The 57,227-nt window shown below is 51.4% G+C and overlaps 1 protein-coding gene and 1 pseudogene across 1 annotated transcript; one reads left to right on the top strand and one right to left on the bottom strand.

The window, feature by feature from the left end:
- Window positions 1-4,753: 4,753 nt before the first annotated feature.
- On the bottom strand, window positions 4,754-48,171 carry MAP3K14 (mitogen-activated protein kinase kinase kinase 14). Its single transcript, XM_044247724.1, has 16 exons — window positions 48,102-48,171; window positions 24,635-24,910; window positions 23,472-23,541; window positions 21,465-21,675; window positions 20,753-21,358; window positions 19,653-19,790; window positions 13,435-13,564; window positions 13,067-13,198; window positions 12,497-12,601; window positions 10,920-11,083; window positions 10,368-10,518; window positions 8,498-8,881; window positions 8,223-8,329; window positions 7,666-7,810; window positions 6,721-6,821; window positions 4,754-6,410 (listed from the first exon to the last, which is right to left on the bottom strand). The coding sequence occupies exons 2-16, from the start codon at window positions 24,888-24,890 to the stop codon at window positions 6,246-6,248; spliced, it is 2,865 nt and encodes a 954-aa protein (XP_044103659.1). The 5' UTR covers window positions 24,891-24,910; window positions 48,102-48,171; the 3' UTR covers window positions 4,754-6,245.
- Window positions 16,259-16,408, top strand: LOC122907993 (annotated as a pseudogene).
- Window positions 48,172-57,227: the final 9,056 nt, after the last annotated feature.

The following is a 57,227-nucleotide window of genomic DNA, read 5'->3' as shown; positions in this document are numbered from 1 at the left end:
GACAGTAGATTTCTGAAACAAAACCTGACAGAACAATTGATTAGATGTAGAGGGTGGAGAAAACTAAGACTATGATAAAAGCAAAGAACATAAGGAAAAAGCAATGAGAAACTCCAGGAAAAACAAAAAGCTGTATGAGAAAGAGAAGGTAACTGTGGTACCTTTCCTGGTTCTGCTGTGAACAGTAGTTAGGAGTCACAATAATGTTTAAGTCCAGTTTTCAACTTTCAGAATCAACATATAAATATTAATTGGAAAATATATTTGTGGCTTTAGGACAATGTAAGTGTTACCAACCTTGATATTTAAAAAATAAAAAAACAAAAAAAAATACAGGTTAGCCACATTGGTAGGTGGGAGGGAGGAAAGTGAAGGGAAGTGTCAAGGGCACTAAAAACTTCATCTTGCTATGTGTGGTATGAAAAGATATTATCTAAAGTGATGAAAAATAAAGACGTAAGTATATTAAACTTACAAAGGCACCAGCAGATCTAAAAATGATGTTGGGAGAATGGAGGAGGATGGCTCCATTAGAGCAGGAAGGTGATAATGTCTAAAACTGATAAACCAAGAAAGAGTCCATGAGCTTGCAGAAAGATAAGAAGGTAATTAGGCAGAAAATGGTTCTAATGAAACAATCGTGGCTGCTCTGAGGAGTGAGATTGGGGTTGTGTTATAGGGGATACTTGCTTTTCATCACTGAATATCAAGCTCTTCAGGCTCTTTAATCATATGCATCTATTTCCTTGATAAAACTAAATATTGAGGGCACCTGAGTGGCTCAGTTGGTTGAGCAACTGCCTTCGGCTCAGGTCATATCATAGTCCCAGAGTCCTGGGATCGAGTCCCACATCGGGCTCCCAGCTCCATGGGGAGTCTGCTTCTCCCTCTGACCTCCCCTCTCATGCTCTCTCATTCTGTCTCTCTCTCAAAGTAAATAAATAAAAATCTTTAAAAAATGAAATATTGGGGCACCTGGGTGTTTCAGTGTGTTAAGCCTCTGCCTTCCGCTCAGGTCATGATCTCAGGGTCATGGGATCAAGTCCCACATTGGGCTCTCTGCTCGGCAGGGAGCCTGCTTCCTCCTCTCTCTGCCTGCCTCTCTGCCTACTTGTGATCTCTCTCTGTCAAATAAATAAATAAAATCTTTTAAAAAAATTAAACATTGAACCCCTGACCAAGGGCCAGACACTGTGCTAGGGGACACAGTGATGCACACACACAGTTTGTGCCCTCTTGGGACTTCCAAGCCTGTGGCTGGAAGATCCTCCAATAGAATCCATCCGTAGAAGATCCTCCAATCTCTATTTCTTATTCTTTTTAAGATTTAAAAAAAAGATTTTATTTATTTATTTATTTGACAGAGAGAGAGAGAAAGAGAGAGATCACAAGTAGGCAGAGAGGCAGGCAGAGAGAGAGGAGGAAGCAGGCTCCCCGCTGAGCAGAGAGCCCGATGCGGGGCTAGATCCCAGGACCCCGAGATCATGATCTGAGACAAAGGCTGAGGTTTAACCCACTGAGCCACCCAGGTGCCCCCTTCCAATCTCTATTTCTTATTCCCACTTCTTCAAAGCTCTAGATCGAACTCTAGTCGCTGGTAGCACATTTATCCCTAAAGGGGTGGATCTCTCCCTTGTCAGAGCCTTGGATGTCTCCTATTCCTGAAATGTCCCTTGTTTTCTATTGGGAAGATGCTCAGTGCTCACTTCTTCCCAAAGACCTTCAGGACTCTACTCTGTGGCATCTCCTCCAGTTGCCCCTGCCCAGACCTGGTCCCTGCAGACCTTTGAGTGCAGGACTCTTGTTGATTCCTTATCAGAGGCGGGCAGACTGTGTGGGCTGCCCACTTTTTTTTTTTTTTTTTTAAAGATTTTATTTATTTGTCGGAGAGAGAGAGTGCACAAGCAGGCAGAGTGTTAGGTAGAGGCAGAGAGAGAAGCAGGCTCCCCCGCTGAGCAAGGAGCCCGATTCGGGACTCGATCCCAGGACCCTGGGATCATGACCTGAGCCGAAGGCAGCGGCTTAACTGACTGAACCACCCAGGCATCCCCAGTGGGCTGCCACTTTGAATCTCTGATCCCCTGCAAATAAGAGTCTGCAAGGTGGATTCTCAGCAAAAGCCTGTGCAAAGAAACAAACTCTTCATCCCTCTCACTCTGCCAAGCCACGTAGCTTGTTCTCCATTTTTAACCTCAAGTTCATATCCTGCGTGTCTAGACTCGAGTGTGGCCAACTCGCCTGCATGCCCGATCCATCTTCCTTCCTAATCACTAGGATTGTGATTACCCCCTCTCCCCTGGTAATCGCCCCCTCCCCGATAATCCTTCATTCTATCACGCAAATTAGAAACCTGGTTATTTGTGAACCCTCTCACTTCCCCAGCTTCTGACCTCCCTACCTCTGATGTTGACCTTGCACAGGTCTCTTTCCCCACCCCCACTCCTACTCATCTCCTAACACCAAACTCAACACAAACCTAGGACTGATCACCTGCCGGCACTCCATGCTGAGTGGTTCCCATACATCCTATCCTCTTCGCCACTTTATGCCCACTCACGACTCTGCTCTCATAGATGGGGAAACTGCCCAGGACACACATGGGCTAAGAGCAGTGCCATGACTGGAACCCAGGTCTGACTGGCTCTGAACCGCACGATGCTAACCACTGTGGTGTTTGAAATCTCTTTAGGCTTCTAGCTGGACCACTGCAACCATATTTCCCTTCAACTTGGGCTACTTAATGACCCCAGAGTGACCTGCCTTTGGTCACATCCAGACAGTAGAGTGGCTTCAGAGATCCTGTATGGTCTGACCTCTGCCCTCTTGTTGCAGTTCCTGGTATCCAGCTCCCTCCTTGCTCTAAGCCCAAGCTCCCCCAGAGCACAGCAGATCCTTTTGTGCCTCAGTGCCTTTGCACCTGCCACACTTCAGTTACTTAGGAAGTCTCTCCTCTGGCAAAACCCTACTCATCCCTGACAGGCCAACCCACCTCTCCAATGTCATCATCTGTGTAACACAGCTAGCTGTCCTAGCCATATTTTAATTTTTTGTTAACTCCTCAAACTCAGGGCCCAGCAAAAGAGTAAAAGCTGAAAGAGATGCACCAAATGTCACAGGGGTGATTTAAGGCATCTGCATCAGTGGGTCACCCAACGGGTTTGGGAAGGGGAAAAGCTGCTCTCCGGTTGTTGGTTCTTGGCACCATTTAAATGCTGGCCCACGTCGTCCTGGGTGAGACGGTCCCGAGAAGAAAACCCCCACTTCAGTGGAAATCTAAGGGGCAAACAGCTTTGCTCATTGTTACAGAGCAGACTGCAAGGGACGAAGGAGACTCTCAGTATTTGTGGAAGCCAACTGCTTCCTTCTACAAAGGCTCCAATCAACCAGGAACAACTGAACGTGATTTTGGGGTTATCAGCCGTTTGGGACAATTTGTGAGTCGTTTCCTGGGCATAAGGCCACGATTCTTTCCGTGTGCCGAGAACCCCTACAAGAGTGGGCTGAATCTGCAGCCTTTACTCCAAAGCATACTCCGTGTGCAGGACACAAGCCTGCGCACCGCGCAGGGCCGAGGCTGGCCGCGGCAGTCTGGGGACGAGGCCATAGACGTCTGGGGTCCACCTACCTTCCCCGCAGGGGGGGTGGGGCCCCGGGCAGATTCCCCGCCCCGCCCCCGGTCTTTCACTATCCCCGCCCCGCCCACCCCCGCCCCTCGGGGCACGCGCCAGCCCGCTCCCACCTGTCACCCCCATGCTGATCGAGGCTCTGTCGGGGAGGCGGGGAGCGGGCTGGTGGCTGCTGCCCCTCCGCCTCCAGTGCGCTCTTTGGTTGGGGGCTGTGGGGGGCGCTGGAGAGGCTGCGGGCGCCTGCGCCTGTGATGTCGCCGCCTCTGTGACGTCCCTGCCCCCTACCCCAAGGACGGAGAGGTAAAAAACAAAAACAAAAACAAAAAACAAACCCGCTCAGGATTCGGGGCGTGTGGGCGGGGCAGCCGCTGTGGGGTGTCCTGAGCAGGCTGAGCCACCCAAAGCGCAGTCTCCAGACGTTGGGCTGCTCTGCTCTTCCGCCCCGCAGGCCCAGAGGGAGCCGCCACCGGTAAGCTTGGATGGCCTTAGCACCTGCCCCTTCCTGGGGGGCAGGACCCCTCCAGGAAGCCGCTGAACCTCGAACCTGCAGCCTGCACCCCAAGGTCTGCATGTGCCCACGTGCACACAGCTACCTGAGCAAGGCTTCAGGGGGTGTGGAGCCAGACGTGACACGCGCTCCACCCCCCCCCCCCCAAGTAGCTTCCATCCTCAGAAGGGCACCTGTCCTGGAAAGTCATCTCTGCTAGCTTAGGGGTGGGAGTCTCAGCTGGCTCCCAGTTCTGCTCCTTGGAAGCCAGGCCTCAGGGACAGGAGAGGATGGGGCCGTATTCATTCCAGGCTCCTGGTACACCCCCACCTCTCCATGGCTGGCCACTGCCCGGCTCTTGGCACCCTGTTCTCCTCAGCCTGGCAGTGTTTGGCCTGGGACTTCCCTGCTGCCACTGGGTGGGATATCTTGCCTAACTGGTCTGAATCGATAGGCCAAAAGTGGGATTGGAAGCGCCCACTGGGAAGGGTGGAGGGAAAAGTAACCTCATTCAAGGGTTGTAAACAGTCCTTGCCCAAAATAAACGGCAGAAGTGAGAAGATGCCACCAAGAAGGCAAAGGGAGGCAGCTGTTAGAATCCGAGGTTCTGAAAGCAGGAAGGCGAGAGTGGGGACAACCATGTCCTAACACATTTGTCATCACCCCAAACTTTATTGCTTACAAAGAGTACCACCCAAACTCTGCAGTATAGAAAGGCTGCAGCTCTTCACGTGCTGGGGGCTGGTGGGGGGGGTCTCTCCCTGGGGAGCAAAATGGCTTGATGTGGATAGCTGGACAGAGGCCACTTTGGCAAGAAACCGGGATGAGCTTCTCCCGAGGAGAACTCCCAGGGGACACCCCTCACCCCCCAGGAGGAGAGGCTAGCCAGCCGCCCCCACACAAGGATTCACAGTTGATTAATGCTACATGAGTCCTGATCAGCCCCCCCACCAACAAAGAGACTGGGCTGGGGTAATGGGGTATGGTGTGGGGGGGCTCATCTTAAAGAAATACAGAGGTTTGAGGGGTCATGTGCATGGAGACAGGTCAAGATTCGAATCCCTTCACCCCATCTCCCAGCCTGCTGCTGTGCGTGTAGAGCCACCGACCTGCCCTCCTGGAGGGCAGCCGTGAAAGTGCTTTGAGGTCATCAGAGTACAAAGTGCGGTAGGCAATGCCCCCCAAAGAGAGGGGCACGGCAGGGCCAGAGTGAGTGTGAGGCCCGGGCTGTGTCTCAGGAAACTGGGGTGCACGATGTCTAAAGCCACTGCCGGGCGGGGACAGGAGGGCTGGCGCCTGCCACTTTCTTGCACACGGATCACAGCCCACTTGTAGGCCTGTCTCTAGGCCCAGCTCCTAGCGGGCTGGGCTCCTGCCACCCTTCACTCGGACAGACCGAGAGGGCAGAGGGCCAGTGAGCCATGGGCCATGCCGGGTCTGTAGCCACGGCTCAAGGCCTGCTGCTCTGGGAGCAGCGACGGGACACGTGCTTGGGGACTGAGAACCATTTCACTTAGACGCCTGTGGTCCTGGCGGAAGCGGAGTCCGGCCCCGGACCTGTGCTGCTATGCCCTGATGCTGTGCCGTGGTCTCCCAGGAAGACTTCCCAGCGTCAGGAGTCCCTGACTCTGTCGGGAAAGTTCCTAGATCAAAAAGGGGCTTTGACGGCCACACAAGGGGGTCAGAGGGCTCCCCGTTCACCTACAGATGCTGGTCTGCTCCTGTACCAGACCTGGGTGTGGGTCCTCAGACACTTGACAGCCTCCCATCTGCTCGGAGGCTGAGGGACTTGCCCACTCCTTCCTGACCCAGGCCGGAAGCTACGCTCCCCTGACAGCCAGCAAGGGGCCACTGATCCAAATAGGTCAGGCCAGCTCACGGGACCAGGGCAGAGCAGACCCTTTTCATTCCCCACTTATGGGAAGTAGTCTCCTGCTGCCCTCCTCCTCCCCGTGTGGGCACAGGGTGCTCTCCTGGTGGGGTCAGGCAGGGCACGGGACAACCTTGTCCCCCTACTGAGCCAGGGGGTGGCAGGTCCCTGGGAGCAGGCTGAGCCCAGGTGCCAGGGGCAGAGCTGAGCACCGATGAGGCGGCTGCCTCCCTCGGACTGGAGTCAGTGGTGGGAGGCTAGCTCAGGGCCTGTTCTCCAGCTGGCCGTGCTTGACCCTCCAGCTCCAGGCAAAGCTGCCGTCAGGGGCCAGGGTGCAGTGTAGGTCAATGCCCGAATCCGGCACCTCCATGTCATAGCGCACGGGCTGCCCGTCCTTGGTCACCAAGCTGAAGGCTGCGGCTGGGATCTGGGGGCAGAGCAGACCAGTGAGTCTGAGATCGTGGCACCAGGCTCAGAGGCTGCCTAGAGGTGCCTGCTGAGGTCTCCCGCCAGCTAAGCAGGCAGTCCTGAAGGCCTAGAGGACTCCGAGAGGTTCATCCGGCCCAAGTGTAGGTCCTGAGGACCTCCACTGCCACTGCCCGGCCTGCCCTGGGACCTCGGGGGAGATCTGAAGCCAGCCACTCCCTACATGCCAGTTCTCCTTATTCAAAAGCCTTCCTCCCAGGGGGCTCGGCCAGGTACACGGGCTCCAAGTCAGCGTGTACCTGCCCCCTTACCTGGCTGCTGATGCCAGTTGCGATGTCCCCCACCTTGACCCGGTGAAACTCCCGGATGTGCAGGTGTTCGCCATTGAGAGACTGTATCTGGATTTTCACACCTAGAAGGCAGGCAAGGTGACGGTCAGCAGAGTGGCCGGTGGCTCCCTATGAAGCCCCAGGCAGAGGGACACAGGCCAGCCTTGAGGAAGCTGACGTAACATTTAGGCTGGAGTGGCCCTAATGTCACACACCTGCTGGCTCCTCCTGGTAATCTTCTGTCAACCCTAGAACTAGGCTTGCACAACACAAAGAGCTAAGGTTGGCTCTTTTGGGGAACTAGTATTCCAACTTGCACACAAAGCAGAACGGAAGTGGAAATGCAGACTCTTAAATTAGCTTGTGGTCAACTCAGGCTGTAACGTTCTCTGAGTTGGAGAGGCCACTGGCAAGGCCAAGGGGGCCTGAGGCTACATGTCACACCGGTGCTGGGAAGAGCCGGGGAACGAGGAGCTGCTGAAACCCTCATTCTATCCAAATCACAGCACAACCTATGCAGCCATGCTGGAAAATATCTCATCTTAGGACTTGAGATTCCAGAGGAGGATCCCAGCAAACTTGCTTGCTGCTGATTCTTATCTTGTTCCTTGTTTCCCTTTCGAAGACATTATTTCTTGACTCCAGGCCAGGAGAGACTGCTTTGTGCCCCAAGTGAGGGGCCTTCTGGAACTCCATCAGCAGCCCGTGGAGGCAATGGGCCTTCACTGCCTGACCAGGAAAGGTTCTTGTCCAATCAGAGAGGGCCTTTGCTCTAAACCGACCTAATGGCCACTCCAGTCTGGGCAACAGGAGCCTTCCTCCCCCCTCGCCCGCCAGGGGAAGGGAGACCTAAACTCCCTTGGACTCCCCAGCCCCAGGTGGCTCAGGTCTCGTGGAGTGGCTGAGCAGGCGAGAGCTGGGCTATACCGTTGAAATAGCTCGGCGTGTCAGTGGGCCGCCCCCGGGCCAGCACCATATTCCAGCTGGAGCTGCGAGCCTCGGCCTGGCTGTTCCACGAGTGCACGCCGGAACTCAGGGTGTCCCGCGAGCTCTGGGAGGCCTTTGATGGGTTCTGAAACAACAGTGGGTACGACTCAGGCCCCTGGGCTCAGGGGGCTGTCTCCGGCCTTTGGTTGGATTGGGGGCGCAGGGGCTGTGGGCCCTCCCCTGGGGGTGAGGAACTGCTCACGTCCTAGGCTGGAGTGTGGCTCTACTGGGCACTTTTGGGGCTAAGCAGGGGGCTGAGCTGAGGAATATTTCTAGAAGAACCCAAGCCCAAATCTTCTTCCCACTATCCTTACTAGCCAACCATTCCCCAATTCCCAGGTGTGCTGAAGATGGATTGTCTCCTGAGAAACCATGAACCCCTGCCCTGGTGGGGAGCCCTTCCGAAAGGAAGGGGTGATTCCCTTCAGCCTCCCTTTACCATTGCTCGGACGCAGCCCACTCACCAGCGGGACACAAAGGGTCTGTGGCCAGCTTACCTTCTCACTGTCGTCGGACAGAGAGAGGCTGTCGATGCTGAGGCACGAGAGAATTTGCTCCTGCTCCTCCAGCGAAAAGGGCTGGGACAGGCTGTTCAGAAATAGTTCTGCAGAGAGACGTAGAGGATGGCTGTCAACCGGGAGCGGATGGCCTGTCTGTGTGTCTGGCCGCTTGGACTGCAGGCATGGACCTCCGGGGGGCAGGTGCACAGGCCCTGGGGGAGGTCCGGGCCTGCGCCCAGGGACCCGGGGGCCACAGCCATGGCTGCCCGTACCCATTTCCAGCTGCTGCAGCTCCTGTTCAGGGAGCGTTGCCTTCCGCTCCACTGAGCTGGGGTTTTTCACAGGGGCCAGGTCCAGGGAGGACAGAGGCAATGGTTCCCAGGTCCCAGACTCCTCCTTGCCCCAGTTCAGGCTCGGAGACTTGTTCCGCTCTGGGGGCTCTGGGGGTAGTGGAGGTTGGAGCTGAGCGGCCCCGCCTGTCGTGTCCTCAGTTGGCTGGGGCCCCGGAGTCCCAGGTGAGAGCTCCTTTGGCTGGGCGTGCGGGGTCTCTGGGGTCCGGGGAGAGTGGCCTTGGCTGGGCAGTGCCTGGGCTGGGTGTGGCGGCGGATCTCTCGGCTCTTTGCACTCTCCCTTCCAAGGGCTCCTCAGACCTCCCACTGCAAAACAGAGCACGCTCGGTGAGGTGGAAAACAGGCCAACCCAGACTCGGCCAGACCAGGTGGCCCTTCCTGAGCAGAGGGCTGGGAGCAAGCAGCGAGGGAGAACTCTGGTCCCACTAAAGGACACAATTTAGGAGGGCGCTGTGTGGTCTTGAAGGAGGCCTCTTCCATAGGATGGCCTTCCACAATGGGAATATGACAATATTTCTATCTATTCCATCTTCCTTCTAGGTAACAATCATAAATTTAAAAATGACAGCAATGGCTGCAGGAAAGGACTCTGTCACTAGTAAAGAGAAGATTTAAAAAACAGCTCTAGGGCAGCTGGATGGCTCAGTGGGTTAAAGCCTCTGCCTTCGGCTCAGGTCATGATCCCAGGGTCCTGGGATTGAGCCCCGCATCAGGCTCTCTGCTCAGCAGGGAGCCTGTTTCCCCCCACCCCTCTGCCTGCCTCTCTGCCTACTTGTGATCTCTCTCTGTGAAATAAAGAAGTAAGAGCTTTAAAAAATAAAAAAACAGCCCTGAGGTCACAGCGACTTCAAGTTCCCATGTACACTGGCCTCCTTGACTTTCTCCTACTCCCCTCATCTCTCTTACCCTCCACCCCCGACAGTCAGTCTCTCCCGGGGGACTGTTGCTCTAGAGTGTGTGTGTGGGGGCAGCTCATCTGTGTTGGGGGGGGCGTGTGAGGTGTCTCTCCTGTTTTGTTTATTCCCGTGATCCCCATAACCATTGCCTTTCCCTTGCCCGCCTCCCACTGACATTCTATTATATTTGATGTGTCCCTTAGGGTCTAATTATGTTTCTGCGAAGTGTATGTTGTTTTTATCAATATTTAGTTTACAAAAAAGGGACAGTTCTGTTTACAAAAAAGGGCCTCGTTCTGTCCATTTTCCTGGCACCGCAGTTTGAAAATCCCGCCAGGCTCCTCTGAGAACACTGTTTTACTTTCACTGCCTTTTGGAGTTCCATGGGACACACTCCGTGCACCACCCCTTGCCCTTGGCCCCTCCGAGCTCCCAGGAAGGGATGTGCCCCTGCACCCTCCTCCCCTCCCATAAACGACTCACAGGTCACCTGTGTGCAGATGTCGGCCAGCGTGCTGCGAGGTGTCCTCCAGCAGAGCTAAGGGCCCCTGCCCCACACCTTCCCTGCCACTGGGTGCTACTGACTTTCTGCCTTTTCTCACTGACTGGCTGGGAAGTGCCACCTGGCTTTATCTCACAGTCACTGATTCCTCATCAGATCAAGCCCCCCTCTCCATGTTGTAGTCTCTGGCCCCCATCGGCCGAGCATCGAGGCACAGCACAGAGCACTTCTCTTCACCACTGGTCTTCCAACAAGCCCATGGTGGGTGTCATTCCCATGCTTTAGATGGAGACACCCAGGCCACCAAGGTGCTCAGAGGTCAAGTACCTTGCCCCTGTCCACGACACCCCACTGTCGCCTCTCCCCCCCGCTGCAGCCAGTGGTGGACTCTTACCGTGGTGCAGCGCCTGGCTGACCTTTCCCCCCAGCTCCACCGCAGAGGCCCGGCGGCCAGGCTCTTTCCTCAGCCCCTCCTGGATGACTTGGGCAGTGAGTGGGGTGCAGGAGGGCGGGATTTCCCTCACAGGCGGGGGCTCGCTGGCGATCTGTGGGTCAGAAGGCGACATGGGCGGCCTGTCTCCCCTCACTCCCAGCACCCAGCTTCCAGTTCTGGCTCTTCTCCACTCTCCCCTACCCTGTGGGGCTGGAGTTGGTCACAAAGACTGGAGAGGGCTGGGACTTTGCCAAGGAAAGGGAAGAAGGGGGCTGGGCAGACCGGGACACGGCCAGGTGGCAAGGCCCGACCTGCCATGAACTTGAGGGGATCCCTCCCTCAGGCTCTCCCCTGGAGCCCGCAGACTTGGGTGGCAAGTATTTGAGTCAGGACCCCACATTTAGGATGAGGTCTCTTCCTGTTCTCATCTGCCGCCAAAGAGTAGCCCAGACCGAGGCCACCGCAAGCCCGAGGGTGGGTGTCCGTCTTCATCTCCCAGGTGCTGGCACTGACCTTGAGGCAGAGTGGCCCCCTGAAGTACTGGGTCCACGGATGGTAGCCATTGAGCATGTGCAGCATCATGCAACAGCTGCTCCAGACGTCCACCTTGGTGTCACAGGGCTGGCCCATCACCACCTCTGGGGCCATGTGGGTCTCCGTGCCGGGGATGTAGTCCCCTGGGAAGGTGGCGGGAGACCGGAAAGCCAACTGTGAACTCGGATGGGCAAGAGCATCGGCAGTGACCCCCACCCCGGGCCCCCAACCCATTCCTAAAATACCTGGAATTTGTCTCTGTTCAAGTACCTTGAATAGAAGAAGCTTCTAGACCAAACTTGCCAGGGGGTAAGCTAAGTCAGGGGCCCCGCTGGGAACTGGTACAAAGGCTGTATCACTTAAAACAGGGACTCGACCCTATGGACCCCATCCTTAGAATACTTTTTTTAAAAAATGGGGAGGGCCCTGGGCATTAAAAATTAGGTTGTAGGAGACTAATTAATGGTTTGATGTTTCTGAAGTTTTAGTGAGTGAAGAGGAAAAAAAAAAAAACTTAAATGCATAGAAAACTAGAAGGATCAATACCAGATGTGAAGATTTTTTTCCCCCTCTGGTGATTTGTATTTTTTATTTTTGCTTAGTTCTACTTTCTGCAAAAGATTTTAGAATAGAAATTATTCTTGTAATAATTTCTAAAATAGAAATATAAAATTAAAAAACCCCACTAGTTATTTTAAAGTGACAGGCGGGGGTCCGTCTTCAGTCTGTTTCTTCAGAATTACCAAGACAGTCCTTTAATAACCGAATCACTTCTAAAAGACTTTTTATTTTGGTCAAGAGGAAATAATTTTATGCTTAATGCTATAAATGAAAAAAGCAGGGCACAAAACTGGGTTATATCGGCCTTAACTATGTACAGGGTTAAAAAAGAAAAAAGTTGACCTGGAAGGAATTACTTAAAATGTTCATGATTGTCTCTCTGGGCAAGAGGAGTGTGGAGGCTCCTTTTCTCTTCCTCTTCTATAGCACGTAACTCTATAATTGCCAAAAATTTTACAGTGGATGTGGATTATTTTAATAATCAGAAAACTGGGGGCGCCTGGGTGGCTCAGTGGGCAGTGGGTTAAAGCCTCTGCCTTCGGCTCAGGTCATGATCCCAGGGTCCTGGGATCGAGCCCCACATCGGGCTCTTCCTCCTGTCTCTGCCTGCCTCTCTGCCTACTTGTGATCTCTGTCTGTCAAATAAATAAATAAAAATTTAAAAAAAAATCAGAAAACTGTGAGTTAAAAACAAGCATTTCTCTAGCTACAGAGCCTAGGCCCCTCGGTCAGCCATCCTGTTGTGCTTCCAGAAACTGTGCTCAGGGGCCCAGGAGGGCTGAGACCACAGGCTGGGAGCACAGCTCCCAATATAGGCGGTACAAGTGGGCTGGAGCCATGGGGTCTCTAAGGAGAAGATCTGTTGTTGAGGGGCTGAAATATAATGGAGGAAAAAATGTGCTCCCGTCTCTGACTGCTCTTAGGGAAAGCACGGGAGAAGATATGGGGCCAATGCGGAGTCAAGGATGGGGAGGGTGGTTGGGGGCGGGGCTTACCCGTGACCAGTGACTTCCCCAGGCCATCAGGTTGAAGGCACACAGCATGGCCGAAGTCGCAGAGGGCGGCACGGCTCCCGTCGCTAGACAGGAGCACGTTGTCAGCTGCCAGGCCACCCCAGAGAAGAAGAGGAACAGGTGAGTCAATTCCGGCCCCAGCCCAATCAGGACCTCCAGCGAGGCCACTGCTGGCTGACCCCAAGTGGCAGCTGCTGTTTCTGCTGAGTGTCCTTACTCATGAGGAAGGCAAGAGTGTTATCGGTTCCGGCTAGAGGCAGGCAGCAGGCGGCTGTCTGGGGTACAGGGACAGAGTTTACTCCTGGGACGCTGTCACTCAGCTCTGCTGTCCCCACCCTCCCCCAGGGGTCACCAGCACAGAGGAACTGTGTGGGCAGCGCTGCCCACTAGCGACTATGGTGTCAGGCTGAGGGCCTGGGAAACATACTTGCCCTTCCCAGCCTGACGCAGGCCCTGCCACGGGGGATGGCGAGGCAGGCCCAGAAGGATCGGGAAGGGTGAGGTAAGGAAGGAGCCCACTGGGGACCAGAGTGGTTGGGGTGTGAGCCTCACCTTTGATATCTCCGTGCAGAATTCTTCGGGTGTGGAGGTATTCCAGCCCTTCCAGAGCCTGGCCCAGGTAGTAAAGGGCCCGGTCCTCCGGCAGACAGCCCTTCTGCTTTATGAGCTGGCCCAGCGAGCCACCTAGGAGACCAACGGCCAGTTTCTACATGGGGCATTTCCAGGCCTGTAGGCAGGCCAAGGACAAAGGGCTTCCAAGGGCAGATGGTTGGAAAGTAGGCCTTTTCTGCCCACGTCACAGGGTCAAGAGATTAAAAATAGAGCAAGTGGGGACCAAGGTCAACCTGGTCAAGACCCGGGAAAACCCCAAGTCTTGGCTCTGAGCTGCGAGGGGGAAAGAGTGGCGCCTGGCTCCCTACCTTCCAGCAGCTCCATGAAGATGTTGACCCAAGGACCTTCCTTCACAGCTCCATACAAAGGGACGATTCTGGGGGAAGTCAATCCTGCACATGCCACCAACTCCTCTGCCCGAAACACTTCGATGCGCACCTGGCGGGGCCCAGAGGTAGCTGTGAGTCAGGGTGCGTGCCCAGGCTGTTTCCCTAGCATCCTGGCAGGGAGACTCCCTGCAGGGAGACTCCCAATCCCCCGTGTCGATTCTGAGGCCAGGCAGGGCCCTGGTGGGCCCACTGGACCCTCAGGGGCTAACTGTGCACCCTGGGGGTCATGTTCAACTTCTAGTAGTTGGTTAAAGTTCTGCACTGCGGATGTGTGTGGAAAACACTTAGAATCACACAAAAAACCACAACCCTTATCCAGGCCTCTGGCATGCTGCCCATGCTCAAATCTGCCAAACACAGAACTTTCCCCCCACACCCAGCCCAAATGGCTGGGCCATTTCTAGGACGTGGGACCTTTTGTTTATCAACATCCACATCTATTTTCCCCAGAGGCTGGGTTTCCATCGTATCTGCAGCCAGAGCTGATGTAGCCAAGATCCTGGCTCTTGTCAGCACCCTTCTCAGCTCGGAATTATTTGTCTTTTCCCCTGAGGACTAAAATGTCCATGTAGACGGAGCAATCCTTGTTTATTCTGTTTGCAGCTGTTTCCCCAGGATCTGGGCCTAAGATGAGGCTTCTCAGGGGGGAGGGGTTTGGCCAAGGCCCCTCCTGCAGGGACCACAAACTCCTCTGTGTAGGGGCCAGCATAGTATGGCAGGAAGAAATAGGCCTGGGACACAAACATCCTAGATGAGAGACTGGCTTGGCCGTTTCCAAAGGTAGATCACTTCCCCTAAACTCTTTGCATAGGCAAACGGTGGTGACAGTGGTATCTGCTCCCGCGTAGAGTGAGGATTTGGAAGGATGATATTCAGCACCAGGCCTGACAACCCGTAGGTGCTCAGGAAATGTAAGGCACCCCCTTCCCCCAGCTCAGATAAGAGCAGCTTATTAAACACTTAGTATTCCTAACAGTGCCGTGTCCTCCTTTCTGGCTGGTGCTGGTTCTCGTGTTAGCCTTGAGAGGCACCACCAGGGGGCGCCCGTGGCAACCAAACCAGCCTGGAAGAAATCAGTCAGGACCTGGCCGGGCTTGGCTGGGAGACCTGCTGACTTGGCAGGAGATCTGCCGAGGTGGGGCTTTTGGGCTTTTGGGCTTTCGCCTATCAGTGGAAAATGTCTTCTGGTTACAGAGTATCTGGTTTGGTTCATCAGCTCGCATAAACTTTGACTCTTTGTCAGTGTTTCCAGCTCTGAACCTGAGCTGGAAAGAATTCGCCCTACAGGACTTGGGTAAGGTGATGTCTTTAACTCTCTGGCTCCCGCAACACGAGTGGGGGCAGTCTGGGGCACCCCAGAGGACTCCGCTGGGCACTGCAGTGTTTGGCATTGGAGGGAAACAGTGGTGATGGCTGGCTGTGGGGCATCATGCAAACTACTAGCTCCAGATGGTTCGGTTTCGGCATCAGCTTGTGCTCCAGTCTTTAGGGAGCTGGGTTTCTGGAGGCTGCTGTGATCTAAGTACTTCAGGGGGGATAACGTGGAGCAGGAAAGGAAGGCGAGGGTGTTTAATCAGATTTCAAATTTGAGAATTGTGCAGTGCCCACCGAGGCATACATTCCGTAAGTAAATAAGGCTATGAACAGAAGAAAAATTTTCTTTCCACTTTTGCATTGTTATTCAAATGACCACCAAGTCGTCAGGCTAAACACTACTGTGTGACCTAATTACTCAGTAAACGGAACTTTTAGGTACTTGTTTTGACCTGGGATGCCATGAAAGATGACTGACACTAAGGGTTGCGAAGAACATTTGAGAACCTCTGCTTTAACTAGGAAGACATCCTTAAGTCCTTGGGAGTGTCCCAGTAATGTTAAAACAATGTTAAAAGCATTCTCACCCAGGGGCACTTGGCTGGTTCAGTGGATAGAGTGTGCGACCCTTAATCTCAGGGTTGTAAGTTCAAGTCCCAATGTGGGGCGTAGAGATTACTTAAAAATAGAAATCTTTGAAAAAAAAAAAACAAACCCAGATACAAGGGGGTCAGAGGGGACACTTCAAAATACAATGTGCATTAGGGAGAGGAAGCAGAAAGGATGTACCTGGCCTTCCTGCTCATCCCTGGACTTCAGTGCCCTCATTGGGGTCCTGGGATGGAGCCCGCACTCAGTGGGAAGTCTGCTTGGGAGTCTCTCTCCCTCGCCTTCTGCCCCACCCCCCACACCTGTGTGGTATGTGTGTGTGTGTGTGCGTGTGCGTCTGTACGCGTGCGTGCATGTGCTCTCCCTAAAATAAATCAATAAATACCCCTCCCCCCAAACTAGTATTTACTGCCCACTTCACACACGCCGGGTCCGGTTCTAAGTGCTTTGTAAGCATCAGTGTTTGCATCTTACAGCAGCCTGTGGGGCAAGGAAACTGAAGTCCAGACAAGTGACTTGCCCAAGGTCACTGGCAGTCTCAGAGGTGGGAGTTTTGGTTATGGAAGCCTGACTCCAGACCTGCCAGCTACCCTGCTCCACTGAAGCCCTTTCCAGGAGTCTAAGCTTTTATATCCAGACTGTTTTGTTTTGTTTTTTTTTTCCTCCCACACATCCATTCAGGAGCGAGCATACCCCGGGGGTGGGGGGAAGTGTGGTCAGCCATTACCTAGCTGCCAAATCCACAAGCCACCTCCCTCGGCTTAGCGGCCTGCATGCTGACCTTGGGCATTGATTTCTCCTCCTTGAGAGCCTCCCCCCAAGCTTTGCGCAGTGGCAGTATCGTAGCCACTGAGGTTTATCCGAGGCGCGATTATTGCTAATTGAGAGTCTCCCCTCTTTAGTATCTGTATCCATTTTATTTCATCCATAAAAAAAGTATTTGTATCCATTTTATTTCATCTGTATATTGTATCTGTATAATCACGATTCTGTATATTCTTTTAAAGATCTCAGGAACATAAAATAGGTGAAAACACAGTACGGGGCCCAATGAACAGGAGTCCAATGAACAGAGGGCTCCCCCCTTATTCTTCACCATGGAGCTATTAGTCCTGGCTCTGCTTCCTCAACATGTGTCCGGGCTGCCCTCACTCACGTACCTTGCTGATGGCGGCTTCTACCACCTTTAGGCCACAGAAATGTCCCTCCCCCATTACACCCCCAGCTCCTTTGGGGCAGGTGCATAGATTCTGCCCTTCTGTGTCCAGCCCCTGGCACGGTGGGCTTTGTTAACAGCTGGCTGGATTTGGCCAAGGCCACACTAACCCAGATCAGTGGCAGAGCCAAAAGAGGCACCCAGAACTCCATGCTTGAGCCAGATGTGTGTGTACACACACACCACACACAAGTACGCCACAGAATAGAGTTCCAGGAGCTCATGTGTTCTGTAACTTCACCCACTGACTTCTGCACTGGCTCAGGAAAAGCACTAGGGAGCTGTCTTTGTACCAAAAAAGGAAATGTGACCATGATCTACTATTACATGAAAAACATGGCATGGCCTCTAGAGTATAATCTCATTTTAATAAAAGAAACTACATGTTTATGGGGTGCCTGGGTGGCTCAGTCGGTTGGGCATCTGCCTTCAGCTGAGGTCATGGTCTCAGGGTCCTGGGATCGAGCCCTGCACTGCGCTCCCTGCTCAGCGGGGGGGGTCTACCTCTCTCTTCATCTGTGTCTCCCCCTACCCCTGCTCTCTCTCAAATATAATCTTTTAAAAATAAATTATATGTTCATATAAATATAAATATATATACATATATAAAATCAAGTCTAAAAAGTCAAAGGGCAGGTACCTCTGCGAATGGACTGGGGAACAGGGAGACTTTTGTGTTTTGGGATATCCTCTGGTTATTTTATTTATTAATTTTTTTTTTTAAGATTTTATTTATTATTCGACAGACAGAGATCACAAGTAGGCAGAGAGGCAGGCAGAGAGGAAGAAGCAGGCTCCCCGCTGAGCAGAGAGCCCGATGCGGGGCTCGATCCCAGGACCCTGGGATCATGACCCGAGCCGAAGGGAGCCGCTTAACCGACTGAGCCACCCAGGTGCCCCTCTGGATTATTTTATAATGGGCCTATGTTTATTTGTGATTAAAAGATCAAACAAAACCTTAAAAAACAAAACCCCCTACATTAAACCCTGGACTCAGGGCCAACTGGCATCTGACCTGAGGCCACTAATGTTCTAGAAGGAGGACCAAGGAAGTGCTGTTGTACCACGTGCTGGGTCCTCCTCAGGGAACACCAGAGGAGGGTGCGCAGACTTGTTCTGACACCCTGTGGCCCCTGACCTCCGATCCCTGCCCCTCCCCCAACCCTACCTTCTTAGCCGGGAACTGTTTTTCAAATCTTCCAACTGAAAATGCTAAAGAACGCCCGTGCCTGCCCCACTGCTCCCCTCAAGCCCCCGCTGACCGCCTTGCTGGCCGTCATAAAGCCATCCCACTTGAGGTCGTGGGGCAGGGTAGGGGACAGGGGGCAGTGGACAGATTCTGAGAGTGGCCGGCTCGAGCGGGCCTGGGCGGCAGTCCGGCATTGGGAGCCCACTTGGTGTGGCTGGAGCTTTTCCGCCTGCCTTGGGGAGGTGAGAAATGGAGTATTTCTCCTCTTCTACTATATCAGGGTTGTTTACCTTGTTGCTTGGACTCCGAGAACCTCAGCAGGGCAACAGCTGAGCAGCCCAGTGACTAAGCTCTCCCCAGCACTGGGCCTGGGTTTCCAGGACACTTCACTCTCCCCCGTCCTGCCATCCGCCCCTCAGGAGGGACAGCTGAGCCTTCTCCGATGGCCTGTGTGTGGGGTGGGGCTGTGGCTGAGGAGGTCAGGCACAAAGCCCTGGCTTCCAGGGGAGGAGGCTGACCCGTGCACCGCCAGACTGTGCTCTGGCCCAGGGCGGAGCCTGCTTGTTTGACAGGGTATGTCTGAAGTTTGGGGTAATACCTACGGATAGTCCCCTCCCGGCCTGTTAGCCGGCGACCCAAACCCCCAGACTTGAACATCCTGGCCCACACACAAGCCAAGGAAGGCAGGTGATTCACGTCCCCACGTGTGTCCTCAGCACCGAGAGCCACAGCAGTGGTGTCCCCTGTGCACGGGGCCTGAGCGGGCAGGCTCAGCCTGGTCTGGCTACTTGGTTCTTCTTTCCTCTTGGAGAGCAGAGTGTCCCTGACAAAACCCACTTGAAAACCAGATCCATCACTACACTAGCTTATGTCCCTTTATTGTGAGCCAAGAACGTGTCCCAGGGAAAGGTTTCTCATTTCTGCCTCCTGTGGCCCTGGGCACTAGCTCTGAGGCTGAGTTTGGGCCGGGGACAAGGTCAAGGGAGCTGAGAGCCAGGGTAGGATAAAAGACATCTGAAGGAGAGTAGGCCCGACAGCAAGGTCTGCATTCCGCTGCAGGGCCCGGACAGGGTCCCCTGACCAAAGGAGGCCTCAGTGCCAGGCCTCGCTGTGTGGCTTGAAGCAAAGCACACGACTCTCTGGTCTCTAGGTCTATCACTGGGGAAATGAGGGAGCCAGAGAGGTGATTCATACCTCTGCTTGCGTCGAATCCCAGAACCACGAGCCTTCTCCCCTAGCCCCTTCCTAAAGACTGGTTCACAGCTGAACTCTGGAGACAGACAAGCCTGGGTCTCTCGATGTAGGTCGCATTTCCTCATAATGTCCACCTCCCAAGACCTCTTATTACTGCCAGTGGGAGGCAGAGCCCGGACCCAAATCAGATCTGACTCCCCAGTGCTCAGCTTCACGCAAGAGGCACCTGTTAGGTACAGGCTACTGCTCTGGTCGTTACCTTCTGGCCCAGGTGCGAGCACCCCCACTGTGCAGTTTAGGGGTTTCAGCTCAACATGAATCCCACAATGCCAACTGCCTTCCAGGTCTGGACTTGTCCCTGAAGGCCCTGGCAACAGCAGTGGCCCAGGACGTGGGCGCACTTGCAGACTCCGACACACATGCACACCAAATGCGGCTCCCAGGCCGGGACATGTGGCTGACACTGCTCCCTTCCGGGGCAGCTGACCCCAGGGTGCCTAGTGACAGCCAGCCTCCGTTAACAAGTCTGACCACAGCTGCCCCCGGATTGCCCTTGCAAGAAAGGCTGCTCTGCAGCTCCTAGAGCCCGGCCATAGCTTCTTCTTTTCCGCGTACCTTTTTGACGGCGCACTGGAAGCCGGTCTGCTTGTCTTCCATCCTGTGCACTTCTCCGAAGGAGCCTCTGCCCAGGCAGGGCTGGCGCGTGACCCAGTGGACCTCCTCTCGGTACTCATAATCCACCGGCTTGAGTTTCTGGAGTTGGCAGGAGAGAGAGGCCCATGTCAGTGGCCAGGGCAGCAGAGGGACGAAGAGTTACAGTGAGGAAGGCTCTCTGGGCGGCAGTCCTTGCCAGGCTGCAGGGGTGGGGCCCTCATAACCAAAAACATCACCAGGTCTGAGGCAGGGCTCTGGAAGGGCAGGACCAGCGGGGGTCACAGGCATAAGGTGAAGGCAAAGGAGAGCTTCGTGGGTGGCCCAAGTCTAGCTGATCCTTGTGATGAAAGATCCTTCTCCCCAGGCTTTGTGATTGTGGAACAGAAACGGAACTGTCAACAACCTTGACATTGAAAAAATATAGCTCAGGAGCTATAAGGTAAAGGAAGGAGAAGGACTGTGAAGAGGGTTAGGGGGCAAATGATCAAGTCACAGACGGATGGAAGAAGGCCCCCCAATTTAAGTCTGCTGAAATGACTTAAGATTAACAAAGCTCTCCAGCAGAGAACTGGGGTGGGGGGAGAAGGCAGGTTTCAGGGTTAACACGGATGCGCAAAATCCTTGTCTTTCATAGCGGGGGCGCGGAGTGAATGTCTGAGGTTGACAGAGCTAATTCCTGTTTCTCAGAATACGCATCACTGATACAACACACACACGCACACGTGTGTGCATGGACACATACACGACAGCGACAGCAACAATGAGCTAACCAACCAGAAGAACTCAAGATAGAAACATCTAGAAGGCCTGAGAGCGACCTGGAGGTGGCGTGGGGGACACTGCCTCTTGCCAAAGCCTCGCACTTTCCTACTGTCGGATGTGTTGTCACGCACACGAGTGACTTCCATCGAGAGTGAAGACCCTCCCCCCACCAAGGCGAGTGGATCTGGCAGGTTTCCAGTGAGGCTCCTTCCCCACAGTAGGTCCCACTTGACTGCCAGCCGCTGCTCTTGGCCCCAGAGTGGGTGTTCCCCGGGGCAGGTGTGTGGGGACTCCCTTACCTCCGTCAACAGGACCCCCTCGCTGTCTTCCGTCTCGGGGCTGGGCTTCCGGGGCTTGGAACCCCCTGCCGACCAGGTCTTGGCCAGGCTGGCCAGGCTGTGGGCCCGGCCAGAGCTCACGCTGCCCTGTAGAGCATGCACAAGGTACTCCTCCACGGAAAACTTCTCGCGGGCTGGGCAGCTGGGCTCCAGGCGGGGGCCAGGCACCGGCTTCTGACTGTCCACACAGGCCAGTTTGCCCAGGTGAGGGCCAGACAGGGGCTGCTGGTTATCTACGCAGGTCAGTTTGTCTAGGAAGGACTCTAAGGGGTGAGGTTTCCAGGGCTGGAGAGGGTGGAATGGGAAGGGATGGGGCAGTCTGCTGTAGGGGAAGGGGTGAGCGGGCTGGGGCAGGGGGCCGAGATCCTGGGGGTGGTGGAGTTTCCACACATGATTCAGACATTGCAAGGGGCTGATGAGTTTGTGGAGTTCTGAGCGAGGCAGGGCTGGCCGTAGGCCCTCTTCAAGTTTCTTAAAGCATAGTTGGCCGAGGCCTGGCTCCTTCAGAGGCTTGGTGAACTGGAGGGCGTTTCTAACATACAGAGGGCCTAGGGGGGATTCATCCTCCTGTGGGGAAAACACAGGTGTTAAGACACAGGGCCAGAGCCGAGGCCCGGGCACCAAGCTGAAGGCCCCGTGAGCCCGACATCTGGGCTGTGGTGACGGCTCTCACCTGTACAGGGACTGTGCAGCTCTCTTGCTCCGGGGTTCTGGGAAGCGGTTTGGCCAAGGCCACTCCAGCCTGAGCCAGGGACTTGGAGCTCTTCTTCCTGCGTTTTTTCTGGGCTTTGCTGCGGCGCTTCCCTTTCCAACACACACGGGCCATTTTGCCCTCCGTCGCATGGGCCACATTGTTGGGGATCTGATCAAGGCTCTCGGACTGGCTGTCAGAAGGGACAGGTATGCATGTTGACAGTGTGAGGAGGCAGGGGGGTGTGACGGCTCAGGTAACTGCCATCAGAGTCCTTGAGACCCAGAGGTCAGATCCCTGCTTGGCGAGTGCTTGTGTGAATGTGGGAAGGTGCCTAAAGCCCAAGGAACCTCAGTTTTCTCATTTGTAAAATGGGCATAGGATTTCCTGCCATGCAGACGAAGCTGGGGTTTAAAGGAAAGTGCTCATTTAAAAAGCCTACCTCAGCGCCTAATCCCCAAGCAAGCTTCCAACACACAACAGTTATTACCACTGTAATGGGGTGCACGGCCATGATGGGGCGCACACCGCTCTTTGGCGGGAATGGGTGGGTAGAGGGTTCCCTCACTGCTCTCCAGGGTGGGCTGTCCCTGGAGAGGTCCTGGGGGGCTGTGGGGGCGCACATAGGACTTGGAGGGCCACACTCCACAGCAGGCATTCTCAGCTCTGACAAGGGCTTGTTTCCATAGCCTCTGGGTGGGGGACAGGGAGTTTGGGCACCTCCACGCCCATTGGTTCCTGGAGACACCTGGTTTCTAGGAATGTAAGTTGCTGCATAAACACAGACACTATGGGGGCACCTGGGTGGCTCAGTTGGTTAAGCGTCTGCCTTCGGCTCAGGTCAGGATCCCAGGGTCCCTGCTCCGTGGGGAGGCTGCTTCTCTCTCCGCCCTCATGCCCCCTCATGCTTGTGCCCCTCTCTCTCCCTCTCTCTGAAATAAATAAAATCTTTAAAAAAAACAACAACAACTCAAAATACAAGTCTGGGCTAATGCCCGGTACCGGGGAGCCTTCCCTCCTTGTATGGCCTAGAGACTGCCTATCACCATGGACACAAGCTGGCTCTTGGTATTAAGGCACCAGCCACAGATGAGTGTCTGAAAAAGCCGCTGCTGAGTGGCAGTGCAGCAGACCACAGCCTCAGCTGCCCTCCTGTGGCCTCACTGCTGCCCCCTACAAAGGAGGCAGAGTCACACCAATCCCAAGGGGCTGCCAAAGGCCTAGGGGGTCTCAGGCAGCTGGTCTTTCGGCTCAGGCCCCTCAGAAACCCCCGACCCTGGGCCAAAAGGCATTGGGGACAGTGCAAGGCTTCTCATCAAACACTGAGCAATTCTTGGTTCAAGGGCAGCAGCCTTCCCCACAACCTTTTTCCATCACTAGCACTTTCCAAATCCCAATGATAAAAAAGTCTGCCTGTTGGTAGAGGCAGGAACTGTCTCCGAGTTCAACCTGCAGCTGGCCAAAAAAATCATCTTTGGGGATGGGGAGCCTGGGAACAGACTGAGCCTCACTCTGGCTTCCTTTCCGTGGGGCCACCCAGCTGCGAATCTGTCGGTCCCCCCTCGTGTTTCCAAACCCTCATCCCTCCTTGGATGTGTCTCGCAGGAGAAAAGGCCCCAGCAGGTTTCTCCCACAGTTGGAGCGGGCCCCCAGGCGCCTGCATTTGCGGTCACGCACCAGCAGGAAAGTCACTCCTGTTCCCAGCACCCTCCCTGCTGATGGGAAACAAGGGGGAGCAGCAAGGACTCTGAGGAAAATAAAAATAAAATGTCAAGCTGATAGGACCCAGAGGCAGTCATCCACACGCCGTGAAAAGCTTTTGAAAAGCTCCTTTGGCTGACAGAGCAGTTCAGCCAGGAAAACCTGGGCAGGTTCCAAGAGCCGAACCACAGGTGCTGGAGGAGGGAGCCAGGGGTCACTGGGGAGAGCAGCCGGGGAGGGAGGACGCGGTTTCGGTTCCCTGGGTCCCACGCCGGCTAGCCTCCTCACCTGTACTGTTTGGACCCAGCGATGAAGATCCGCTCTGAAAAGGTGGGGCTGAACTCTTGGCTGTTCTCACCTTGCGAGTGAAGGACAAGAGGTTAGATGAGCAGGAAGGAGAGGAAGAACAGGAACTGGGTGCTGAGGAGAGACGCGGCTCACGGATACCTTCTCAGACCACCTGCCTGCCGGCCTGCCCCCTGCCAGCGCCAGCTTCACTCGCCCCACCTTCCCACTGAACAGGAGCAGAGGGGGTGCTGAGGGGTGCCCTCCTTGCTTCACTATCCGTGCTGCTTAACTGAACATGGAACACACCCAACGCGGCAGCTGGCACATAATATCGGCTCAATAAATGTCAGCGGTCGTGTCCATCTACGTACGTGTATGTGTGTACTAGGACCATCACGTCCCCCAACGGTTTTAATTTGTATTCTCTCATCTCTCCTCAAAAGCCAGCCAGACAGGAGTAGAAGACGGGGGAAGGATGTGGATATGTGGGAAAATGCCACCGTCTCCCCAGGCTGTACCCCAAGAAAGCTCCTTGGAGGGCAGGGGGTAGCGAGGAGCACTTCCGGCCTCAGCCAGGCATGCGGGAGTCACAGGCTCTGGTGGCAGCCACCATGCCGAGTCATGCAGAAGTACTGGGAGTGGAAGCAGAGACGACCCGACAGGCCCCACCCTGCACTGGCCTATGTCCCCGTGCCGGGCCCTGCAGGCTGAAGAGCAGGTGTTCATTCTCTGGGGCGGGGCCACCTCAACGTGGAAGGTGGTGAAGGGCTTAGAGGCCCCAGAGGGACTTTCCAGGAGACCTGGCCTTTCCTGTCTGGGGCTTCTCCAGAGATGCTCGGGCTGTCCAAGGTCACAGCACAAGGTCGATGGCCTGCTTGACGATCCTGCCAAGAGCCCCGGGACCGGTGAAGTCTCCTGGCTCTCCTTCCCTGCTATGGTCATGATGGACAAAGGCCTCCACGCAGTCCCCAGCATGGTGACAGCTCGACTCATTCTTAGCTTACCCCCCCACCCCAGCTGTGTCTTGTGAAAATCTCTGACAGCGGTCACCCTGATCTCCCGCCCCTGCGCCCTGCCACCTTGGCACAAGGACTGCGCCACCCCCCCACCCCCCACTGCCCCCGCAGGCCCGCCTGCCCTCTGTCACCAGCCCCGGCCCTTACATTCGGCCTGGGCAATGATGGAGATGGCGGCCAGTCCTCCCTCAGAGCCTTCCTTGGCGGTGCCTTTGGTAATCACATCGTTCAGGATGTCCCACTTCCCGCAGAACACGGGGCTCTTCTCCACAGCCTCGAGCTTGGTGACGGGGCCTTGCTTCTTCCCCATTGCCTGTGTCTTCTCCTTGGCTTTGGCAAGCTCCTTCTGCTGTCCGGCAGCCGAACCAGGGGCGCCCGGGCAGGCCATTTCCATCACTGCCATCTCCCAGGCTCACGCTCACCCTGAGGGACCAGAACAGACTAGGTTGGAGGAGAAAAGCAGGGGAGAGGCTTTCGGCCTCTTTCTGCCTCATATACTGATCTTCCAAACACCCCAAGTGGCCAAGGAGTCAACCCTTGGCATGAGTCTGCACCCGGCTCCTCTTCCTACGAGCCACACTGCCACAAGCAGACTCCTCCGCTCCACCCAGCGAGGCGGGTTCCAGCCCACTTCCTCCAGGACGGCCACGGCGCGGACATCTGCGTTTGTTCTTTCTTGTGTTTATAAATAATGGCCGAATCTCTTTCTGTTGTTTTTTAATGCTGCGTTTTGCTCCCCTGGAACGCAGTGGTAGAATCCATACTCCAAGACTGCCAGTGACCTCAGGGACTCTGCACAGACCTTGCCTTCCTAGAGGACCTGTCTATACTGGCCACAGTGGCTTTTCTCCAAATGGGGAAAATCAAGTTTTTGTTGCGTAGCAGGAGGTAGATACACGTATGTGTGTGTGTATAGAGATTTACGTGTGGATATACACATTTTATACATTTCACATATATGACATTAAGAGGTTTTTGTAGAAAATTTGTAGATTTGTAGAAAGATTTTAGAGAAATTTGTAGAAAGAGTTGTAGAAATCATCATGCAAATGGCAGTGCCTGCACTCGGCTCCTCTCCCAGGACACATCTGTCTGTGGCCTTCCAGAAGGAACTGACAGGCTTCCTTCTGTAACGTCCGCGCTTGTTTGCTGAAAACCCCTCCCAGGTATCATATTGGTAGTGGAGCTTAATAATTAATTAGCGCACCCCATGCCAACCTACACCTCTAGGACTCTGAAGACAAAGCACAGGGCTTCCCGTCTCCCTGGGTTCTATGTCCAGCAGTCCTATGCGTTCCCTGGAAGCCCTGGGGGAGAGTGAGCCCAGGGCTGAGACAACCTTGTGCAAACAGCAGGCAGACTCAAGCTGTCATGAAAGAGATCTGCACCAATCTGGGATCGCTACCACGTGGGAACGTTTTGAAACGCTGGGCCTGCGCGCTCCCGAAGCGTAGGTCCCTCCAGGTCGGGACTTGCTTTCCGCCAAGCCTGAGAAGGCACCACACTCGGAGAGGATTTTAATAAGTGCTCTCTGCTGGCAGGCTGGTCTAAAGCTGTGGCTAACAGATGGAGTGTCCCCTGCTGGCCGGGCACTCAGCCCAGAACACAGCTCTATTCGCTCTCGGGGCAGAAAGGCAGGCCGCGTGAAGGCAAACCATCCACCGCTGGCCCTTTGCCCTGGGAGGCTGGGAGCTGACCTGGGACAGTGGGGGGCTGGGCCTCGCTAGGCTGAAGCCCTCTTCCTACGGAGTCCGCGGCCCTGCAACAGCCACAAGGCACTGAACCAGCCCGACTGGGGAGCGGTGGGCAGGGGGGTAGGAGAGGGTGGGATGGGCTGGTTGGTCACTACTAATTTGATCCTTCCAGTTCTGCCTTCAAGGGTCTGCCGATTCAGAACTCAGAGCAGCACCAGCTTTCAGCACAGATGTCCAGGCTTCGCCCTGAATGCTGGATGCTGGGGAGGGGCATGGGCAACTTCAACGTCACCTGATGACCTTGAGAAGTCTAAGGGGTGCTCTGGCTTCCAAGTACCCAGCCGTCTCCAGCCTCTTTTTTTTTTTTTTCTTTTTAAAGATTTATTTATTTATTTAAGAGAGAGAAAGAGAGAGATGGTGGGGCAGAGGGAGAGAGAACCCTCAAGCAGACGCCTGGCTGGGTGTGGAACCAGACATGGGGCTCAATCCCAGCACCCTGAGATCAGGACCTGACTGAAATCAACACTCGGCCGCATAACCAACCGTGCCACCCTGGCGTCCTGCCTCAGCCTCTTTGCCAGGGGAAAATGGGTCTTCAGAAAAAACCCCAAGCCCTCAGAACCTAACACTATTAAAGATGGGCCGAGAAGGACCTCAGGAGTGCTTTAATCTCATTTTCACTCGAACAAACTGAAGCTAATTAAGTGGAAACTTGCTCAAGGTCAGCCAGCCTTGTGTGGCACTGCAGGCCCAGGACACAGAACAGGCCCAGGACCCAGAAGCCCTAGCTCCAGGCTGTGGCGCCCCCTCCCAGAGTCTCCTGGGCTCCAGGCAAACCCCAGGGGGAAGCTCATGGCCTTGTTTGGTCAGAAGGCTCCTGAGGGCAGGGGTGGTGCCCTCCTAGCAGGGCACGGATGAGATGATCAATGTTGGCTGGATGCGGGTATCCGAGGATGACCTTCAGGGACAGGATGACCCTGAGCACCAGGGATGAAGAGAAAGTCCCAAGTGAGGAGTGAGAGAAATGAGGCCAAGCCGTCAGGGCTTGCTTCGAGGGCACCCTGCTGTCTGAGACCCAGCTGTGGTGCGGTTCACACGGCCTGTCTCGGTTGGACAGGGCTCATCCTGAGCTAGGGCCCTCCGGAGAGGCTGCGGGGCTGCCCCTCACCCCCCAGGAGCCATCATGTTGCTTCGGCAGTGAGCTGGGCTGCTGGCCAGGGGCCCTGATCCTTGTCTCCAAGAGCATGCCGGGCTCCCCGGGCCCCCTCTGCAGTGCCCGGATGACTCACCCAAGAGGCTGGCAGGCAGACCGAGGAACAGGCAGGCCGCTGAGAGGCTAACCCAGCAGCTGGCAGCTGAACCTGTGAAGGGCACGGGAAAACAGGCTGATCCTCACCTCCCAGGGGCACAAAATCACAGCCTGGGAGATGTACAGCTTCTCCAGTGCCACATGACCATGACTCAGACCCTCCCTGATAGCCTCCAAGTTCAAGAAGCTATTCTAAGGATACTCTGGCCTGACAGCAGCTCTCCTACACATACACACGTTTGCTCCGTCCCTCCTTCCCCACTTCTACAAGGGGGCTGGCCTACAAAAAATAGAGTTCTGCATTGAGCCTGGGACTGCTGGCCAGGCAGCCTTCCTAGGCCTGGTCTTTGCCCCTGGCTTGTTTTCTGGGGCTTGTTGCCCCAGACCACTTCCCTGCAGCTCTGCCCCTTCATTCTCCTATAGCCTGTGGGGTGTGAAGACTGGGCCAGTTGTGTCTCTGCCTTTGAAGGAGAGTCCAAATCCCAATCCATTACTCAGTCTGGACGCTCGCCCCGGCTCCACTCCGGCCTCAAATGCATCCTGCTCCTTTGCTCGCTGTCAGAGCTGAAGATGTGGACACTGGTAATAGCCAAGCCCACTGAGTTCACTTACAAGGCCATGGAAACCAAATGGGAAAGGAAAGGCGTGTTACTGGTTCAGTATTCTTTTAGGGCATGTACAGTGCTTGTCTGTCTTCTCTGGGGCCTCAATGATCCCCTGGAGAAGTCTGGGCATATCTGTGATCTTTGGGCTTATCTGTATGACATGCCTGCTGTGGGCAAGGCTCCTGGGCCCTGAGACAAACTTGGCTCCCTCACCAGCTAGTAAAGCTCTGTTGTCTGTATTGGGACTTTTTTTTTTTTTTAAAGTAGGCTCCATGCCCAGCGTGGAGCCCAGTGTGGGGCTTGAATTTACAACCCTGAGATCAAGACCTGAGCTGAGATCAAGAGTCAGTTGCTTAACCAACTGAGCCATCTGGGCACCACCAAGTTGGGAAGTTCTTCATGTGGGTTCAAGGACTGCTTCAGGATGGTCTGTGACTCGCAGAATCTATATACGGTTTGCATTTTTACAGGGAAGAGGTCCACAGCTTCCATCACATTTTCCAAGGGTCTGACATTCCCCAGAAAGTTGCTACAGTTTCTTCAGAAGATCAAGGCCATGATTCTGGCACTGCTCTACCATGACAAAGAAGAGCTCAATAATGTAGCAGTTTCCCACCTGACTGCAAGTCAAAATAACCAGATGATTCTAAAAAGCACTTGCCCTAGACCTCCTGAAACAGTTGATGGGCAGTAGGCCCAGAATCTGTACTTTCGACAGGTTCTCTGGGTGATTCCGTGCCAAGGGGTCAGAGACTACCATCTGATCCCTGGTCTATACTGTAAGGCCATGCTGTCCAATATGGCAGCCATTAGCCACATGTGACTATTTACATTTAAATCGATTAAAATTAGGAGCACCTGGGTGGCTCAGTGGGTTGAGCCTCTGCCTTCGGCTCAGGTCATGATCTCAGGGTCCTGAAATCAAGTTCTGCATCGGGCTGTCTGCTCAGCAGGGAGCCTGCTTCCCCTTCTCTCTCTGCCTGCCTCTCTGCCTACTTGTGATCTCTGTCAAATAAATAAATAAAATCTTCAAAAAAATTGATAAAATTAAATAATACTTAAAAATCAGTTCCTCCATTACACCAGTTACTGTATTAGTGCAGATAGAGAATGCTTCCATCACTGCAAGAAGTTTGATGAGACAGTTCTTGTTTAAGGCTATGATAGTAATGTTTTCTCTGACAGCGAAATTTCTGTTCCTAGGATTCTGTGACAGGACTGGAATTTAGGCTAAATGAATTGCCGATTAACTGGAAGCTACAAAAATATGTTTTATTTTGATCTTCAGTGATGATAACCTTCATATTTCAGTTCCCTTTTTTAGTAAGTGCAGCAAAAACACCAGACTAGGAACCAGAAGAGCTGGGTTCTAGCCTTGGCAACTTAAAAAAAAAAAAAAAAAAAAAAGCAGTGGGACCATTTCTGTCAAATGAAATCATAGCTCAACGCCCAATATATAAAAGAGCTGAAGCACGCAAATGACATGTAACTCACATGAGAACCAGCTGCTCTGCCAGAGAAGGTGGGCAGGAGCCTCACATCCTCAGCTTCTCTTCATCCACCAAGGATTTCTGTGGAACGCTAGGTCCTCTTCCGAGGAAGAGAGTTTGAAAACCAGTGGCCTAGGAAACCTTCTGAGGTCTCTTCTAGTTCCCCAAATATAACCGATTTGTCAGGATCATTTGAGGGCAGGATGACCAATTCAGAATGATCACTCTTGATATTCACTAAGCCCCTACCATTACTGACCTCATTTTCAGATGTGAAGACTGAGGCTCGGAGAAGGCCAGGGGCCTGCCAGACCAGCCACACGGTTACAAGTTGCAGAGGTGGGTCTGGACCTACGTGGCTGTCCCAAGCCCGCACACTCAACCTTGAGCAAGCCGCTGAGAATTCTTCTCTCAGCTGCTTCCGACTTGTTCTGAGGACTGGAAGAGGCAGATTATGTGAAATGCCAGTCAGTCTGCCTGGCCCACAGAAGATGTTGAATAAAAGTTCATTCTCTTGCCCTTCATCTGCCTCATAAATGCCATCGTTGAGACAATGGGACTTCGCAGTGTGGACGCGACAGAGTCGAGGTGTTCAGCTATATAGCTAAAGCATTCAACACACTGAGCCTCGGGTCTCTGTATATAAAAGGCAAATAAAAATCTCTGTTTTACAGGCTCATTTTGGAAATGTCCACCGAGAGACTAGGGCAGACCATGACTATTTCATCTGGAAGTAAAAACTTGTCCTCCTCTGAATGCCCAGAGGGGACAAATAGCAGAAGTAGAATGACTCAACTTCCTTAATAAGATATTAGTTGAAAACCAATCTTATTCTGATGCTTCCTCTTTTAAGCCGTCAGTTTGCCTGGCCACTAGGCCACACTGGGCTGGCTTCTGCCTATCAAGAATGAGGGGCTGTGCAGGAGGGGAACCAAGGTCAAGTGCAGGCAGAGTGAGCTGGCCTGGCAAACACAGCCATCCGGCCCGGCAGACCCAGAGATCCTCGTACACGCTCAGCGCTGGCTCCCCTTTCTGACCTGCCTACTCTCCCCAGATTCCCCCACCCCGTCCTCTGTTCTGGCCAGTCTGCTCCTCTCACTTGCCTGAGCACAGCAGCAATGGGTAAGCCTCGGATTCTTTTACTTTGGTCACCTTCTTGCTCTGGTAGAGAATGCCTTCTTCCTTTATTACTATCCATCCTTTATCACCTAGCCCCTCAACGAAGCTCTTGTATTCACTGCACAAGTGTTCAGGGAGGGTCCCCTAAGTGCCAGGGCCTGTACTAACTGGGATCATTCATTTGATGTCATCTGTGCGTTGGGCATGCGCAATATGCTTTATCTATTTCGATAACTCACAGAAACCTTGCAGGGTGGGTGATATTATTTCCATTTTACAGATGAAGAAATTAAGACTCTAGGAGATGAACTTCCTGCAGGAAAAAACGAGTGCCAATTTATACAACTAGAGCAACTACCATGGGATTAGAGCTAAAGCTTCCTGGCCCTTTCCTCCAGGACCCAAAGATTCCCAGTTCCATTCTAGAAGAAAAGCTTGTTAGCAAAGGCCCCTGGAACATCAAGGGCCCGAGCAGTATTACTACCATGTGGCTATTACTGCTCCCATTTTGCCCACAGGATCTGCTCACTGTTCGTATTTAACTGCTTGGCCTGTGTAGGCAGGAAACACAAGAACTAAAAATGAGGGGTCTCCTGTAAAAGCCGAATCAGTGATAAACTGCTCAGACTTCTAGGTGGGTTACCACCACATGTTCCTGAGATGTTAGAATGTTTGGCTTGATTAGTTTTAACAGGTCATTCTATTTTCTTAAAACAACAACAAACACCCCCCCACCCCCACCCACATATAAGGCACTCATGCAGGGTTTCTAAACCAGAGGGCAAAAAAAGAAAAACAGAAACCTTGATCACTCTAACAAAAGGCAAGGAAAGAAGGAATAAAGGAGCCAAGGAAAAGGATACTAAGTATAAAATAAGAACAGAAATGAAGAAATGAAGGTGGCAAAAGTAAGTTGAAGTATTAAGGCAGGATTAATCACAAATAGATTAAACCCAGCTATTAAAAGACAGACAATCAGATAAGATTTTAAAAGATCCAGCTAGATGCTTACTAAAAGAGACAAAATAAAATTATATAGAAAGACTGAAAATAGGGGCGCCTGGGTGGCTCAGTGGGTTAAAGCCTCTGCCTTCGGCTCAGGTCATGATCCTGGGATCAAGCCCCGCATCGGGTTCTCTGCTCAGTGGGGAGCCGGCTTCCTCCTCTCTCTCTGCCTCTCCCTCTGCCTGCCTCTCTGCCTACTTGTGATCGCCCTGTCAAATAAATAAATAAAATCTTTAAAAAAAAGGAAAAAAGAAAGACTGAAAATAAAGGATGAAAAGAGATATGCCAGACCAATACTCACCAAAGACATGTAATATTCATATCAGACAAAATATTTAAGATGAAAGGCTATAACTTATACGCAACCAATAAAGAGCCTCAAAATCCTAAGGCCGGAGGCAAGTTGAGGCTTTATGGATGAGTGAGGTCTCTGCTTTGAGTGTCCTGTCAAAGAGAGCTGCAGGATCTTTTTTTTTTTTTTTCTAATTTTATTTAATTTATTTATTTGAGAGAGAGACAGTGAGAGAGAGCATGAGTGAGGAGAAGGTCAGAGGGAGAAGCAGACTCCCTGTGGAGCTGGAAGCCCAATGCGGGACTTGATTCCGGGACCTGAGCTGAATGAAGGCAGTCGCTTAACCAACTGACCCACCCAGGTGCCCAGAGCTGCAGGATCTTAATAACACAGCCTTCTTCGAGCATGGGTTGGGTCTGCTGGAGACTGGGCTCTGTGCTGGGTACTGGGTGTAGACTGAGGAAGAAGACCCAGTCCCTTAAGGAGCTCATAGTCTACCAAGGGAGAGACATGGAGTTAGAAAATTACAGTACAGTATGGTCCCACAGCAACAGACACAGACACGCAGCAGACACAATGGGAACACTTGGAGGGACATCTAGCTCAGCCTGGTGGGTGTCAGGAAAGGCTTCCTAAAGTCCTCAGACTAAGTCTCAAGAGGTGAGCAAAAACTACCCAAGAGAAAGGAGAAGGTATTCTAGGTGGAGGGAATGGCAAAAGTTAAGGCACAGGGAGGTGAGTCTGGAAGAATCACAAACAGCTCCAAGTTGCTGGTGGGCAAAGCTCAGGTCACGTGGGGGTCAAATTCTTAGGAAGAGGGGTAGAATTCGGAGGCAGAGTTCCAGAGGGAGGAGCCTACAGGGTAGGGGCAAATGGGGATGTGGGTACTGACATGTAAACTATGCCCTTGGGACAGAACTCTCACCCCGTATCTCCAGCCTGCGCTAACAATACTCCAAGCTCTGGGATCCTCGCTGAATTTTTCCTGCCAGGTGGAGAGGCCGAGTGAGGCTGGAGGCATCTCCAAACCAGCCTGGCACGCCAGCTTGAGGCCTGCATCCCAGGAGAGCAATTTCTGGTTTACTGTTTCGCATTAAGGATCATTGAGGATAGGAAACGCGAATGCACCTCAATCATTAAAATCTTGCCGATCAATTTTAAAATAAAGACCTGTCATGCCCACAGAAACTCAGTCTTGCCAATTCCACAGGTCAAACTGCTTGGTGAATGAAATGTACAGAACAAAATTTCTGACTGTCCTCCGGCTGCCACCACACGCCCGTCCACGCTGGCTAGCCCCACACGCACACAGAGACCCTGGTGTCTACAGGCCCCCTTCAAATGTTCTAGGCAATCACGTCTGTCTATTCTATTAGCACAGGCCTCACCCACTTCCAGCTTCTCCCAGACCCCCTCCCATCCCAAGCTAATCTGAAAATAATCCTGTCTTTAAGATAACCTCAAGTTCAAAGACATCTGGTAGCTCTGCATTACTTATGGGTCCAGTATCAACTCTGTGGTCCATAATCTGTCTGACCACTATTTCCCTTAAAATACAGGGTCTGGCTGTGGCCAGTCCGATCTCTCCGTCTGACTCGCTCGCTGCTCAAATCTATAGGTCTCTGTGTGTCCCATGTCTTGTGGGGGCCGCCCTACACCAGCCTGTCCTTCACCCCCAAGCTGGACTTAGGTCTCCAGGAAGTCCCTCCCAATAGCTTCACCGAACTGTCACCTCCTTTTCTGACTGCCTGTGGCACTGGCTCTCCTCACTCAACTTAGCCTCACCCAGGCCCCCACACCATCACCCTCCCCTACTCCTCAAATGAAATAACGCAGACGAAAGAACTCTGGAAACAAGACGCATTACACCAAGAGGAGAGAGCCATTTCTTGCGTGCACAGCTCAGAGAACTGTGTCTAGATAATGGAGCAAACAGAATTATGGAAAAAGATGCATCATCAGAGATGCTTAGTATATTTTATAATAGTAAAAGCTGGAATAAAAATGTCTGATTACAGAGGGAGGATAATTATTAATTAAATCATGGTACATCCATTAATGATGTTTACAAATAATTTTTAATTATATAGAAATGCTGATGGGACACAGTATTAATAGAGAAAAGATTCAGAAGTATATCTAGAATATGATCCCACCTAGCCTGTGTCTGTATACTACATCAACCTTTATAAAAATGTACCCAGAGCACCTGGATGGCTCAGTCTGTTGAGCTTCTGACTCTTGATTTTGGGTGGGGTCATGATCTCAGGGTCCTGGGAGCGAGCCCATGTCAGGCTTAGCAATTAGCATGAGTCTGCTTGTCCCTCTCCTTCCTCCTCTGTCCGCCCCCACCCTGTGTGCATGCTCTCTATCCAAAATTAATAAATAAATTAAATATTTTAAAAGGGGCACTAGCATGGCTCAGCTGGTTAAGCATCTGCCTTTAGCTCAGGTCATGATCTTAGGGTTCTGGAATCGAGCCCCACATTGGGCTCCCCACTCAGTGGGGAGTCTGTCTCTCTCCCCCTCTGTCCCTCCCCTCTCCCTGCTCATTCTCTGTCTCTCAAATAAATAAAATCTCAAAATATTTAAAGAAATAAAAATGCAGACACCTAGCACAGACACGCAATGGCTCACTCTTGGTGTTTTAATTTTTTTTATACTTTTCTAATTTTTCCATGTTTTTTCCAGACAGCATGTATTATCTTTCCCAGTTTTCATTTTGTAACAGATAATGTTTCCGAGTGTTTAAAAAAATACAGAAAGGCTATACAGTGAAAAGTGTATGGCCTTCTCATCCTTGCCCCATCCCTCTGAGGGGATCTCAGTTACCGGTTTCTTATGTGTCCCCCCAGAGATGTCTTTGGGGGAGTATTACTTTTATAACGAAAACAAATGATCACTCAAAAAAGGGTCTCGTGGTATGGGAATTGAAGAGGCATCTGGTTCACAGCGTGAGTGGGTCTTAATAAATACGTGATAATAAATACTCCCAACCCACAGCCCCCACGAAGGCGTTATCAGAATCGCTATGGCTGGTCAGCGAGTTCGGGCAGCAGCGCTACCGAAACAGAGGGCTGGAGATGGCAAGCCCATCCCTCCTGGTTTTGGTTTTCATTTCTGTCTCTTTCTTGTTTCCCACTGGGGGCTGTTATGACTCAAGAAGTAGGAAGGTGCTCAAAGATGGCCCTGTCAGCCGTCCTCAACTCTGAAGGCCATGGCTTCCTTGCTTTTATGTATAATCACCGAGGCCAAGTGTGTACAGCGGTGAAGGCCCGTGCTAGGGCTAAATATAAGAAATGCCCGTGGGCACAAGAGGCCCCATAAAGAGCGGGACACACAGCAGAACTGGCCCCGAGACAAAGCCACCAGCGCCTCCTTCCCTGCTGATGTCGAGGGTGGGACCTGAGGGTTGGTCTGGAATCTGGAAAACCCGAAGGCGGCCAGCTGTGCTGGCGAATCTCTCCTACCTTCTTTATATTATATCTGACCCTGTTTCTTTTTTCCTTTAAATTAGAGAATTAAAAAAAAAAAGATTTTGCTTATTTATTTGACAGAAAGAGAGAGAGAGAGAGAGAGAGAGAGAGAGAAGGAATACAAGCAGGGGGAGTGGGAGAGGGAGAAGCAGGCCTCCTGCTGGGCAGGGAGCCCGATACGGGGCTCGATACCAGGACCCTGGGAACATACCCTGAGCCGAAGGCAGATGCTTAATGACTGAGCCACCCTGGAACCCTGTTTCTTTTTTTGATTTGTATTTTGTTTTCAACTACAAAAGTAGTATTTGTTCACTGTAAAAATGTCAACCATACAAAGTACTTAGAGGGACCAAAAAAAAAAAAAAAAGAAAAGAGAACTTGGCCTCATTCCCTCCTCCCTACAATGTAAATTTGGTGTAAATCCTTCTAGTTCCACTAGCATATTTATATATATATATATAAATATAAAATATTAGGGTCTATTTTTAAAAGAAACATGGGCTTATAGATAGCTAATATTCTACGAGTTATATCTTTGACTTAACAATAGATTATGGAGAGCATCTGGGTGACTCAGTCAGTTAAGCATCCATGCAGCCGTTGATTTCAGTTCAGGTGGTCATTTCATGGTTGTGAGGTCGAGCCCCGACTCGGCCTCCATGCTGGGCGTTGGAGTCTGCTAAGGATTCTCTCTTTCCTTCTCCTTCTGCCCCACCCCTCCATTTCCTCTCTAGAAACAAAATTTAAAAACCCTAAAATACAACAAAAAACCCACAGTGGATTATGGACGCTGTCCTACTTCAATGTATGGAGATCTCTTTCATTTTTTTCTCATGGCTCTGTAAGATTCCATGGTAGAGGGGCACCTGGGTGGCTCAGTCAGTTAAGCATCTGCCTTTGGCTCAGGTCATGACCTCAGGATCCTGGGATCAAGCCCTATGTGGGCTTTGTGCTCCATGTGGAGTCTGCTTGTCTTTCTCTACCCCTCCCCCGACTTGCTCTTTCTCTCTTTTTTTCTCTCTCTCTCAAATAAATAAATAAATCTTAAAAAAAAAAAAAAAAGAAAAGGATTCCATGGCATAAATGTCCAATCATTTATTTTTTTTTAAAGATTTTATTTATTTATTTGATAGACAGAGATCAGAAGTAGACAGAGAAGCGGGCAGAGAGAGAGGAAGGGAAGCAGGCTCTCCACTGAGCAGAGAGCCCGATGCAGGACCTGATCTCAGGACCCTGAGATCATGACCTGAGCCGAAGGCAGAGGCTTAACCCACTGAGCCACCCAGGTGCCCCTGTCCAATCATTTCTCCTCCTATTCTCCTATGGATGTTCTTGCAAATTATTCCCAGTTTTTCAGTCTTACAAGTATTACTGCAAAAACAAAACAAAACCAAACCCAAAAGCTCTTTATTCACTTTTTTGTGTACTTTTATAGGTAAATTCTAGGTGGTAAACCCCTAGAACCAGAATTTCTGGGTGACCCTTCGCATGGTCCCTCTTTTCTCATTTCTAGGTGTTAGGAAAGTGGGAAGCATTGATCAGTCCAGGACAGGTGGTTCCCAAACATTATATGTCATTTGCTAGAAAGATGCTATCTTTGCCTTCAAGATGCCTATAATCTAGTAGGGGAGAGTGGCTGGCTGGATGAATAAAGGAATCACAAAATGATCTTGGGATCAGAAGGGCCTTTGGAAGTCATTTATTCCAACATATCACTTAACAATCCCAAGGATGGCCACCCAGCTACATAGCAGGATGGCCTTAGAGTCCAAAGGTCTGAGCTGGAGCTATAGTCTCTCACACTCTGGGAGGTGAAGGGTGAAGATCACTTACTCTGGAGACACAGCTGTCTCATTTGTAAAACAGGGATGCTCAAACGGAAACAACAGGATTTTAGGACAGCTGAATGCAAGAAGCAATCTTTAAATGCCAAGTACTGTGCCTGGAACACAGTGGGTGCTCTGGTAAACGTTAGCAAAACCTCCAACGAGAAGGAAGCTGATACAAGACGAGCGGAACTTTCCGGGACTGGAAGTACCATTTGTTTGAAAGTCCTTGCTTCTGTAGAGCTGAAATCTGCCTTGCAAAGCCTCTAGCCAGCAGCCCTAGCATCGGGAGGAAGGTCTGGAATAGATGCTGTCAAAGGAGAAAGGGAGAGTCCCCAAATCAGAAGGGTAGAAGCAGTCAGCAAGGCAAGGTCAGCCTACGAGGGAGATGTTCTTTGAAGTGCATTCTGCGCGTGCCGTCTAGCTTCTCCCTCTGTTGGCAGTGCCCAGCTCCTAAGGGACTGAGGAACGAGCTGCTGGTGCATGAGGAACCAGGACCCAGAATTCCTTGACAGCTGAAGTTGAAATTAGCTGTCCCGTGGACATCTTTGTCCTGTGGACAGCAAGAGTCTGCTACTATGTGTATACATGCTAATTACGTGCCAGTGTCAATAATAATAGAAATAACGGTAGCTATTACTGTTTGCTACATATTAGGTAATGCATGCACTGTCTCTTGGACCCTCTCAAGAATTCCGTGAGCAGGGCACTAATGTTGTTCCCTTTATACAGAGGAAGAAACTGAGGCTCAGGAGCTCAAGTAAATTAGTCTGACGCTAAAAAAAAGTCTGATGCTACTCTGCAAGGAATTGGCAGAAACCAGATTTGTGCCCAGGGGCTCTTTTGTCAAAGTACGGATTCTTAACATTAACATTCTGTTTTCACATGATCTAAAGCTTTAAAAAATTGAGACCCAAACACAGAAGTTGCCACAAGTCAAAGGTTTGTTAGTGAGAAACCTAGGGACTGACCCAGGAGGGAGCATCTCCATTAGGGAGTATAAACGCAGCCAGCCTATGTTCTGCAGCAAAGCAACTTTAAAATGGCAATGGGAAGCAAAGACTTCAAGCTGGACATGGGGCAGCCCCATATTCCTTAGTCTCCCCATGCCCAGCGTGGGTATCAGGTTAGGCACACGCAGGCCCGTTGCAAGGACCAACTCTACAACAAAGTTCAAATGTGCCCTGCATTTTAGAAGGCCTGACTCCAGGCCTTCTGTGGTTTTTGTTGCTGTTTGTTTGTTTAATAGCAAAGCCTTGAGCATCAGCTAGTATCTTCTCAAATATGGTCGGTACTTTGTCTCCAGGGCCCTGATAAAGAGCATGGCGTAAGCTCTAAAAGAAAAGTGTTACAAAAGCATTTTCAATTCAACTTTTAAATCCTTTGCAATTTAACTTTTGAATCCAACAGTATACAGAACATGCCACGGGGCATCACTGATCCACGCGGGCGATTATGGAATTGGTAGGCAGGAGAATGGAGGGGGGTGGGGAGGAGGAGTAGTGAGGAAAAGAAAACAAAACAAAAAACCAAAACAATCATATGCGTGTCTCATTTTATACAATAAGCAGCAGGGAATTTTTAATGTATGTTAAGTCAAAAAAAATTGCAAGTGTGTTCTGTGGGGTATTTTGTGTCATTACACATCTTGATTAAGCAGGGCTGCAGTATATACCATTTGGTAATGATCAATTTCCAAAGATTACAGAGCCATGAACTGCCCCAGACACAAAAATCACACCAAACCCAATCAGCTTTCTTTTGATGAGTCAAAATGTACTTCTGGATCTTGTCAAGCCTTGAGGTCATCATTACAAGCATCATTTGGTTGTAAAAAACAGTTCTTCTTATTTAACCTTCTGAACTGGATTCTGAGCAAGGAGCAGTTCCCTGGGCTAAAGTGAATCTCACGGAAATACAACCACTGCCTTCCTCTCTCGCTTGGTAAGGAACTCTGTTTTCCCAGGTGGAACTGGCTTCAAGCAGGGTCTACCTGTACTCAGAGCAGACGGAGAAAGACAGGTTCAGCCTCCCTGTGAGGGAGGAGGCTTCAAGTTCATTGTAGTCACTGGTGACTGGTTTTGAAATTGAGGAACTAGTTTGAGGAACTTCAGAATAAACAAGAAACCCAAACAACTCGGTTTTCCACAGAAGACTTCCAACGCACAGGGGTAATTGGAAGGAAGCACACGGTCCAGCTCTGCTTTTTGGCAGTGGAACCCTGACCATGGCCTCATTTCAGACTCTGCCCTACACAACCTTTGACAGATTGGCCTGAGTGACAACTGGAGGACATGAGCAACAAAGGTGACTTTGACATGTCCCTTTATAATACAGGATCACACTCTTGTCCTCCTTTAAGAAGGGAAGAAAGGCCTGGGGCCTGTGGTAAAACAGGGAGAATTCAGAGGCTCTCAGAGTATTCCTTGGTCAAGGAGGGGAAACCATGAACAGCCTGTGGCTCCTTCAGCCTCTTTTGGGCCAGGAGGGCCCAGGAGGAGGAATGTGGATGCCAGTCTTGTACTTTCCCTGGACCACAAATCCTTGGCCGGTGGATCCCACGCTCCAGGTGCTGTGCTATGGGCAGCAGATGCCAGATGCCACAGTGACCAAGACAGACAAGGTCCTTGCCCTCACGAGGCTGTCACCATCATAACCCTGGAAAGGCTTTTTTGGACTGAACTTAGTTACAAAGAAGCACAGTCATGGGTCAGGCTTTGAATCATTTGCCTGCGGACCTGTGTCAGAGCGGCACCAAGCACATGGGATCATGTCACTGCCCTCTCTACTGCAGCCGGGAAGGGTGGGCTAAGTCAGCCCTATCTTCAACAGCTGGCAACCCGTTGTCTGCTTCTGCGCTGAACTATGTGAGCAAACATTTCTCCCGACAGTGGCTTCACCTCTGCAAATACATTCCCTTCCTCCCAGACTGCCAAAGTTTCCTGATTGTTCTCAAGCTCCTTTTCCAAGCTGATAGATCCCACCCAGGTCTCCGCAGAATGGGAGTTGGGGCTCCTGCCCTCCAAGGAACTCTATGTGTGACAGTGCTGGGTCAAGCTGGACCAGGAGGACCACCGGTCCGCGATGCCTTCCTGGCTCCTCTCCAGCCGCCAGAGTCGTGGTTCACGATTTAGCACCTTCAATGTCTATCCCCTACCCCCAGCCCTGCTGCCACAGCAAGCTCCCTAAAAGAAGCATCTCCGTTATTCTTTCATATTCTAGCACCTGCCAGAGCCTGCCATATGTGACATTCCTGGCAAAGGCTCACTGAAAGGATGACTGATACACTCCTAAAGAACACACTAGGGTCCCGGCTCTAAGAGCCTGTCTGGTCTGGCATCTGAGTGCACCTGGCGAGCAGAAGCAGGCAGAGCCTGGTGACCAGGGGTGGCTGTACTCTGACTGCACCCCAGCAAGAAGGTGTCACTCAAGCTGGCAACCGAGCCGCCCTCATCCCCTTTCCTAAATGCTGACCTTGAGACCCAATTACTTGCAACTCTTTGAGAAGAAGACCTTCCTGTGCCAGACAGCATCCACCTGGGCTCCAATGTGCACAAATATCCTCGACAGGAGGTGGTACGCAAATCTCCAGCTTTTACATTTATCTATTTATCTCTAGAAAGCTATTCCTGCCTCTCAAAGTACATCTGCCAACAGTACAGTCCCAACAGTAGGCTGGGACTACTGGGCACAGGCTCAAGGAGCCTGGTTCATCCAACTAACTTCTTGGGCCAAAGTATTTCTAATCTTAACTTTTAAGAGCATCTTCATCTGAGTTTGGCTAAGGCCCCCTTTCCTCCTAAACCTCCCAGTCATCCTTAGTATTGACCAGGAGACCAGTATTGACTAATTCTGGCCCAGTGAAAGGAAATGTCAATGACAGCAGACAGTGGGTGGTGAGTCTCAGATACAACTGTTCTTTGCATGTATAGGGGCCATCATTCAGATGGGACATCATGCTTTGCCCACAGGGAAGAGCTTCTTCACTGAGAATTGCTGGCTGAATCCAGTTGGAATGACCCCTGACTACTCTGGCTTTTCTGGTCACCTACATCCCATGGGCAACGTGTCCCTTCTTCACAGTGGAAAGATGCACTTCTTAGTGCCCAGTGGGTTTGCACCATCACGGTCAATCATAAATAGGATGTGAATGCCCACTCTGGGTAAGACACTGCTTGGTGAGGTAGGATGGTGCCCTAAAGGTGCAGGCAACCTTTGAGACTTCCGGGTAATCCTGCCCAGAATTGTTTTTTCTTATCAACCTTGACCTCCTTTTGGTTACACAAACTCATGGTATAAGAGAGTGTCAAGTGAATAGCTTTCTGTTGACTTTTTCTTAGGCTTAGAGCAGCTGCTCTGGTTCCACCCTTCCCAGATCTGGCAGAGCTTGCAGCAAGACTGACAGTGATGGGGTCAAGGGAGGGGAATAAAGGAGGAACTAGTTAAAAAATCCAATTCCTACTCCACGAGTAGTTCCTTTGCTCACTGGCAGCACAGCACAGTGAAGAGATCTGGACTTTAGTTCAGATTCTGCCATGAACTAGCCATGTGACCTTGGGCAACCCACTCAGCTTCTTGGGCCATCATTTTCTCTTCTGTAAAGTAGTAGAGAATGTGAATGGTAATGGTCATTTCCAGGCTGTAATTCTAACAGCTTTTTCTTGACAGAGTGGTTAGGGCCTAAAGGTTGCTTAGCCATGCTTGCCTGGAAATGATGGCTGGCTAGTTCGGATTGACAGGCTGTGGCTCTGGGGCTGGGCGGGGGGTGGGGGTGGTGGGGTGGGGTGGGGTGTCTAGAAATACTTTCTATTAGTAGTAGTTCTAGTTCTAGTAGTTCTAGTAGTTCTTTCCCTGAGGCTTCAATAGAGTCAAGCCCACTTTGTGGGTAACCCTGGACATTGCCTACAGATGTCCCTGACCATTAGCTGTCAAGTTCAACACCAATTACATGGGTCCAGAACAGAGGTTTTTTGTTTTGTTTTGTTTTTTAAAGATTTTATTTATTTATTTGACAGAGAGAAAGATCACAAGTAGGCAGTAGGTAGAGAGAGAGAGGAGGAAGCAGGCTTCCCGCTGAGCAGAGAGTCCGACGTGGGGCTCGATCCCAGGACCCTGGGATCATGACCTGAGCCGAAGGCAGAGGCTTAACCCACTGAGCCACCCAGGCGCCCCCAGAACAGAGTTTTGAACAGATCTTTGTCTTGGTGGATGCCTGGTCATGGCCTTAGTGGGAAGAGGGTGGCCAGAAGCCATAGCAACCAGAAACTAGGGGGGCAGGGATGGCTCAGGACTTTTCTCTGCTGCTTCTTTCTGAGTCCAAACACCAGCACTGGATGCACAGACAACTGAAGTGGTGACAGGCTTGGAATGACAATAAAATGACAATTTCTTGAAGTCCAGGGTTTCATCTAGCCTTTTCAATCATTGGAGCTCTTCAGAGCCTTCCAACTCAAGTGGCAAAAAGCAAGGCAGCAGGTAGAAAAGGGCTCCCTAAAAGGTCTTTCACACCAAAGCATGGTTTGCACTCTCTGCTCTTTGCCAAGGGGTTTCCCAGCTCCCCGGAGCCAAAGCTCCCGTCCTGCTTCTTTGCTGACTGTCACTGGAATGGGGCCATTTCCCACCCTCAAGGTGGCTGGACTCAGGAGCGCAGTGACACGGCTAATCTGGGCTCTGTGCCTCGTCCACATGACCCCCTCCCCCAGCCAGGGGATCCATCTCTCTGTTGGTTGGCAAGCCTTGGGAGCCTCCCATTTGTTTCTTTATCCCTGCCTCCAAAGCCCTTCCGCTGAAATGAAAGTGATCTTTGGTAGAGGGCTTTTTTTTTTTTTTTTAAAGTTTATTTATTATTTTGTCAGTAATTTCTAACCCTACCACGGGGCTCGAACTCATGCCCCCCAGCTCTAGAGTTGCATGCTCTTCCAAGTGAGCCAGCCAGGCGCCCCGTGGCAGAGGGCTTCTTGACAAGGTCTGGTTAAGACTTCCTCTGCAGTTGTGCTGGGGAATAAGTCGCCTGTCACCTACACCCCTGCATGGGTGACTCACCTTCTAGAGAAAGTGCTCTGCTCACCTAAGCAAAGCTGCCTGGAAAATGACTAAGGCACCTATCAAATGCACTCCGTGAGGCCAAGCAGTTAGTGAGCAGGGCTCAGACGCTCTGCCTCTCACCTCCAGCCTGAAGTCAAGTGTGGGGCTGCCACTCCAGGCCTGCTGGTTTCATTTTCATCTGAACCGAGCTCCACATGAGGCTTGACATCCGGTGATCTATTTTTTCTAAAAACTAGGTTCACTTTAGAAATGACTCTCTGGCCATGAAGACAGCTTCCCCAAGAGAAAACAAAATGTTATTTAAAGGGAACGTCAGTCTGGTGGGAGCTGGTATTTTTGTTTTGTATTAAGAAGAGGAAAAAGGAATTTAAAATGTAGTGTGAGACTTTTTTTTTCCCAAAGGGGAAAAAAAAGTCACCAATTCCTTGGGTGATTTAAAGGAAGATCTGCAAGCCCCTGACTATAGATCTAGGACCCCCAGATCCGGGAGTAGTAATAAGCTGACAAAGCTGTATATATAAGGGGGAAAGGGCAGTGAGCTGGGGGGTGCCACGCAGTGGCGAGAACCCCACCGCACAGAACCAAAATCTTCCTCTGAGTCCCTCAAAGAACAAGTCCTTGCTGACTTATATTCTATACAGTATTTTCCCATTTTTCATCTCCAGAGCTTTAGCTCTGGGACCTGCTTCCCACTATGAGGGTGGGAGGTGGGCAGAAGGGAGTCCTAGGAAGGCCCGGCCCAGCTCCTGGCTCAGAGTCCTGGGAACACCCAGGGTGCCCTGGGGATAGGTTCACCAGCTCTGATCGGGCACAGCCTGGGTCTCTGTTGGCTCCTCTGGAGGGTGGTGAGGGCAGTGTTTAGTACACGACAGGGAGAACGTGACAGCGAAACCCCAGCCCCGAAGAAATGTCCTCCAGAGGTCCTCCTGAGAGAATGACTCTCCCCTGTCAGGTGGTCTGACCCTTCCTGACATCGTCTTACAGAGGAAAGGCAACCAGGACTACTGCTATTACCACTACGACCACCACCACCATTTGTAGGCGTCATGTCCTGGGACTTATTAGGTGCCAGGCACTGAGCTCAGCACTTGACATCTATTCTCTCATTTTCTACTCAAAACAATCCCATGAAGTATTTCTGATCCCATTTACAGATGCGGCACCCAGTGCCGAGGGAAGTGAAGTGATTTGCCTGAGTCACACAGGTAGATAGTGGCAGAACTGGACCTGACCCAGGTCTGTCTGACTTGACAGCCGAAACCCCCGCATCTGAAATTGGAGACACTGTGGACTTGCTCTATCAATTCCGCCCGATCACCTGACCCCTCCGCGTTAATTTCTGCATCTGTCAAACAAAAAGAAGCGGACTTGTGGGGGGGGGATGTGTTCTTCACCTTTCAGCCTTTTATTCATAAGTAATCTATAAGTAACCGATGGCCCTTAATAATCATCAGCAATACTTATGAATATTAATATTTGTTAGCATAAATAGATAAATAAGGCGGCCACCCTGGTTTAGTTACATTCACAATTGATATGTTTTGGGGGAAACAAAACAAAACAAAACAATTTATCCTTTCATGAGTGGGTTAGTAGACAAAGCAGTGAACTAGAGGTCCAGAAATGTGGGCTTAGATTCTGGGTATGATAGTCATGTCCTGAATAATCTTATCCACTTTATTCCTCCTAATGAGGATTCCCTTTCCTGATCTTTGGTCCTGCCTTCCTTTACACCAGTACCTCCCAAAAATGGTTACAGAGTACCATGACTCTTGATGCCATGTAATCTTAAGGGATTTCTATCAGGATGATAAGGGGTTAAAGGACGTAAACCAGCAAGCCAGGAAGAGGATCTTTTAAGATAAGAAGGGCACACGGGCCACTGAGGAAAAATGACTTTTCTCTGTAGTGTCACTCAGGTAAATAAGACAAGCCCAGTACTAAAGGCTCCATACCCAACATACTGGAACATCTCACTCAGCTCAACTGAAATGCTCTACTAACCAAACTGCCCTAAGTTTAGCCTTCTATTTCTAATCTACTGTTTCAGCATTTCAGTCAGCATCACCAAGAGCATGCAAAGCCTTCACACGTGCATCACTTCAAAGGCTCACTTCAAATGCTCAGCCCCCACTCCTTTCCCTTCCTCCCATTGTGCACAGAGGCCAGAGGGCCTGGCTTATCCGTACGGTTCCCCAAATCCACCGACATGGAATGGTCTCCCTTCCCGCCAATTTCACACCAGTGCCATCAAAAGTGCCCATAAGGCTCAGATGTTTCCAGTTTAACTGAAATACTAAAATGGGGCAAACAGGAAGCATCAGACACAACTGCGGTAGTGACTTATTAATCACGAAAGCAGAATTTTAGTTGCATTTTAACCTTTTGCCAGGAAAAAAAAAAAAACAGCTTTGAGGTGATGGAAGCCATCGGTACAAATACGCTGCCTAGACGAGTATCAGGCTGACTTATACTTTAATTTAGGACTGAGTTTGGCTCTATCATTTTCTTAACTATTGTCCCAGAAAGAGCATCTGTCAGGCCAACCAATATGAATCTGTCAGCTCTTCATCAAGGCAGGCAGACCTGCTAGAAAAGCTCATGTACTGTCCACTGAGACAGGAAAAAAAATAGGAAATTCAAAGTGATTTCACGGGCCAAAGTGATAGAGGGCTCTTAAGAGGGTGCCAACAATGAAGAAAACAGCCCTGGATGAGGCTTTGCCTTTCCCATCTCTACAGATCTCTCACCAGGCCTTGGCTGCGATGAACTGTTACCATAAACCAAAAAAAAAAAAAAAAAAAAAAATCACAACAGTTGCCTGGAGTTGGGCAACCAATCAGGGCAAGCCTGCTTCTCAACATTAAATGATATACAAACACTCCAAGCAGATCACAAAGGAGTCAGTGTTCAACAGGAGAACCAAAATGAGGAACCAAACCTCCATCTGTTGAGGCGAAACGGCCAACCAGACATTTTTGTTTAATAGATAAAGGCTCATTTGGCAGGGTCTCCGTCTGTGGTGCCGCTCCCACAAACCCTAACAGACAATACCAGGGGCCAAAAAAAACCCCCTTCAGAACTGCTCCTTATAATCTGGAAACAGGCAGAAGGTGACCTAAAGCTTAGCCGCTGATTGCTGTCTGATTTTACAAAAGTGTTGGAACACACACCTGGGTACGTATCTCTAAAATTAAAGTCTGAGACTCTAACTTTTATTTTGAGACCTTCTGAGAAGTTCACCCACCACACCCTTCAAAATAAATGAGGATGTCTTCAAGGTGTCAGAGGTCTGGCATCACTGCACCCCAGGAACCGATTTTGACATCACTTAAAAAACACCAAGAGTAAATTCAAACACATCGCGACATGACAAGCAGCTGTCCTCTCATGGTGAGGGCAAAAACACCACACCAAACATCTCCCTTCTTCTTGCAACTAAGTCCCATCACGTGGTCCTGGTCCAGGGGAAGGAATCTGGGTAAGACTCCAGTGGCCCAGGCTCTTCAACCTGAGTCCCAGCTATGATGTATACCAAGCACCACCACCCCCAACCTGCCTCAGGTACCTCACCTATAAAACAGGACAATACTATGTTTTCACCCAGACATCTCAAGGAAAAAGGAGGTTACAGGTAGGAAGATACAGAGTAAAAAAAAAAAAAAAAAAAACACATCACTAACACATCACTAATGTTAAGATAGTATCTCCCTCTAATCTTTCAGACAGACCATGTTTCTAGTCAAGGGGTTTTCAACATTTTTCCTGGAATGAACTTCAGACTGCTATTTTGTACTGGGCCCCACTTCTCATCATTTAATTTGACTTGCTTTTAGATTCCTTAATCAAGTCACTGGTGTTCACTGTCTCCAGGGGACAAAAATAATTCTGCCATTTACACCACAGATTTCTGCACATTTTCTCCATTCATTCTCTTCTCCCCACAGTACTTCCCCCATCCATTTAAGACCTGACGCAACATTTAAAACTCCAATTAGGAAGGAAGCGCTTTTTTCCAAGTTACCCAGTACCAGGGAGGCTTCTGAGCAGGTGGGACTCTGCACTGGACAAGAGGCCTCTTTCTGCCCGTGCCCCACGGGCTTCCAAGATGGGAATATTATACCGGAGCCCACGGATGAAGTCCTGAGTGGAGCGGAGAGGATTACAGAGGGTCAGGGTAAGAAAGAGGATGCTGAGAGTGGCCAGCACCGGCCCGCTGGTGCCAAAAGCAGGCTCTGCTCCTTCTCCCCGCCTCGGGGTGTGACCAGAGAACTTCCCAAGGGAAGGCCGAGGGTTTCACTGCCAGGGCAGGTGGGAGGGCGCACGACAGGAGCGCTTGTGCATCGGCCACCTTCCGTCCCCGACAGAGGCGAGTTCCCACCCTGGAGGCACCAAGGGAGAGGAGCAGGAGAGGCGGGCTTCGCGACGGGGCAGGAGAGCGCGGGGCTAAAGGGGGTGCTGGGGAAGGGGAAGCAGGGCGCCCCTTGGCACACTCTGGGCGCGTGTGCGGCCTGCGGGGGTGCGAGACGAGCAAGGCGTGCGACCTTGGCCCTGGCAGCGTGGTGTCAAGCGAGCGCTCGTGGCCCGCCGCCGAGGGCCCCCGCGCCAGTGGATCTGACCGGCCGCGCCGCCGACCCCCACCACTCCGGACGGCGGGCCAGGCCGCGGCCTGGCCCCAAGCGGAGGGGCGACTCATCCCAGCCGCTCCCTCGACGCCCCGCTCGGGACCCCGGGGTCCCGCCCAGTCACCTACCGGCTGAGCGCCGATCTCCCCAACCAGCGAGTGTCTCGCGCTCCCCTCGCGCCTTCTCCCGCCGCCGGCCGCCGACCGCTGGGCTCCGGGACTACGGTCGCCCCGCCCCGGTCTCGAGCCCCGCCCCCTCACCGCCTTCCCGGCCGCCCTCGGGGCCACGCCTCCCCCGGCGGCTGCAGATTTGCCACTCTTCGCGCCTCCTTGCTCTGGCCGCACCTCGACCCTTGGCCCCGCCCACTCCTCCAGTCTGACCAATGAGCCGGCGCGTCCCGGCTAGTCCCGTCGTACGGCCCCTAGCAAAGATTGGCTAGGAAGGCCTCGTTTCCAGAAATGGGCATTATTTCCGGACAGTGTTTATAGAGCAGAGATTGCTAGGCGGACGGATTGACAGAGGCGGAGGCGGCCGGAGTGTTGGTGGAACCACACATGCGCATTGGGCTTCTGGCAGTCTTTTTACGGGTTGCGTGCTTCTGGAGGTTACGGGAAGGAAGGGCGAGTGTGCGCATGCGTGGGCTCCCCAAGCTAGGGACTCAGGTTACCTTGGAGACGGCGAGGCGCTCTCTCCTGGGTCTGGTTCTGCTTCCACTCTCTACTTAGCCTGGGCTGCAGAGGAAGGTGTGGCATTGCGGGGGGTGGTGGTGGGTAGCGGACGGGGGGGGGCGGTTAGAAGGTTGGAAACACTTTTATTGAGCACTTACTGTGTGCCTGGCTCTGTAGAATTCCCGAGGACGAGTAAGACAGGTTCAAGTGCCTTTCCTTGAGAAGCTTGGGGAGCCTAGGGCCTGATGGGTCAGACTTGTATGTTGAAACCCAGGTCTGATGAGAGAGCTTGCGGATGGCTTGGTGCAACCTCTTTCTACAGCTGGAGGAGCAATGTGGTGGGAGCGCAACACGAAGCATCTGCCAGCCGGGTTTATTTGTCACAGGGCCAGAGAGTAGACTGGGACTTAATCTATGCAAGAAAAGGGGCTTGGACTTCAACTATGCTCCAGGGTGTCACCAGGGGTTTCTTCTGACGGGGGCGGGGGGGGGGGCAGTGGGTAGTGTTAGGGAGCTGTGGGTAGTTTTTCTTTTCTAACTTTTGCGTCTCTGTACCACGGTGAGCTTCTCTTTTATTTGTAATAAACAATTACAAACATTTAAAAAACAGTTTGTAGGGACCTGGGCACCCCATCCCCTTCGGTGGTCCATGGCAGGTAGGTCTGGTAACTGGCTCCAGGGGTAGGGGTAGGCAGGCCCCATTCCCAGGTGTCTTGGGAAGTAAGGATCATCCCATTCCTGGAAGTTTTAGAGCGAAGACCTGTTTAGGAGTTCTCATTTTCAGATAGTCGGTGGTAGCTCAAAGCTTATTTTTGGAGATCTAAGTTATTGGTGGGTAGGGAAGACCATTTATTTAGTCAGGGGTCGAAAACTCACAACCTAAGGGCCTCACCCACACACTCAGGCCACAGATATGTTTTGTTTGGCTGGCTGAATGTTGGTTTTTGTGTTTTTTCTGTGTGTGTGTGTGTGTGTGTGTGTGTGTTTAATTTGAATGCCTTAGAGCACAGCCTGCAGTTCCTCCCAGCCTCTGCCTGTGTTATCTTATACCCAACCACTTAGCTTATGTCATCCTTCTGGCCCCTGAAGCATTTGAGGTTGTGGTCCTCAAAATGCCCAGGCTTTGGAGCTGGATAGTGTCTGGTGCCTGACCGGCTCTGTCTCTGACCTGGAGCGGGTGGGCAAGAAGGAAGCTGGGGGGTCCCTAAAACTCCTTCCAGCCCCAGGGTTGTTGATATCAGTCACTCCGGGAGAGGTGGAGCTTGGGCAGATGGTGGTTTACAGGTCGGTATCAGTAAGCCTCGATCCTCAGCTCGCCTCTCCCACCACCTGTTCGCCTCTGGGCACAACACTTCTCAGGAAAGACGTGGGCACAAGCCAGAGTCTGCAGACGCTCCCTGGCTTGCCATCATTCCTTTAAGACACCCCACGCCCACGTACTTTACCCAGATTCCCCTGACACTTCTTTGGGTCCGGGTTCCCTGCATGCATCCAGTACCCCATCCAGATGATCTGACCTTATATTTTTAAATTTTTTAAAATTAACATGTAATGTATTATTAGCCCCAAGGGTACAGGTAGGTGATCTGACTTTAAATCTTTAAATACACTCATGTGTATTAGTGGAAGAGAGTTACTTGTTGGCCCAGAGCTGCAACTCCCAAGAAGGAATTTCGAATCAGGTTGCAGCAAAGGGACAAATCCCTACGGGTGAGGAAGGCATTTGGGACAAGGGGGTGCTTCGTGGTTTCGGCTACCTTTCTCAGGCCTTTCCAAGCCCTGATGTGTGTGGGGTGAGGTAATAACACAATTCCCACTCCCCGGTGAGCACTGCGGAATCTTTGAGCCTTGAGATGGCTGCACTCCTGGAAGGAGAGCTCCAGGGCAAAATTACTTCCTCCCAGTCTAGCTAGTTAAGTCACGATAACCTGGAAAGGCTTCTAGCCTTGAGTCACTTGCACAGCCCTGGCTCTGCTTTAAATAAAAGAAATTGACATTTGCAGAGTGACTCACACCTGGAGAAGTGAGCCAGGTTCTCAGCGTTTAAGGATTTCCATATCCTGCCCCAATCATTCAGGTTTAGAAAAGGGGTAACCTGTGCTCTTCCTCAAACGAACAGCAGCGTCTGTTTTTTGAGACCTTGCAAAAGTGTTAGCAGACCCTTCTGAGTGCTTCATGTGTGTGCGACCTCCCTGAATATTCACTCTAGTATGGGCCTCCTCAGCCTGGCACTGTGGATGTTTGGGGCTGGGTAATTGTTTGTTGTGGAGGGCTGTCATCCGTGTTGTAGGATGTTAAAGAACACCTCTGCTCACTAGCCTCCAGGAACACCACCCTCTACACCCAGTTGAGACAACAAAAGATGTCTCCAGACATTGCCAAGTGTCACCAAGGAAGCAAAATTGCCCCCTTCCCAGTTGAGAATTATCACCCCCATTTCATAGATGAGCAAACTGAGGCTCAGAAAGTTATGACTTTCATAAGGTCACTTTGCCATAACAGATGAGCTGGGGGGCGCCTGGGTGCCTCAATTGGTTAAGGATCCGACTCTTGGTTTTCGGCTCAGTTTGTGATCTCGGGGTTGGGAGATGGAGCCCTGTTTTGGGGCTCTGTGCTCAGCAGGGAGTCTGCTTGAGATTTTTTTTCCCCTCTGCTCCTCTCCCATCCTCCCTGCTCATGTGCATGCTCTCTCTCTCCATAAAATAAATAAATACATCTTTTTTTTAAAAAAAAAAAAGAGAGAGAGAGCGAGCTGGGATTCAAACCTGTGCAGCCCCAGAGCCCTGCCCCTCTGTGTGCAGGACTCTGCAAGGAGCCTTTGGGTTTCAAGTAGCCATTTGCCCACGAGTTCTGTAGAAGACTGCCTTTCGTGCCTCAAAGAGACAATGCTTGGAATTCCTTTGATCATTTCTTTTCTTCTGTTTGCTTTGGAAAAAAGGAAATTATATTATGGGTTTTATTGCCTTAGTCAGCATGGTTCATGGTGTCCAGCCATGTCTGGTGAGAAAGTGGCTAATGAATCATCTGAGTATCTGTGGGTCTCAGGCCCCAAATTCCTGTGAGATCCTGGAGTTATACTTGAGAAGAACTCAGATGTGAGGCTGAGATCAGAGATGATTGGGGGCCAGGGGTGGATGTTCCCAGAGGAGGGGCAGTTGTATCTTCCTGATTGGAGCGTGCCCAGGGCCACAAGCGTGGTGCCATCGCAGCCCTCCCTTGCTTGGACATACCATTGTGGACACCCAGTCTAGAGGTGTATGGGGGGCTAGGGAAACAGGAGAGGGAATGGATGCAGGCAGTGGTGTGCTAGAGCTCTGTTCCTACTCTGCCTCCAGTGACCTCATGTTGGTAGCTGAACACTGGATGAGAAGAGAGTATTTACACTGTGGGGATTGGCAAACGGTTTAAGCAGTGTTACCCACCCCCAAGCCGGTTATTAGATACTTATCCGCACACCATTGCATGCAAGTCCTGGACCCTGGCTGCCTCCACCCAATTCTGCCACACATAGGAGCTGGAAAGTGGCATGGCGAACCATGGAGTTATTGGGGAAGAGGAGGAGCCATGGTGATGTGGGTAAGAAGAGGTGCCCATCTCCGCAAAGGATGGAAGGAAGGTTGGGGGGCTCTCTGTGGGGCACTGGGCAAAAATGACCTTACCAAGAGTAGGTCCCAGACATCTTTTCTGATACCGCTCCCAATTTGGGGGCCCTCTTAGGGAGCCCTGGGTTAAGGCTTGACACAAATTCTTCTTACTTCCTAACTGGTTATCCCCTCTTAACCCCCGTCCCTGCCTCCAGTCTCCCCTCTGTACCACCCTCAACCCTTCTGGTGGCTTTAATCCTCCTAAGACACCACTGTGGTCCTGTGTTCCGCCCCACTGTGTCCCGCCCCACTGTGTCCCAGCTTCTCCTGCCCTTGACCTCCCTGCCTTTAGCTTCTTCCTCTCAAACTCCAAATGCGATCAAGTCTCCCCAGCCAAAAACCAGACAAATTATAACCAAAAAACCTTTCTGTCCTGGCTTTCCCCTACACTGTTGGCCCAGTCTTCTCTCCCCTCCCAACTCCCAAACTTCTTGGCACTCTGGGTGTCTGCTTCAGCTCCCACTTGCATATACCCCTTGCTGTCTGGTTTCTGGCCCACCATCCCTTATCTCCATGGACCCCCACTAGTTGCCCCCTGTCAGATGACCTCGTTCCAGATGGCATCTGCAGACACCACAAATGTGGTGCTCTGTGTACCTGCTGTTTCAGGTCCTGGGGGGTGCAAAACCTCCAGACCTGTCCCTGCCCTTCAGGAGCTTCCCAGTCTAGTGGGTGGACTGACCTTGACCAAGTGACTCCAGATGAGGACTTGAGTCATTCTAGGTGATGAAGGCAACTAGAGGGAGGACAGAATGTAGTGTATCTGGCAGGGCCCAACTAAGAGGCAGAAGTCACTCTGAGCTTTTAAACATGCGAGGAATTAATGCAAGGAGTTGGTTACAAAAGGGATGGAATTGCTGAGAAGCCCAGAGGAGATGACAAGGTCATCAGGAATCCACTGCTACTCCTGGGCTGGAGGTTCTTGAGGGGGAAGCAGCATAATCAGTGGCTGGGGACCAGGGTCTCTTGGAAGAATCTGGAACCAGCAAGGAGACACAGCTCCTTCCGCAGACATTACTCAAAACCAAGAGGGACGAAGAGTCTCCCTTCCTTCCACATTATACCCAATGGCCTTCTACCAGGGCCTCTCATTAACCTGGGAGGTTGCAGGGATCAGTCATCAGTGCAGAGAAGAGAAGGTGAGGACCAGATAGGAGGGCACATAGCCCAGGACCAGAACAGGTATGGGATGGGAGAGGATAATCGGGGGGGGGGGGGCGGGTACTGACAGAGAAAAGAGGGTCAGAGAAGGCTTCCTTGAGGAACCAAGTTAGGACCTGAAATGTGGAGAGGGGAAACTATTTCCAGACATCACTGGAATTTTTTTTTAAAAGACGACATTTTTTTAAAAAGGTTTTATTTATTTATTTGAGAGAGAGAAAGAGAGAGAGGATGCATGCATATGAACAGGGGTGGAAGGGGGGTGTTGAGGGTAGGGCAGAAGGAGAAGCAGACTCTGCTGAGCAGGGAGCCCGACGTGGGACTCGATCCCAGAAACCTGAAACCATGACATGAGCTGAAGGCAGACACTTAACCCACTAAGTCCCCAAGGTACCCCAAAAACACTTAACATTTTTTTTTAAAGATTTGATTTATTTATTTGACATAGAGCAAGAAAGTGGCAGAGAGAGAGGGAGAAGCGGCCTCCCGAGACTGGGACCCTGAGACCTGAGCCAAAGGCATACACTTAACCCATGGAGCCACCCAGGTGCCCCCAAGACTTAACATTTTTAAGAGCTGTTTTAGATTCACAGCAAGATTAAGCAGAAGGTGCTGAGATGTCCCCCATGTACAACCTCTCACAGTATCAACATCCCCCACCCGAGGGGAATTTTTTTAAACAACCAATGAACCTACATTGACCTGTAATCACCCAAAGTAAGTAGTTTACATTAGAGTTCACTCCAGCAGCTGTATAATCTATGGATTTGAAAAATGTGCAATGACAAGTATCTATCACTATGGTATCATACCGAGTATTTTCACTGCCCTAAAAATCCACTGCGTTCTGTCTATTCATTCCTTCCTTCTGCCTCAGCCCCTGGCAACCACTGATCTTTGTACCGTCTCCATAGCAATAAATAAATAAATCGTGATCTATCCAGACAATGAAATATTATTCAGCACTAAAAAGAAATGAGCTATGAAGCCATGAAAAGACATGCAGGGAACTTAAATGCTTCTTACTAAGTGAGAAAAGCCAAACTGAAAAAGCTACAGATTTTGTGATTTCAACTGCATTTTGTTCTGGAAAAGGCAAGATGATGGCAACCGTGAAGAGATAACGGGCATTTGGGGCCAATTCTCTTGCTGGGCTTTGGAGATGCTGTACGTGCTCCTTTTCCTCCCCCACCCCACTTTTTTTTTTTTTTTTTAAAGACAGGGAGAGACAGAAGGTGGGGAGGGGCAGAGGGAGAAAGAGAGAGAGAATCCCAAGCAGGCTCCATGGGGGGGGGGCTCCATTTCACGACCCTGAGATCATCACCTGAGCTGAAATCAAGAGTTGGACACTCGACTGACCGAGGCACCCAGGCATCCCTCTTTCTCCCACTCTTCTTCTTCTTCTTTTTTTAAAAAAGATTTTATTTATTTATTTGAGAGAGAGTGAGAAAGAGAGAGAAAGCATGAATGGGGAGGGGGAGAAGGAGAGGGAGAAGCAGGCTCCCTGCTGAGCGAGCACAGAGCCAGATATGGGGCTCAGGGCTCCATTCTGGGCCTCCAGGATCATGACCTGAGCTGAAGGCAGATGCTTCACCGACCGAGCCACCCAGGCACCCCTCCTCCTCCTACTCTTAAAGACTGAGGCACTCCCAGGTTTTAGTCCTAAGCACCCCAGTTCTCTAAACTTTCTCCCTGGGAGTTCTCTTCCACTCCTGACATCATTTAATCATTCAACAAACATTAATTGAGTGCCTGTTATGTGCCAGGCCCTTGATTAGGCCCTGGTGACAGAGAGAGTTGAATAAGTCATGAAGCCTACACTAAAGGAGAGAGAAGGTTGCCATACAATGTAGAGGGTGGAAGGAAGCCCTGGTAAGACAGGAACACATAGAAGAGATCAAAGAAGGCTTCCTGGAGGAGGTGATGCTTGAACCTATTGCTGCCAACTATAGGAGCAGTAAGCCAGGTGATGGAGGTGGAAAGAGCATTCTGGCAAAAGGGATAAGGCATGGAGACAAGGAACATGTCAAGACACAATGAGGGGTTGGGTGTGGGGTACAAGGACGAGGAGATCAAGCTTCTCGGGCTGGTCCTGCTGGCTGCGATCTAGATTGCAGAGGGCCTTATAGGCCAGATTTAGTAGTCTGGGCCAGAGGAGAGACAAAGAATATTTCCAGGACACAACTGTAGAGACGTTTCTGTCTGCAGTGTGAAAGGTTTGGGGGTGGGGTGGGAGATAGGCTCTAGATTCAAGGCCAGTTGGAGGGCCTTGTGGTCGACCAGGTGAGAGATGAGAGGGGTGGACTAGGGCAATGTAAGGGGATGGAGAACCAGGAGAGATTAGCAAAATAGAGAGAGACTCAGAATCGAGAAAATAAATCAGATGATTGGGCGTGCCTGGAGGCTGGGAGGGCCAAGTCTGGGATGCCACTGTTGCTCAGGAGCCAAAGGAGAGAGGTTCTGGGAAGAAGAGGTGTGCCAGATTGGGACACAATATATCTGACTTCCCAATTAACACCTTCATCTCTGACCTTGATCTTGAGCTCCCAACTGGAATTTCCAGGGGCCTGTGAAGTATTTCAACTTCTAGCCACCTGGCAACTCCAGCTCCATCCAGACGTGCCCCAAACCTGCTCCCTGCTCATCGCTCTCTGTTAATGACTTCGCCTTGCACCCCAGGAGCCTCCGTAGCCCCTTCTGTACCGCTTACTGTTGTCCCAAACCACCCTGTGGGTGGTGCAGGCGTACCTGTCTGCTTCTGTCTGTCCAATCACACCCATCCCTCAAGGCCCCCATGAAATGCTTCCTCTCTAAGTACAGCATTTCCCAGTGGATTGCCTGCCTCACCTCCTTCACAGACAGCAAGTGCCTTGAGGCATCGCGTCATTGTTATCACCACCTGGTGAGTTGGTATTCAGTAAATGTGTTTTTTTCCCCCATGATTACATCTGTTCAGTTTATTTTTTTAAATTAATTTTTAAATTAACATAGAATGTATTATTTGCCCCAGGGGTACAGGTCTGTGAATCATCAGGCTTACCCATTTCACAGCACTCACCATATCACATACCCTCCCCAATGTCCATAAGTAAATGTATTTTGAACTGAATTGGCTCACAACCTTTCCTCAGATCTAGAACCTTCTGTGGCTCCTTATTGCCAACCCCTTCAGAAGCCTGTTTCTCCTAGTGACTTCCCAGGTTCCATTTTAGGGATCTAACCTCGCTCCGCCACCCCCGCTCCCCAAAAATATGTCCCACATTCAATTTCCATTCTCTGCTCAAAGTGTGAAAAATTAAAACACAAAAATGACGAAAAGACATCCACTCTGCCTTCCCTAATCTACCAGGGTGGCTAAGCTGTGCATACTTTGTTACTATAATAGTAGTTTTAAATGGTATCTTTTGCTTGCGGGTTATCTTGCCTCTCCTTTTTTTAAAGATTGGAATTCTGGGGCACCTGGGTGGCTCTGTTAAACCTCAGACTCTTGATTTCAGCTCAGGTCATGATCTTGGGGTTGTGGGATCGAGCCCCATGTCCAGCTGCATGCTCAGCTCAGGAGTCAGCTTGAGGATGCTCTCTCTCCCTCTCCTCCTGTCCCTCCCCTTGCTTGTGTGCTCTCTCTAAATAAATAAATAAATAAAATAATTAAAAAAAAAAAAGATTGGAATTCTAATTTTGCTCATGGGGTAACCTGCTTTTAAAGGCTCCCTTGCAGCTAGGGGTTCGTGTGACACAACTCTGGCGGGCAAGATGTACCTTCGTGTCTCTGGGTGGGGCT

The sequence above is a fragment of the Neovison vison genome, chromosome 5 (assembly GCF_020171115.1).
Source record: "Neovison vison isolate M4711 chromosome 5, ASM_NN_V1, whole genome shotgun sequence".
Classification (NCBI taxonomy): Eukaryota; Metazoa; Chordata; class Mammalia; order Carnivora; family Mustelidae; genus Neogale; species Neogale vison.
The sequence above is the reverse complement of the archived record's forward strand: the minus strand, read 5'-3'. Positions and strand labels throughout refer to the sequence as shown.

Coding starts and splice junctions, on each gene's coding strand:
- MAP3K14 (XM_044247724.1), bottom strand. CDS start 24,890: ATGGCAGTGATGGAAATGGCCTGCCCGGGCGCCCCTGGTTCGGCTGCC. Junction 21,676..23,471: donor GCTGGGTCCAAACAGTACAG/GTGAGGAGGCTA, acceptor CCCTTCTGACAG/CCAGTCCGAGAGCCTTGATC. Junction 8,330..8,497: donor GCTGCAGCAGCTGGAAATGG/GTACGGGCAGCC, acceptor GTCTCTCTGCAG/AACTATTTCTGAACAGCCTG.